The sequence below is a fragment of the Loxodonta africana genome, chromosome 1 (genome assembly GCF_030014295.1).
Source record: "Loxodonta africana isolate mLoxAfr1 chromosome 1, mLoxAfr1.hap2, whole genome shotgun sequence".
Classification (NCBI taxonomy): domain Eukaryota; kingdom Metazoa; phylum Chordata; class Mammalia; order Proboscidea; family Elephantidae; genus Loxodonta; species Loxodonta africana.
This window is the reverse complement of record NC_087342.1, coordinates 109,091,067-109,163,155: the sequence shown is the minus strand read 5'-3', so window position 1 is coordinate 109,163,155 and position 72,089 is coordinate 109,091,067. Positions and strand designations below refer to the sequence as shown.

The window sequence follows — 72,089 nt, the reverse complement described above, 5'->3', positions numbered from 1 at the left end:
CAGTCACCTCGTACGTATGTGAAAGCTGGACATGAATAAGGAAGACCAAAGAAGAATTGATGCCTTTAAATTATGGTACTGGGAAAGGATATTGAATATACCATGGACTGCCCAAAGACGGGACAAATCTGTCTTGGAAGAAGTACAGCCACAATGCTTCTTAGAAGCAAGGATGGCAAGGCTTTGTCTCACCTACTTTGGACCTGTTATCAGGAAGGACCAGTCTCGGGAGAAGGGCAACATGCTTGGTAAAGTAGAGGGTCATCGAAAAAGAGGAAGACCCACAAGGAGATGGATTGACATAGGGGCTGCAACAATGGGCTCAAGCACAACAATGTTTGTGAGGATAGAGTAGGACTGGGCAGTGTTTAGTTCTGTTGTACATAGGGTTGTTATGAGTCAGAACTAACTCGACCACAACTAAGAACAAATCTTTACGGAGAGGCTATGGGTTGGAAACACTGACCTTTTGTTTAGCAGCCTAGAGCTTAACCATTGCATCACCAGGGATCCTTTAAAGATAGGTAAACAAGTTAAAAAGATTTTTACCATCCTCAAGTTCACATAGTAAGTGGTAGAGCATGACTCAGATCTGCTCTTCTGTCTTTTATCATAACCTTTTGTAGGGGTAGTCCCTGAGCAGTGCAAGCGGTTTGTGATCAATGGCTAACCTAAATGTTGGCAGTTCAAACCCACCCAGGGGCAGCACAGGAGAGGCTTGGCAAACTGCTTTCATAAAAATTTCAGCTAAGAAAACCCTGTGGGGCCATTCTACTCTCTAACACATCCGTTTTCTATGAGTCGCGATCAACTCAATGGCAATGGGTTGGTTTTTTGGCTTTAGGTTGGCGTAGGTCTCAAATGGAGCCCTGGTGGCTCAGTGGTTAAAAGCTTGGCTGCTAAACTAAATAAAGGTCAGCCGTTTGAATCCACCAGCAGCTCCTTGGAAACAATATGGGGCAGTTCACCTCTGCCTTGTAGGGTCCCTATCAGTTGGGATCGACTCGATGGCTATGGGTTTGGTTTGGTTTTAGGTCTCAAATGAGAGAACTGGTTTCGAAAAGCTGGAATACCTCAAAAATGAGAGTTATATCCCTCATAGAAAATTAAGGGAACCATGTGAAACAATGGATGTTAATATATGCATGTGCAGCCACACACAAAGTGTTCAACAAATTTGATTTAAAACAGCAAGTTTTTTGTTGTTAAATTTAAGAAAATCACATAACCCTTCTTTTTCCATTATAAATTGTAATGGAAATTTATGATGTATAAATTTCCATTTATAATGTAATGGAAATTGTAATGGTGTTTCGTTACTGTAGTGTGGGAGGCAGGGAGGGAGCCCCGACAGATGGATTTTAGACAAAAGGAAAAGATTAAATATAGTGCCCAGGTTTGCTGCATTTGCACCACCACCAGTGTTTTGAGGACCCTTCCATTTTACAGGCTGCTTTCCACCCACAGTCTGTGCCTTCCTAACCCCCATGGCTGTCAGGTCGATTCTGACTCATAGCCACCCTATAGGACAGGGTAGAACTGCCCCATAGAGTTTCCAAGGAGCGCCTAATGGATTCAAACTGCCAACCTCTTGGTTAGCAGCCTTGGCACATAACTACTACACCGCCAGGGTTTCCTCCTAACGCCCCCCCCCAAAAAAAACGCCCAGCCCCCACTTAAAATAGTTTCTCATCTAGAAATTCTCTATGCCTGCATTCAGAACTGCCAGAATTTAACTCTTTGATTTGGTGTGTATTGCAGTACCGTAGACATTTTACTTAATAAAAAAAAAATGCCACTAGTTAATACCTATGTGTGTTTGTATTTGTGCGTGTATTTCAGTCTTTAAATCAGAGAGATTAGAGACTTCTGGTTCTGTAAAATGTCACCTTAATTCTATAAGGTGAATTTACATACAACAGAAAATTTATTTGTTCTCTGTTTTCCCCTCAGGATTCTTTCCTCAAAGGGCATGGGAGTTCTTCCACGTAAATGCCTGCTATATTTCATTAGTTCAGCTTGCTGGCTTTTCACCCCACATGCGGGGAATCTGCATTTAAGAAACGTTAATCGACCCCCGTTGCCCGTAGTTGTATCTTCTTCTGAGTAGTTCTCCTCCCTTCTCTTTAGGTAAATTTGATGAAGTCTACGAAGCTCTAGCTCATGCGCATCCTAATCTTACTGTCTACAAAAAAGAGGAGATTCCAGAAAGATGGCATTACAGACACAACGATCGAATTCAACCAATCATAGCAGTGGCTGACGAAGGGTGGTATATTTTACAGAATAAGTCAGATGACTTTCTGCGTGAGTATATTAGAGCATTGCTTTCCATTTAGCATTGGTTTTTGCTAAAGTGGGTACTATGGCTAATATAACTATCTATTTACTAATCAGATAACTAGTGTTATACATGAATTCGTTGCCGTTTTATCAGGAGTAGTTCCTTTGCCTTGCACTCTCCCGGTACACTGCGTACACATCTTTAAAATGGACCATTACTCTTCCTTCAATTTTGTATCACTTTTTGGTATATCAGAAGACCCCTTAAGTTTTTACTTTATTTATAGCCATACTAAAGCACATGATGCTAAACTGGATCCTGATTTGAACCTCCAAAGTCAGTATTTTCCCACTCTACCCACCAGTCCTGACCTTTGATTTTTAATAGTGGATTGTAGCTATAACTAAGGGTCTGATCTTTGTAGTTTCTGCTGGGTTTCTTTTTGTTTCTTCCCTCTTTACTGGCAATTATTAATTTAGGTGTTTAATGCCTGCCTAAGACTAAGAGGACCTTTATCTTTAGAACAATAACTGGAGCATGGTAGGTATCCAATAAGTGTTCGCTGAATATTAGTTTAACAGCCATCTTCCTCACCTGCCACCAAAAAAAAAAAAAAAAAGGATTACTCCCATTTTCCCCTAACTTGGCTCAGCTTTTCTTTTTTTTACCTGTCTTCCCTCTGCTGCTTAAGGTAGTGTTAGTACGAAAGAAAGATTCGTGATCTTGTTGACTTTTCATTTCCTGTAGAGAATCGTGATGTTAACATCAGAGATTGTAAGATTATTTGATTTTTAAAGTCAAATTATATAAAATTTGCATTTAGATTCAGAACTTGACCTTACAATAATTATTTCCATTGTAATGCCATCTGGCTGGCTAACTTACTCATGCATTTTCTCTTTATAGTAGGTAGCCACGGTTATGATAATGCATTACCAGAAATGCATCCAATGTTTTTAGCCCACGGTCCTGCCTTCAGAAACAATTTCACAAAAGAATCCATGAACTCCACAGATCTGTACCCACTGTTGTGCCACCTCCTCAATATCACTGCCATGCCACACAATGGATCCTTCCAGAATGTCCAGGATCTGCTCAATTCAGCAACTCCAAGAACAACTCCTTATATGAAGAGTACTACCTTCCTCCATGGTAGTATCAAACCAAAAGAATATGAACAAGAAGAGTCATATGCTTATTTCATAGGGGTCTCTCTTGGTAGCATTATAGTTATTGTCTTTTTTGTGATTTTCATTAAACATCTAATTCACAGCCAAATACCTGACTTGCAAGATATGCAGGCTGAAATAGCTCAACCATTACTACATGCCTAATGCTACTTTGTAATGGAGAGTTCATAATTATTTGTGTTTAAAGGTTTGAAATTCTAGGAAACTCATTTCAGACATGTGCACAGACCATCAAGCAGTTATACAGATACACAGATAGTGTCTGCTGTCTCTCTCTCTTTCTCTGTCACACACACACACACACATACATGGACCAAAATACAAATAATTGCAAAAGACTAACAATGTGAAAGTATGTCCATGTTCTCTCTAGTTTAGGGGTAGATAAGATCCTGCTTTATTTGACGTGGCACGTAGAATGTATTACAAAGCAAGTTTGCACTATTTGAAGTATTTACTATATTGTACTTTAAATTACTCTCCTAAAGAGTACTTTTATTTGAAATGTACTTTATGGACAATTATGTCTTATAATTTAGTTGAAAAAGACAACTTTTTATGCCCATGCCACAGAACACATTATTACTTGTTCAAAGTGAATGACATTTCCAATAATTACTGAGCAATGTAGAAATCTATCTCTTTATACTGGGAAGGCAAGAAGAAAGTGAAAACTGTTTAAAATTAAATGTGACAACCTTTGTACCTTGATTTTTGGAGAAAGGCATTCCTAACAGCAGGTTACATTTGTGGATATTCCTTGTCATATTTTTCCAAAGGACATGGTTTTCATTTTATTTTTCCCACACAAATATTGATAGTTTCATTCTAAACATTATTGCTTCTGCCATAAAATTATTGCTATTTCCTGTTTAGTCATTGTACTCTGATTTTTATAAGAATGGGGGCACCATGAATATATATTTCTTTCCTATGTAGTCCAGCAATAGCCTGAATAGAAGTAAGAGATCGGGCATCGTCTCAGTAATGTTTTCTCTTGTTCTGTAATTATTTGGTTCTTTGAAAACAAAATCACTATTAATCACATTAAAAGTCAAATTAAATATTTTTTTTCTCTTTTTTTTTCTTTTGGCAACATGTAGTAACAGAGCACAAGCATATTACAAATTTGAGCATTTGCAGATTCAGAGTTGCAAAAAGCATAAACCGTAGTAGGTAGGTAAAACATGGGCCAATTAAGGCTTGGAAAGAGCTGTCTGAAGCTAAAAAAAAAAATTAGACCAGCCCATGTCTGGGATGTTCACATTGTACCCAGAACAATGCTAAAGGGTGCCTTTTTGTTGTTAGTTGCCACTGATTCCAACTCATAGGGACCCCATATGTGCAGAATAGATCTGCTCCATAGAGTTCTCAAGGCTGTGAAAAAGGTGCAAAACGTTGAAAAGACTAGCAAAATTGAGGCATTAGGTATTGAAACACAAAGAAGATGAGATTATAGCCCTGTTTCAAGAAATATTTGAATACAATCTGCCAAATACTCAAGTGGAATCAAAGATAAATCCAAGTTCACAAATAGACTTCTACCTCCTGGTTAGTATCTTTCACCTGCCTGCTCATCTCAGCCCCTCTCATTCCAACAGCCTAAAGCTGTGCTTTAGATCTTCCACGTAATCTGAAAACAAGAAGTTTGGGAGAGGCATGCTATTTCCTATGGCTTCTTAGAGGAAAGAGGAACCCTGGAAAGAAATGGTTTACTTGAAGAAAATAGAAAACCAGTTCACAGACACATGGCCCATAAACAATGTGATTTGATGCATATTTATGGACCAATTGGCTAATAAGTAGATAAAATGACATCAGAAAGGAAAAATTAGATGTGAACAACAAAAGTGACATAGTTAAAAAAAAAAAAAAGTAACTGAAGTGCTTCCTAAAATAAAGGTAAATGGATTATTTTTTAAAATACAATACCAATCAAGAATATTGACTCCTAATTTTTACTTCATTATAAAACCTCAATAATAGAATGGAATCACTAGAAATAGATGATAGGTATACAAGTTGAGACTTACAGATGATAAGTAGCAAACTCCCCAAGAAGCCTGGCCTCTGGAATACGTGAGTGCTCATGTTGGCTTGCTTTGTAGCTATGAAAGCATATGCATTATTGAGACAGTCGTATAGTGACTAAAAGGTGGTAATTATTCTGTTTTAAAGCGTTACTATCCATATACTGGAACCGTGGTGGCACAGCGGTTAAGAGCTTGGCTGCTAAACAAAAGATAGGCAATTTGAATCCACCAGCAGCTCATTGGAAACCATATAGGGTCGATATGAGTCTCGATCAGCTTGACAGCAGCGGGTTTGGTTTTGTTTTTTATTCAGATACTATCTGTACATTTACGTTGATTGTTGAATCACATTCATTTTAGAAGATGATATATTCTTTTAGTAGTAAGAAGAAAGTAAATTCTGTAACATTGATGAAAAGATTAAAATCCCGATTTGAAGATTTGACTACTGAATAGTCTTGTTGGGTGCCATCAAGTCAGTTCCTACTCATAGTGACCCTGTGCACAACAGAAAGAAACTCTGCCTGGTCCTGCATCATCCTTACAGTCGTTGTTATGCTTGAGCTCATTATTGCAGCCACTGTGTCAATCCACTTCATTGAAGGTCTTCCTCTTTTCCGCTGACCCTGTACTTTGCCAAGCATGATGTCCTTTTCCAGGGACTGATCCCTCCTGACAACATGTCCAAAGTATGTAAGACACAGTCTCACCATCTTTGCTTCTAAGGAGCATTCTGGTTGTACTTCTTCCAAGACAGATTTGTTTGTTCTTTTGGTAGCCCATGGTATATTCAATATTCTTCGCCAACACCACAATTCAAAGGTGTACATTCTTCAGTCTTCCTTATTCATCATCCAGCTTTCACATGCATATGATGCGATTGGAAATACCATGGCTTGGGTCAGGTGCACCTTAGTCTTCAAGGTGACATCTTTATTTTCAACACTTAAAGAGGTCCTTTGCAGCAGATTTACCCAATGCAATGCATTGATTTTTTGGCTGCTGCTTCCATGGGTAGATCCAAGTAAAATGAAATCCTTGACAACTTAAGTCATTTCTCCATTTATCGTGATGTTGGTTATTGGTCCAGTGGTGAGGTTTTTTGTTTTCTTTATGTTGAGGTGTAATCCATCTGAAGGCTATAGTCGTTGATCTTCATCAGTAAGTGCTTCAAGTTGTCTTCACCTTCAACAAGCAAGGTTGTGTCCTCTGCATAACGCCGGTTGTTAATGAATGTTCCTCCAATCCTGATGATATGTTTTTCTTCATATAGTCCAGCTTCTCGGATTATTTGCTCAGCATACAAACTGGATAAGTATGGTGAAAGGATACAACCCTGACACAAACCTTTCCTGATTTTAAACCATACAGTACACTCTTGTTCTGCTGAGAAGACTGCCTCTTGGACTATGTACAGGTTCTGCATAAGCACAATTAAGTGTTGGGACTCCTGTTCTGTATAATGTTATCCATGATTTGTTATAATTCACACGGTTGAATGGCTTTGTATAGTCAATAAAACACAGGCAAACATCTTTCTGGTATTCTCTGCTTTCAGACAAGATCTGTCTGATATCAACAATGATATCCCTTGTTCCAGGTCATCTTCTGAATCTAGGTTGAATTTCTGGCAGTTCCCTGTCTGGTACTGCTGCAACCATTTTTTTTCTAATTGTCTTCAGCATAAATTAACTTGTGTGTGATATTATTGATATTGTTCGATAATTTTTGCATTCTGTTGTATTATCTTTTTTCGGAATGGGCACAAACATGTATCTTTCCCAGACAGTTGGCCAGGTAACTGTCTTCCACATTTCTTGGTGTAAACAAGTGAGCGCCCCCAGTGATGCACCTGTTTATTGAAAATCTCAGTTGGTATTCCGTCAGTTCCTAAGAGCCTTGTTTTTTGCCAGTGCCTTTTTTTTTTTTTCAGTGCAGCCTGGACTTCTTCCTTCAATACCATTGATTGTTGATCATATTCTACCCACGAAAATGTTTAAACATCAACGAATTCTTTTTGGTACAGTGGTTCTGTGTATTACTTCCATCTTCTTTTGATGCTTCCTGTGTTGTTCAATATTTTGCCCATACACTGTTTCAATATTGTAACCAAAGGCTTGAATTTTTTCTTCATTTCTTTCAGCTTGAGAAGTTCTTAGTGTGTTCTTGCTTGTACATTTTCTAACTCCGGGTCTTTGTATGTTGTTGTTGTTAGGTGCCGTCAAGTTGGTTCCAACTCATAGCCACCCTATGTATGACGGAATGAATCACTGCCTGGTCCTGCACCATTCTCAAAATCATTGCTATGTTTAAGCCCATTGTTGCAGCCACTGTGTCAATCCATCTCCTTGAGGGTCTTCCTCTTTTTCACTGACTCTCTAGTTTACCAAGTATGGTGTCCTTCTCCAGGGACTGATCCCTCCTGATAACATGTCCAAAGTATGTGAGATGAAATCTCATCATTCTTGCTTCTGAGGAGCATTCTGGTTGTACTACTTCCAACACAGATTTGTTCGTTCTTCTGGCAGTCCATGGCATATTCAATATTCTTCACCAACACCACAATTCAAAGACATCAATTCTTCTTCATTCTTCCTTATTCATTGTCCAGCTTCTGCATGGCTATGGGTGATTGAACATACCATGGCCTGGGTTAGGTGGCACGCTGGTGGTGCAGTGGTTAAGTGTTCGGCTGCTACCCAAAAGGTCAGCAGTTCAAATCCACCAGCCACTCCTTGAAAACCCTATAGGGCAGTTCAAGTCTGTCCTATAGGATCGCTGTGAGTCAGAATCAACTCAACAACAATGGGTTTTTTGGGTTAGGCACACCTTAGTCCTCAAAGTGACATCTTTGCATTTTAACACTTTAAAGAGGTATTTTGCAGCAGATTTGCCCAATGTGGTATGTCTTCGCATATTTCACTATAATACTTTACTTTGTCTTCTCAAGCCACCCTTTGAAATCTTCTGTTCAGCTCTTTCACTTTATTATTTCTTCCTTTAACTTTAGCTACTCTACGTTCATGAGCAAGTTTCAGAGTCTTTGACATCAATTTTGGTCTTTTCTTTTTTTCCTGTCTTTTTTAATGACCTTTTGCTTTCTTCATGTATGATGTCCTTGATGTCATCATACAACTCATCTGGTCTTCCATCTTTAGTGTTCAGTGCATCAAATCTATTCTTGACATGGTCTCTAAATTCAAGTGGGTTATGCTCAAGGTTGTACTTTGGCTCTCTTGGACTTCTTTTTTCTTTAGCTTCAACTTGAACTTGCTTTGAGCAATTGATGGTCTGTTCTGCAGTTGGCCCCTGGCCTTGTTGTGACATGATATTGAGCTTCTCCATTGTTGCCTTCCACGGATATAGTCCATTTTATTCCTGTGTATTCCATCTGGCAAGGTCCACATGTATAATTAAATAAATTGCCATTTATGTTGTTGAAAAGAGGTATACGAAATGAATAGGTCGTGGTCTTGCAAAATTCTATCATGTGATCTCTGCATTGTTTCTATCACCAAGGCCATGTTTTTCAACTACCTATCCTTCGTTTTCAACTTTCACATTCCAATCACCAGTAATTATCAATGCATCTTAATTGCATGTTTGATCAATTTCAGACTGCAGAAATTGGTAAAAGTCTTCAATTTCCTAATCTTTGGCATTAGAGGTTGGTATATAAATTTGAACAACAGTAATATTAACTGATCTTCCTTGTAGGCATATGTATATTATCCTACTACTGACAGAGTTGTATTTCAGTACAGATCTTGTTCTTTTTGACGATGAATGTGACGCTGTTCCTCTTCAATGTATCATTCCCAGCATAGTAGAACATATGATTGATTCATGTGGCCAATAACAGTGCATTTCAGCTCACTAATACCTAGTAGGGTATCTATCTTCAAGCATTTCATTTCATTTTTGACAACTTGCAATTTTCCTAGATTCATAGTTCCTACATTCTACTTTCTGCTTATTAACGGGTGTTTGCAGCTGTTTCTTCTCATTTTGAGTCATGTCACATCAGCAAATGAAGGTCCTGAAAGCTTTACTCCATCCACATCATTAAAGGTCAACTTTACTTTGAGGAAGCAGCTCCTCACTACCATATTTTGAGTGCGTTCCAATCTGAGGGGCTCATCTTCCAGCTCTACATCAGCGAATGTTCTGCTACTATTCATAAGGTTTCACTGGCCAGGTTTTTTAGAGGTAGATTGCCAAGTCCTTCTTCCTAATCTTAGTTTGGAAGCTTCGCTGAAACCTGTCCACCATGGGTGACCCTGCTGGTATTTGAAAGATTAGTTGCATCATAGCTTCCAGTGTCACAACATGCAAACTACCACAGTACAACAAACTGACAGATGAGTGGTGGACAATAGCTATAACTTCCCTAATTTTTTCAATACAGAAAGTGGTTTGTTTTCATTTTCTTTCTCTACTCGAGTCAATTTTGTTCATGTGGTGTATATGCCCCTTCTAGTCATGGTCTGGTAACTCCCACAAGATGATTGGCTGAGACTATGCAAATAAAGTACTTGTGGCCCATCAAGGGATTAGGAAGCCTGCTCATAATGCAAATAAGGTGCATAGAACCCTTGTGGGACCGTATAGATAAGATGCCTGAAGCCCTCGTAAGCGATTGGCCAGTTGTGTCACCCCTCTAGGCTTGAAAGGGAGCCAATCCCAGAGGCAGAGGGGCACCTCGCTACCACAAAGAGGTAGAACCAGTAGCGGAGCATGTCCTTTGGACACTGGGTTCCTGCACTGAGAACCTCCTAGACCCAGGAAACAGAACTGTAACATTGAAGATGGCACAGGACTGGCAGACCAGGCTTGCTGACCCACGGAGTGAGAGAGCCGTGCGCCTTTGGGCACTAGGCTCGCTGGCAGAGTGGGGTGCCTCTGGGCACTCATTGGCAGAGCTAAAAACCTGTATGGAATACCTTCAGGAGCAGGGCAGAGGCTGGGCTGAGGCCCAAGGGCCAAGGCCTAGTACGAGGGCCTGGTGGCAGAAGCCATGCTCAATGAGGGTCTGGCAAAAGGCCAAGAAAAAAACTGTCCTGACTGAAAAACTGTATCCTGAGTTGTTCCTGTTCCTTCGAAGTTGGCCCTAAATTTTAACCCCTTACTTCCCTAATAAACCCATAATCTTTAGTTTGTGAGTTCTGTATGGCCATTGTGGTGAATCATTGAACCCAGCAGAGAAGTAGAATGCTGTGAGAGGGATGCCTGGTGTCAGAATAGCTAAAAGATTGGAGAGTAGAGGTATGCCTGACCTACTCCTCATAGGATTCAGCTTTGGGCTGATGCTGATCTTGATTCGCCTTTCTCCCCCTGAAGTTAGAGAAGGTTTGACACCATCCCATTTTTAAAGTTCAATTATATTTTCCTGGAAAATTTCCCATTTCACCTATTATTTCCAAATTTATTTCTATTAGTGTGGTCTGAGTTTTAAAAATGTTCTGCTCCCCCCCTTTTTTTTACATCTGTGCTTTCTCTCCCCTCTCTCCTTTTCCTTGATTAGCTTCTCAGTGTCTCAGCTGCCTCTTCTAGAATTGGCAAATGCCATTAGAGGCTTCCCTTTGTGGTTTTCTTCCTTCCGCATCTTGGTCTCTCGATTCTTCAATTTCTTGGTAATTCCTCAATGCCTTAGCAAAGATCTTTTATATTTTGTCCCTATTTCCTAGTTTTCAACAAGAGGGCTGGTTTGAATTGGTCTACCTTACTGGAAGCAGAACTCCCACATGTCCTTCTCAGATTTCAAAAGAAAAAAAACAGCTTGCCTTCACCGAAATGTTGCATGAGAAAAACATTCACTCTCCTCAATGGACAATTCATAGAATGTGTGAAGCAACAGTACTGGATCTGATCTGATAGCAACCCTTTCATAAGATGTACATTTGTATAGTGAGCTTACCTAGATTTATTTGGGGGTTAATTTCTATTAATCTTTTCTACCACCCCTGTGAAACTGAGGTTAAACATAGTAGATGTGAAAAGAATGTTTACGTGACTAGCAATTCAGATTTTTAACTCAGGAAGGAGGTCTAGGTGGAGACGTATCTGTAATTCATTGTCATAGATCTGACAGTGGAAAAACTCACAAGGTTCAGTAAACTGACAGTAGAAATCAGAATTCAGAGGCTGGAGACTGAAGATGCATGGAAAGGGAGAAGTCCTGCACAGCAGTTTGTTTGCTCTTTGGATAGACTCTGCCTTTGGCTCCCAGGTAATTTTAACCATGGGACAAGAGTCAGAGGACCTCAACAACAACAATCACCTGTGTACACATTAGGATACATAACTACATATATGTGATCAGTGTCTTTGTGTGACAGGGCTCCAGGACCCAACTGGTTCATTTGGATTCTCACATATTCTCTCAAGCAATAGTGTGTGGGGGGGGGAGGGGAAGGGGAGATGGGGAGATGCTGAGAGAGTTCAGTGAAAGATTGCAATGATATCCAAGCACAGGCACCAAAGGTTGGGGGTGAGAAGAAGGCATCCAAACTTCTGGAAGCAGAAGGCTTAGAAAATAGTTCTAGATCCAAGGATCTCAGCAGTGTGAGCTGCACTGTGAAGAGACGTAATTAATTTGCTGGCATGAAGTTTTTTTTGAAGTGCTACAGAACTCTCTCCCAGAGTAAAGAAAATGCGTTTTATTCTTCTGTTTTCCCAGTTGCTAGCAGTGTTCACTGAATGAAAAAGCAGGAAATGAATTAATCACTGTTTTACTAGAGGAAACTGCTGAATATATATTAGACAAGATATCTGACGCTTATGGCTATGTACGAAGCACAGTTAAATATAACCACCTCTCTTATCCCAGTGTTTCATAATCAGCTTTTTCAGAAATCTTTCCATCTACCCTAAGTCAATAAATGAGTTCTTGAAGCTCTGCAAAACCACCTTGGCTTTCTTTCCAGTGATTTCATTATGCTCGACTGTGTATTTACACAGTGTTTTAAAAATCATTAAATGTAAGACACTTAATCCTGACTAAAAAATATAAATATAAAATATATATATTTACATATATATATAAATATTTATATTTATATATAAAATATATATATATATTTTTTATTTAACAAGAAAACACCTATATATCAATGCCTATGGGGGGTTTGGAAACCCCGGTGGTGTAGTGGTTAAGTGCTACGGCTGCTAACCAAAGGGTCGGCAGTTCTAATCTGCCAGGCGCTCCTTGGAAACTCTATAGGGCAGTTCTACTCTGTCCTATAGGGTCACTATGAGTCAGAATCGACTCGATCGCACTGGGTTTTGGTTTTTGGTTTTGTCTATGTAGGTTTATGTAGTATTACTAAGTCATGTCAACATTCTATCATAAAATATCATAAAAGAAAGTAAATTATCGATGATACTGAAATTAATACTTTATATTTAACAATTACAACCAGAATGTTTTGGTAGATTTTATTCACATAAAAATTTTTAATCATAAGCAAAGTCATTAACTATGAACTCAAACAATATAGTCAAAATATATTTTTACTTTAAGGCACTACATATAAATTTCTTTAAAGCACACTCATGACATCTTATTTACACACTATTTTAGAAATTGACAATACACACTTCCCATCTCATCTTTGTCCTTCATTTGTAGCTTTGTGCATTCGCCATGAAGTAAGTCCTCCAAATAAAAGGAATTAAATGCAATCATCTTTAAAGCTTGTTAGGTACAAGTAAGAGAGGGATCCACCCAAGAATAAGTTAATGTACTTTTAATCTTTCAATGTTCCAAGAACTCTGATCTTCAAATACTTATACCAAGCCCAAATGAACAACAACACAAAGCCTATATAGTGCAGAGCACTCAAAAACATTTTATCCTATTGCTGTTCCTGAGAACTTGTACATTAATGATAGCAGCAGAATGGTCCCTATTTTATAGGTAAATATACTTAACTATTCTGAAAGCAGTCACCGATTGAATTAACAAGAAAACACCTAATCAAAAGTTTTCATGTTACTTCTGGCTGTTGTTCTCAGAAGCAACTGAATGTTTTCTGGAGCCAAACACTTTCTACCACCCAAAAGCATTGCAGCGTATTAGTCCATTATTTGAAAAAATACATATAGAAGCCTTACTGTAAAAGGCTAGCTTTACCAAAAGATTTTCTCAGTGTACTAGAGGAGTCAGTGGCTTGGACAGTGGTGTTTTTAAAGACACCAATTAACACAAAAGTTCAATATAATAATAAATAAACTTTTCTTTTATCAAATACTGTTCTTCTCATCCCATCAACATATACATATAAAAGCAAGTTATCTCATTTAAAATAAAGTTAATCTTTTGAGAATGAACTGAAAGACAAATAGGTAAATGTCTTTTGTTAAAAGGGTTAAGACACTGATAGGCCATCCCTTCTTATTCCATCACATGTAAAACCCACTTACAGGCTGGATTCCGTGTACCTGAAACTCATAACCACCAACCAAGCTAAAGCAATCACTAAAACTCACACCACTGCAAAGACCAAGATCTACCCAATTAGTATAAAATATTCTGCTACTATTTTGGACACTTCAAATTATGTCCACTACTTCAAGGAAAAAAAAAATCTTTAAATGTGACAGTTAAATTATTTTTTAAAAAATTAAAACTGAATTAGAAAGGAATTTTTCTATTCTTTCATTCAAATGATCTCTTAACCTATAGCGTAACTGTTTTATGTGAAGGAAAAAAAAAAATCAAAATTTGCCAAGAAGCAAAATTACTCCTATTGGTTTCACTTCATTTATCTATTATGGTGTTCTTAATGCAATCAGCTCCTATGATCAGTAGCATGGATTACTTATACAACGTATGGAAAGACCTCTCAAGGGCTCCAAACGCAAAAGGCACCAGAGACCAGGCTCTGGAAATCAGCATTAATCCAAGAAGATGAATTAATGTTTCACTGGCATCACTGTTAGTCTTCACCATCACAGATAACCAACCTTTAATTATGCTGCATATTCACTGTGCATTATTTTTGCAACTGCAAAACACTGACCAAATTTATTTCATATTGTTGAAACTTTAAAGATCACAGTATGAATACTAATTGCTTGTCTCAAGTCCTGAGTGATTCTTGAACCCAGTTTTTCCCCTGCTAGATAAAACCTGGTCTGTTGTAACTCAGTTTCTTCATATTAATTTTTAATTATTAGACAGTACCACCTAGCAAAGTAGGATGATAGCTCTTCACAATAAATCCTTGACTCTGAACAAGCATGTTAAAAGATACAAGCAGAGTGATTATTTCTGTGATCCAAAGACTGGAGAATAAAAGCAGAGGCAGCACTCAGGCTATTGAACGTTATCAGAGTTCTCAGTTTACTCTGATGTACATACGAATGATGTGAAGGGTCAAGTGGTACACACACTCCATTTTCAATCTCTTAACTGCCCTAATGAGTAAGATATAAGGCAAAAAGGTCTCTCTTCCTCATCCGGACTCAAGCAAAACCAGATTTGTAACCAGGTGATAAATTTCTCTGCAGCACTTGGATACTTTCTGTTGCAATAAACAACTTGAGAAAGTTAAAAATGGTAAAGAAAATTAATGATTTTTTTTTAAACTATGATTTTAACTTGTGAGTTAGGAGAAAGTAAACAAATATGAAGTGCAAAAATAACCTTTCCTGAGAGCTGTGTTTTACAGGAACGTGAAAGCCTAACTATAGCCCAATTCACCTTTTGACTTCCTTCTATAAGTCAAGACATCTGTGCGTGTGTACACAGGCAAACACACCCAGTTAAATAACTTACACAAAAGCATTAACCAAATGCCTTCAGTACTTTTCTCCATTCTGAATTTCTTATTAGCAATTATCTTCAAAATATAAAACGGGAAGACTGCAACAGCTTTTGTGTCTTAAAAAAGACACAATGGTAACAAATGAGGCTTTGTATGACATTTTTTTTTTAAATAGCTTTCCTTAAAATAATTTATTCATATGCTCAATCTCATCCACCTGGTTAACCAATCTTATGAACCACTACAGAGAATTTCCTACCTCAAGTGTTTACTTGGGATACAAACTCTATTAAATATAAATATAAAAATATAGGAAACATTTCTTCCCTGATACACAAAATTCAAGAACTGTGTAAGGATTTCTGTCCTTCCATTTACAAATATACAAATTTATTATAAATGCACTCCCACTAAATTTTGTTATGGTCTCATTTAAAGATGTATCTCATCTTTATCACACAAACACAAACAAAAAAGCAGAGGGAGTATTCTTCTCAAAAGATGTTTCTAGGTAGAGAAATACATTGTGTTAATCAATAATGATTTACAAGCAATTTTTACTATAGTCAGGGTTATTTATATTGGCTAATGCACCAAACACGATAAAAAACAAAAAACGTTAGCATGCTTGGTCTAGCTTTTTTGTCTTTCAGAGTGACTTGTTCGTAGTTACAATACCATTCCTTGGGCGTATCCTTAGTTTTGTGACTAACTGAAGACACTTTACAAAAACCCTCAGCATGTGTCACCCAATTAAAGGATCATCATCATCGTCCTGTAGCTGAAGTCGGGAAAACGAGTGTGGGACAGACAGTCTATTCTTCATGATTATTAGGAGGCACGTTAGAGTGGTTAACACCAAAAGCACACCGATAACAATTCCAATGGCTTCCGGGAGATTAATGCACCACTGGTCAACTAACAGACACTTCGTATTACCAAAGGTTCCATTATTGGGCTGTGGCTTTAATCCCAGGATGTGGCACATCATTGGATAGATATCCACAATGTTAATGGTGCTGTGCTTGTAGCCTCTGTGAAATGCAGGACCGTGGGCAGCTAAAAACGGATGCATACTAGGCAATGAATTATCATAACCATGGTCACCTACTGAAGAAGAAAAAAATGATGTTAGTGAACAAGATCAGATTTTCTGTCACAAAATGACTTCTTTCTAGTCCCTTGCTGGTACAAATGGTTAACACACTTGGCTGCAAACTAAAAGTTTGGCAGTTCAAGTCCACCTAGAAGCACCTCAGAAGAAAGGCCTGACAATCTACTTCTGAAAAATCAGCCATTGAAAACTCTACGGAGCACAGTTCTACTCTGACTCACATGGGGTTACCATGAGTTGGAATTAACTTGACAACAATGGTAAGTGTAAGTACAGGTTCGTGGGTAGTGCAAATGGTTTGAGCTTGACTACTAATCTAAAGGTTGGTGGCTTGATCCCACTCAGCGGTACCGTGGAAGAAAAGGCCTAGTGATTATATGAAGATTACAGCCAAGAAAACCCTGTGGAGCAGTTGTACTCTGTAACGCATGTGATTTCTGCGAGTTGGAAGTGACTAGATGGCAACTAAAGAGCAACAACAAAATATAAGTATTAACAGATTCTTGCCAGTATAATTCCCATCCACTGACATTCCGGTGAGTTGCACCAGGCAGGGGTCAGAAATAAAAATTTCCATTTTCTTCTACTGGGCCACACTTCCTATTTCACATCCTTCTCTCCCCCTTATCTACCACTTTCCCAATCTTTCATGGCCTCAGGCTTTAACACTACTTCTCAACCTGATATACTTATGTTTCAGCCCTAGCCCCACTTACTCCACTTGTCAATCTCCAGCACCGTCTGCAAAAGCCCACTGCAAACAGCACCAGTGACAGCAAGAATGGTACAGCTGAGGGTCCAGGATAAGTGGGGAAACAGAAGTGAGTAAGGCAGTGGATGAGGAAGAAGTGAATCTACAGCCTTACCTATTTCAACTGCTCCTGCGATACAATATAAGAAACAAGATTACAGAATGTCCTACTGGTTTACTTACAGTTAACAAATACCCTAACATCAGCAGGGCCATTTAACTGAGAATGTTGCAGAAGGCATTCTTAAATTGAATGTGAAATCTAACCAGATGACTCCAACTTGTTAGTCTAATAAAAGTCAGACTCAAAGAAAAAACGTGATAGTCCTTGATGTAATTCCCATACCAGATGCCCAATCTTTAGTTTTTTTTTTTTTAAACAAATTTTGCCTTTTACTGTATACTAGTTACATTTAATAAGCTTCCACTTTTATATTTAGTATAGGTCGCTGAGTGATGAGTGCATCAGTGTTTGTTATTCTTTATTTGTACGCTTTAGATATTTCGTAGTAAAAAGAACACGTGCCCAATAAGATAAAAAGGCAGATATATTACACATACATATTATTTCAATACTATAAACATACATACACAAATATACATATGTATGTGTATATATATATACATACATATGTACGTGTATATATATGTATATACATATGTATGTGTATATATATGTATATACATATGTGTGTGTATAGATACGCACACACATATATGGAGCCCTGGTGGCCCAGTGGGTAAGAGCTACAGCTGCTAACCAAAAGGTCAGCAGTTCGAATCTACCAGCTGCTCCTTGGAAATGCTACAGGGCAGTTCTACTCTGTCCAATAGGGTCACTGTGAGTTGGCACTGACTCAACGGCACCTAACAACATACACACACATATATATATATGCATATGCATATATATATATGCATATCCAAGCAGTATATAAAACAACAGAAATGTAAATAATATATAAATTCCATTGACCCTTAGGTCTTATCTTTGCCTGATGCTTCTGATCTGCTATAAACCAGTGATTTGCAAAGTACAGCTGAAGGCCCAAATTCAGCCTACCACCTGTTTTTATAAACAAAGTTTCACTGGAACATAGTCATGCCATTATTCACATACAGTCTATGGCTGCTTTTGAACTACGAGGGCAGAGTGGAGTAGTTGAGACAGAGGCTAGCTCTTCCAAGAGCCTAAAATATTTACTATCTGGTCCTTTATAGAAAAAGTTTTCTGACCCCTGCTGTAGACCACAAAATCAGATTTTTTAAAAAAGTATTCAAATTGAATGCAAAATAAGGATAAATAAGTTCCGAATGAAGAAGACTTGTAAGATTCTTCTCTAAGTTTCCTCAGTTTTAGGAGAGCTTTTGACATGTATTTTGTTTACTTGGTTGAGTTTTATTTGTTTAATCTCTGGTATTGCCAGTGTTCTAAATACTTGTGGCATTCAGGTAAATGATTTCATCATTGAGAAATGGCGTAGGGATTCTTGGACAAATTTTTTTAACACAAAAAAATAAAAAGGACTTTGAATTAGTTAATCCCCTTTTAGGGAAGTGGTGGTTCAGTGGTAGAATTCTTGCTTTCCATTCAGTTCCCAGCCAATGCACATCAAGTGCAGTACCACCCGTCTGTCAGTGGAGGCTTCCGTGTCACTAAGATGCTCAACAGGTTTCAACAAAGCTGCCCAACTAAGGCTAGGAAGAAAGGCCTGGTAATGTGTTTCCAAATATCAGTCAATGAAAACCCAACACATCACTACGATCTGATGTCATTGTGCACAGAGTCACCCCAAGTCTGGGGCTGACCTGAAGGCAGTTAATAACAACAATCCCCTTTTACTTTGTTTCTTTACTTCTCTCTTTTTTATTTTCTACAAATCAGGAGAACCAACCTTGAAAGTTACTGACAGGAACTACAGTCACGGTAAGAAAGTAAAACTGCACTCTTACCCTTATTAATGGACAACCAACCTTCCAATCTAAGGGTTCAATGTTAATTATAAACTGCTATCGAATGGATACATGAAAATTATCTAGTCAAAAATTGAACCCGTTGTATCATGTAAGCATCTCTAAATCAAAGTACCACGTTAACACAGTGTCACAATTGTGATTTATCTCTAGGATACAAAAGAAATACCCTAAATACTTACATTTTGTTAACGTTTTATTTTGCACAATTGTCCAGCCTTCATCAGCAACCAAAATAATAGGCTGAATGCGATCATTATGTTGGTAATGAAATCTTGCAGGAATATCTTCCTTGAGATAAACGTTCATGTGAGGGTCACAGGCTTTCAGTTGGTTATAAACCTCTGTTCTATCTGGAAGAAAAAGAAATAGCAAGGAAGAAAAAGTTATGGTAGCCTGATAAGGAAAAAAGAGCTTTGAATAGATGGAAATAAATTCTGAACAATGACATCTACTAAGTCACTTTTTAATTCTTAAAGAGCAATAATAATTATGTGACAGTCCTGAGGGCTGATGACAGACACATACATGTGTATCTTTTTATATTTATATACCACACACACATACATGTGCATGCACACATACATCTCTCTTTCATTCTGTGGATTATCCCTGGTGGCCTTTTATAGAAAGGGGATACTTTTCGGGTCTAACTTTCTAGGGAAATCTAAATGTAAAATCAGTAGAGGAAAGGTACATCTCACACAAAAATCCCAGATGTTTTTAAGGATAAATAGTCCCTCTTTCTGTTAGTGTGAATAATTAAGAAATATTTCAAAATGCAAAGAAATAATCACTTTGAACCCAAACCTTAATTCGATTGCCTAAAACTTGCAAACTATGGGAAAAAAATACATAATCTCACTCTAAGTAAGTATAATTGTCTGTGGTCCTGAACTACAAAAAGCCAGAAGCTTCATTATTTTACACAACTCCCCATCCTCGATCAATTGCCCCATTCAAATCACAGCATCCTTAGGCTAGAAGTTTACTTACTTATTTTGGGAAGTACTGCAGCAACGGGGGACGCATCTATAAGAGCATAGTTTGTATGATCGATGCAGCCGTCCAAGTTTATCAGTCTTTCCTTAGAACACTGGGTCATCCCATGATCACTTGTAATGATCACATTAAGATTTTCCCACAATCCTAACATTTTGAGTTTCTGGACTAGGTAACCAATATGATCATCTATTACTTTCAATACTGTACGCATGTTTTCTTTATCTTCAGGCCCATATTTGTGGCCACTTGCATCTGGTTCTTCCCAATACAGTGTTGCAAAGGTGACTGGTGGGTTCGAATTACTCAGCCACATAGTAATATTATTTAGTCTCTCTTCAAATGACACTGCAGAGTTATAATTCATAAAATAGGAAGGTGTGGTATTGTGAATGAGTACATCAGTACCAGGCCACATAGCAGCAGCACTTGATCTGTTTCCCTGAAGTTGATTGGTCACCCAAATAGGTACTGCCTCATTCCACCAAAACGGATCCTTGTCGTTAGAGTCAGAAAAATGTTTCTTTGTGGCTACATCATACATGGAGTTGGCCACTATACCATGGCTTTCTTCATACAAGCCTGTCACAATACTGTAGTGGTTTGGAAATGTTTTTGTGATAAAAACATTTTTAACATGTTCTACCAAGACACCTTCATTAATAAAATTCTGAAGATGAGGAAATTCATAGTTCTGTAGATAGTCAGCTCTGAAGCCATCAAAGGAAACGAGTAGTAACTTGGGTGGCAAACTATAAGAAGAGTTACCTCTAGAACCAGTTATAAGTCCATAAAATATAAATATTATTAATAACTTCATCATTAACATGGTGAAGAAGAGCAATCAGTGTTCCTAAAAAAAAAACAAAAAACAAAAAAACCATGATTTATAAGTAGTAACAATATTTGATTTAGATTAAGTTTCAGAATTTTAGCTATTAGGAGAAGGGAATCAACACTTAAAAGCATTTTATATGTCAGCTTCCCTATATCAACTTAAAAATTAAACAATAACATTCATTGAAAGATAACCGAATAAAACTAAATTGGAAAAAATGAAAATTGCCTTTACTTGTCTAATTTCCTATTTATATATTTCCTATCCCATCCTTACACTCTGAAGGGAAAACATGTCACTCTTAAACTCCACATAAATACTCCTATTTGGTTTCCTGAGGTTCCAGAGATGGATGATTTATCTAGTTTAATAACTAGTGCCCTGATGTTGTTAGGTGCCATTCAGTCAGTTCCAACTCACACCAACCCTATGTACAACGGAACGGAACAGAAGACTGCCTAGTCCTGTGCCATCCTCACAATCATTGCTACGCTTGAATCCATTGTTGCAGCCACTCTTTTTCGCTGACCCTCTACCTTATCAACCATGATGTCCTTCTCCAGGGACTGGGCTATCCTGATAACATGTCCAAAGTACGTGAGGTGAAATCTCACCATCCTTGCTTCCAAGGAGCATTCCTGCTGTACTTCTTCCAAGACAGATTTGTTTGTTCTTCTGGGAGTCCACGGTATATTCGATGTTCTTTGCCAACACCATAATTCAAAAACGTCAATTCTTCTTCAGTCTTCCTTATTCACTGTCCAGCTTTTGGATGCATATGAGGTGACGAAAAATACCACAGCCTGCGTCAGGTACACACCTTAGTCCTCAAAGTGACATCTTTGCTCTTTAATACTTTAAAGAGGTCTTTTACACCATAAGGCCATAAAAGTAGAAGTTGATAACAGAAAAATCAGGGAAAAGAAATTAAATACATGGAAACTGAACAATACCCTGCTCAAAAAAGACTGGGTTATAGAAGACATTAAGGAGGCAATAAAGAAATTCATAGAATGCAACGAGATTGAAAACACTTCCTATCAACACCTCTGGGACACAGCAAAAGCAGTGCTCACAGGTCAATTTATATTGATACATGTACACATATATAAAGAAGAAAGAGCCAAAATCAGAGTACTGTCCCTACAAATTGAACAAATAGAAAGCAAGCAACAAAAGAATCCGTCAGGCACCAGAAGAAAAGAAATAATAAAAATTAGAGCAGAATTAAATTAATTAGAGAACAGAAAAAAAATTCAAAGAATTAACAAAGCCAAAAGCTGGTTCTTTGGAAAAATTAACAAAATTGATAAACCATTGGCCAGACTAACTAAAGAAATACAGGAAAGGAAACAAATAACCAGAATAAGAGACGAGATGGGCCATATCACAACAGACCCAACTGAAATGAAAAGAATCATATCAGATTACTACGAAAAATTGTACTTTAACAAATTTGAAAACCTAGAAGAAATGGATGAATTCCTAGAAACACATTACCTACCTAAACTAACACAATCAGAAGTAGAACAACTAAATAGACCCATAAGAAAAAAAGAGATTGAAAAGGTAATCAAAAAACTCCCAACAAAAAAAAACCTCTGGCCTGGATGGCTTCACTGCAGAGTTCCACCAAACATTGAGAGAAGAGTTAACATCACTACTACTAAAGGTATTTCAAAGCATAGAAAAGGATGTAATACTACCTAACTCATTCTATGAAGCCAGCATATTCCTGATACCAAAACCAGGTAAAGACACTACAAAAAAAGAAAATTACAGACCTATATCCCTCATAAACATAGATGCAAAAATCTTCGACAAAATTCTAGCCAATAGAATTCAACAACGTATCAAAAAAATAATCCACCACGAGGAAGTGGGATTTATACCAGGTATGCAAGATTGGTTTAATATTAGAAAAACAACTAATGTATTCCAACATATAAATAAAACAAAAGACAAAACCCACATGATCTTATCAATTGATACAGAAAAGGCATTTGAAAAGTCCAACACCCATTCATGATAAAAACTCTCAGCAAAATAGGAATTGAAGGAAAATTCCTCAACATAATAAAGGGCATCTATACAAAGCCAACAGCCAACATCATCCTAAATGGAGAGAGCCTGAAAGCATTTCCCTTGAGGATGGAAACCAGACAAGGATGCCCTTTATCACCACTCTTATTCAACATTGTACTGGATGTCCTAGCCAGAACAATTAGGCTAGACAAAGAAATAAAGGGCATCCAGATTGGCAAGGAAGAAGTAAAATTATCTCTATTTGCAGATGACATGATCTTATACACAGAAAACCCTAAGGAATCCTCCAGAAAACTACTGAAACTAATAGAAGAGTTCAGCAGAGTGTCAGGTTACAAGATAAACATACAAAAATCACTTGGATTCCTCTACATCAACAAAAAGAACACTGAAGAGGAAATCACCAGATCAATACCATTCACAGTAGCCCCCAGTGAGATAAAATACTTAGGAAAAAATCTTACTAAAGATGTAAAGACCTATACAAAGAAAACTACAAGGTACTACTGCAAGAAACTAAAAGGGACCTATGTAAGTACAAAAACATACCTTGCTCATGGATAGGAAGACTTAACATTATAAAAATGTCTATTCTACCAAAAGCCATCTATATATACAATGCACTTCTGATCCAAATTCTAACTACATTTTTTAATGTGATGGAGAAACAAATCACCAACTTCATACGGAAGGAAAAGAGGCCCCAGATAAATAAAGCACTACTGAAAAAGAAGAAGAAAGGGGGAGGCCTAACTCTACCTGATTTTAGAACACATTACACAGCCACAGTAGTCGAAACTGCCTGGTACTGGTACAACAACAGACACATAGACCAATGGAGCAGAATTGAGAACGCATATATAAATCCATCCACATATGAGCAGCTGGTATTTGACAAAGGCCCAGTGTCAGTTAATTGGGGAAAACACAGTCTTTTTAACAAATGGTGCTGGCATAACTAGATATCCATTTGCAAAAAAATGAAACAGGACCCATACCTCACACCATGCACCAAAACTCACTCCAAATGGATCAAAGACCTAAACATAAAGTCTAAAATGATAAAGATGACGGAAGAAAAAATAGGGACAACATTAGCAGCGCTAATACAAACCATAAATGGAATAAAAAAATTACTAAAAATGATGAAGAGAAACCAGATAACTGGGAGCTCCCAAAAATCAAACACCTATGCTCATCTAAAGACTTCACCAAAAGAGTAAAAAGACCACCTACAGACTGGGAAAAAATTTTCAGCTAGGACATCTTTGACCAGCGCCTAATCTCTAAAATCTACACGATTCTGCTAAAACTCAACCCACAAAAAGATAAACAACCATATTAAAAATTGGGAAAAGGATATGAACAGGCACTTCACTAAAGAAGACATTCAGGTGGCTAACAGATACATGAGGAAATGTTCTCGATCATTAGCCATTAGAGAAATGTAAATTAAAACTACAATGAGATTCCATTTCACTCCAACAAGGCTGGCATTTATCCAAAAAACACAAAATAATAAATGTTGGAGAGGATGCGGAGAGATTGGAACACTTATACACTGCTGGTGGGAATGTCAAATGGTACAACCACTTTGGAAATCGATTTGGCATTTCTTTAAAAAGCTAGAAATAGAACTACCATACGACTCAACAATCCCACTCCTCAGAATATATCCTAGAGAAATAAAAGCCTTTACATGAACAGATATATGCACACCCACGTTTACTGCAGCACTGTATACAATAGCAAGAAGATGGAAGCAACCAAGGTGTCCATCAACAGATGAATGGATAAATAAATTATGGTATATTCACACAATGGAATACTACACATCGATAAAGAACAGTAAGGTATCTGTGAAACATTTCATAACATGGAGGAACCTGGAAGGCATTATGCTGAGTAAAATTAGTCAGTTGCAAAAGGCCAAATATTGTATAAGACCACTATTATAAGATCTTGAGAAATAGTTTAAACTGAGAACACATTCTTTTGTGGTTATGAGAAGGGGGAGGGAGGGAGGGTGGGAGAATGTTATTTACTGATTATATAGTAGATAAGACCTACTTTTGGATAATTTCCACAGTCTTCTGGGTCACCTTTCTTTGGAATGGGCACAAATACGGATCTCTTCCAGTCAGCCAGCTGGGCAGCTGTCCTGCAAATTTCTTGACATAGACGAGTGAATACCTCTGGCACTGCAACCCCTTGTTGCAACATCTCAGTTGGTATTCTGTCAATTCCTGAAGGCTTGCTTTCCATCAATGCCTTCATGCAGCTTGGACTTCTTCCTTCAGTATCATCGGTTCTTGATCATATGCTACCTCCTGAAATGGCTGAACGTCAACCAATTCTTTTTGGTACAGTGACTCTGTGTATTCCTTCCATCTTCTTTTGATGCTCCTGCTTCGTTCAATATTTTCCCTGTAGAATCCTTCAATATTGCAATTTTCTCTTCAGTTCTTTCAGTTTGAGAAATGCCAAGCACATTCTCCCCTTTTGGTTTTCTAACTCCAGGTCTTTGCACACTTCATTATAATACTTTACTTTGTCTTCTCTTGCTGCCCTTTGAAATCTTCTGTTCAGCTCTTTCACGTCATCATTTCTTCCAATCTTTTTAGCTGCTCTACATTTCAGGGCAAGTTTCAGAGTCTCTTCTGATACCCATTTTGGTCTTTTCTTTCTTTCCTGTCTTTTTAACAGCCTCTTGCTTTCCTCATGTATGATGTCATTCCGCAACTCATCTGGTCTTTGGTCGTTAGCGTTCAATGCGTCAATTGTGTTCTTGACATGGTCTCTAAATTCAGGTGGGATACACTCAGGGTCATTCTTTGGCTGTCATGTACTTGTTCTAATTTTCTTCAGCTTCAACTTGAACTTGCATATGAGCAAGTGATGATCTGTTTCATGGTTGGCCGCTGGCCTTGTCTGACTGATGATATTGAGCTGTTCCATCATTTCTTTCCACAAATGTAGTATATTTGATTCCTGTATATTCCATCTGGCAAGGTCCACGTGCCTGTCTAGGGTACCCCAGACTTCCCTTTAATCCACAGAAATAGGAGATGGAGATTCTACCATATTTTCTCATCATCAGTTCTTTTTGAAAAACACTGACATACAAAAAGAGAATAAGAAATAAATGCTATTTTAGGAAAAGGCCCGCCTCAGTCTGTATCTGCCTCAGTATTCACAGAAGGCTGACTAACAAATTGACATGGCCTTGCAGGGAATTGGATGCCAGTATCTTCTGAAGAAATCCAACGGCTGTTGAAATGAATTTTATCACCACATCCCACTTAAACTTTCTTTTACAGCTAAAGATATAACTATTCTTCCTAATATCCCAAGCTCAGAGTTATACCTGATTTTCCCTTCTTTTTTATTATCCACTGATTACAAAAACAACTCTCCTCTAACTAATCCCCCTGCCTTCAGGCTCTATCTTTTTTGATCCCCGAGAAAAAGGGATATTTGACTTAGGTGGAATGAATTTCTCTAGTTTGACAGGATACCCTTCTCATTTTAACAGGAAATAAGGAGCAGAGGATAGGTACGCTAACAGGTTTGAGGTGAAGGGAGCTGCTTTCTCTGTGTTGCAGATGTAGGATTAATTATTGAGAGGGAACAGGGTTACGAAAGGTTCCATTTTAGAAACATGGAAAATGAAATAGCCAATTTGGAGAATGACAGAGAGTACCAGGAAACTTTAGGATTGGTGGGCAACATGAATTTTTATAGTGACTCTGTTGCTTGATTTTTTCTAGCAATTCATTGGCCCTGGCATAGACATGAACAAAACAGGCAGCTAATCCTACCCAGACCGGAGATTCTCCCAGATAATGAAGGATAATGAAGTTGAAGATATTGACAAAAATGTGGCTGAAATCTGAGCTGCAACAACTAAACTGAAGCTGACAGAGATTTGAGAAGTAAAGGTTTTGGTCTAAAGGTTGTGATGAAGTCAAAGAACTGATGTTTTAAGAGCATTCTGTAGAAATTATACGGATGTAGGGTTGTGATCAGAGTTAGGAGAGTGAATTCATTATTTCAGATTAGTAAGATCCCAGGTACAGCCACAGGATATGCACTTTGAGGTCCCAAACACGACCAGCAGTAAGGCAAGTGTATTGGTGGGGATGAGGATTAAAAGAAGAAATGTGAAGTCAGCACAGGGGGTCTGGAACCCAGTCAGACTCACTATGTGCTAACTAGTAAGAATGAGTATTAAGTTTATGAGCCATTTCTTGTGTATTCATCTTTCTCCCAACTAGACTTTCTTTCTTTCAAACATACCAGCTAGATGATCTGTGTACTTACAGTCATTCAAATACTGATTGAAGCTGTCATCTCCCCTTGCCTTCCTCCCAGAATCACTGACTTAAATTTCTGAAGATCAAAGGCACAAGATCTTATTTTCTATCATTTTCTCCTGAGATGGGCTGTCTTCTGACTGTGAAGCATGACTGGCATTGCCAGTGCCTTTCTAAGAAACTAAGAGCAGTACAGAGTAACAAATCAAACTACTTCTCTGTCTTAGTCATCTAGTGCTGCTATAACAGAAATACCACCAAGTGGATGGCTTTAACAAAGAGAAGTTTATTCTCTCACAGTCCAGTAGGCTAGAAGTCCGAATTCAGGGCATTGGCTTCAGAGGAAGTCTTTCTCTGTCGGCTCTGGAGGAATGTCCTTGTCATCAGTCTTCCCTTGGTCGGGGAGCATCTCAGCACAGGAACCTCAGGTCTAAATGACACACTCCGCTCCCCGTGCTGCTCCTTCTTGGTGGTAGGAGGTCCCCCTATCTCTCTGCTTGCTTCTCTCTTTCATATCTCAAAGAGATTGGCTTAAGACCCTACCTAATCTTGTAGACCTCATCAATATAACTGCCACTAAACCATCCTGGAAACCCTTGTGGCATAGTGGTTAAGCGCTATGGCTGCTAACCAAAAGGTCGGCAGTTTGAATCCACCAGGCTTTCCTTGGAAACTCTATGGGGCAGTTCTACTCTGTCCTATAGGGTCACTATGAGTCAGAATCGACTTGACGGCAATAGGTTTTTTTTTTTTTTTTTTTAATCCATCTTATTACATCACAGTGATAGGATTTACAACACACAGAGAAATCACATCAGAAAATAAAATGGTAGATGTCATGTGTTGAATTACGTCACCCCAAAAATGTGTGTATCAGTTTGGCTGGGCCATGATTCCTGGTATTGTGTGATTTTCCTGTATGTTGTAAATCCTGCCTCTATGATGTTAATGAGGGAGGATGGGCAGCAGTTGGGTTGGGGAGGCAGGACTCCATCTACAAGACTGGATTGTGTCTTGAAGCAGTCTCTTGAGATATAAAAGAAAGAAGCAAGCAGAGAGACAGGGAGACCTCATACCACCAAGGAAGAAGCACTGGGAGCAGAGTGTGTTCTTTAGACCCGGGGTTTCTGTGCAGAGAAGCTCCTGGTCCAGGGGAAGACTGACAAGAAAGACCTTCCTCCAGAGCTGACAGAGACAGAAAGCCTTCCTCTGGAACTTATACCCTGGATTTGGACTTTTAGCCTACTTTACTGTGAGAAAATAAACTTCTCTTTGTTAAAGTCATCCACTTGTGGTATTTCTGTTACAGCAGCACTAGATGACTAAGACAGCAGACAATCATACAAGAGAATCATGACCTAGCCAAGCTGACAGATATTTTGGGGGGATACAATTCAATCCATGACACTCTACCCTTTGGCCTCCCAAAATTCATGTCCTAGCCACATGTAACACATATTCAACCCATCATATCATAGCAACAGTCTTAAATCAACTCCGAGTCCAAAATCCAAAAATTCCTCTTCATCTGTGAAATGCAGAATACAAGTTTTCTGCTTCCAAAGTACAATGGCAGAATAAGCACAAGCTAGACATTCCCATTACAAATAGGAGAAACTGGAGAGAAAGATGGCATAAAAGGCACCAAGCAAGTTAGCAGAACTCATTAGATTAGCCCTCAGGCCTTTAAAATAACCCCTCTGTTCTCTGAGACAATTTACACAATCACCCTGCCCTCCAGACTGGAGATATTGGCCACATTCTCCCGATTCTGAGTGGAAGCCCCTTGGCCCCGGGCTTCAGCTCTGCCTTCCAGGGCCACTGGGATAGCAACTGTGCTCCCTTGACTTTAGGCACACTATTCTCCTTATCCAAGTGAGTGGCAACTCCACCCTTAGAAACACCAGAGGCTATGGCTCTACCCTTTGAAACTCCAGAGGTCCTGGCCATACATTTTGAGACTGAGGCAGCTCGGCTTCCTGTGTTCCTTGTCTCTTTAGCCTCTGCTTCCTGGTCTCTTGGCCTTTTGGCCCTCGGGCCTCACACCTGCATCTGCCCTGCTGGAGCAAGTGTTCCAAAACTCTATAGCTCCGCCAATAAGTGCCCGGAGGCACCCCACTCCACCAGGATGCCTCCTGCTCACAGGCACTCAGCTCTCTCGCTCCATGGGTCAGCTCCAGTACTGTCAGGCGCTGGTCATCTGGTTCTGCTGCTACCAGTTCTCTGCCGCTGCCACTTCTCTGCTGCTTCCAGTCCTTTGCTGCTGCCACTTCCCTGCTGCTTCCGATCCTCTGCTGCTGCCGCTTCTCTGCTACTGCCAGTCCTCTATCCCTTCACAGTTTCAAAACTGCTTCCACATTTTAGGTATCTGTTAGAGCAGCACCCCACTCTTGGTATCAAATTCTGTCTTAGTCATCTAGTGTTGCTGTAACAGAAATTCCACAAGTGGATGGCTTTAACAAACACAAGTTTATTCTCTCACAGTCCAGTAGGCTAGAAGTCCAAATTCAGGGTATTGGCTCCAGAGGAAGGCTTTCTCTCTGTCGGCTCTGGAGGAAGGTCCTTGTTATCAGTGTTCCCTTGGTCTAGGAGCTCTCAGCACGGGAACCTCAGGTCCAAAGAATGAGCTCTGCTCCCAGCAACACATAGGGAAATCACATCATAAGATAAAATGATAGACAATCATACAATCATACAAGGAAATCATGACCTACCCAAGCTGACAGATATTTTGGGGGGACACAATTCAATCCATGACACTCTCCAAAGGAAAGAATAATAACCCCTGATAACTAATGAGTGGTAAAAAGAGATATATACCCCACAGACAAATGGTCCCAATCATACCTCAGCAATTTAAGCTAGCAAGAATCTAGACAGTGGTGCGTCCCTTTTCATTCAGTATTTTATGCCCTCTGACACAATGTTTATGTACAACTCATCTCTTCCCTCAGGCAGTCAGAACTGGGCAAACAGCTGCCCTAGGTTCCAGCAATCTTAGAACTCATGTAAAGAACATACAGGTCTTCATGAAAGCCTGGAATGAGTAAATTCCCTGGTTTCTCTCTGGGTATAGCTATTTCTCCATACTCAAATACTTTTGTCTAATAACACAGAAGACTTAAAATAGCAAATAGATGGCAAGTATTTTCTTAAGAGGAAATGATGCTGCTATGAATTGAATTATGTTCCCCCCAAAATGTGTGTATCACCTTGGTTAGGCCATGATTCCCAGTATTCTGTGGTTGTCCCCCATTTTGTGATTGTAGCTTTATGTTAAAGAGGATTCGGGTGGGATTGTTAAACCCTGGTAAGGGGTCACATCCCTGATCCAATGTAAAGGGAGCTTCCCTGGGGCGTGGCCTATACCACCTTTTATCTTACAAGAGATAAAAGGGAAGCGAGCAAAGAGCTGAGAACCCGATACCACCAAGAAAGCAAGCAGTGCTGGAAGCAGAGCTCATCCTTTGGACCTGAGGTTCCTGTGCTGAGATGCTCCCAGGCCAAGGAAGACTGATGACAAGGACCTTCCTCCAGAGCCAACAGAGAGAGAAAGCCTTCCCCTGGAGCTGATGCCCTGAATTTGAACCTGTAGCCTAACAGACCGTGAGAGAATAAATTTCTCTTTGTTAAAGCCATCCACTTGTGGTATTCCCGTGATAGCAGCACAAGACGACTAAGACAGATACTCCATTAAAAACAAAAACATTATTTACTGCCCTGGCTCTTTCACTGAATAACCCTTGTAAAATCCGAACCAATCCCATTGCCACATAAGTGTTGGCACATAAAACCTGATATATGGCAACTGAATGCATTCTTTACACTTCCAAATCTGCCCTATTTCCTTGGTTCCCTAGTCCTTTCAAACAGCTTAAACAACCTCTCAGTCACATTGAGTTGTCCTGAGCACACCACTGATTCTACCTTTACATCATCTAATACAGCAGGGCAGACAGAAGACTTATTAATCATTGTTAAAAGTACAACTTCTAGCCTCTACACCTAGAATATCCTGATTTAGGACATAGGTATAGGGTACAGGTCAGGAACCTGCATTTTTATAAGCATTTTTAACAGATGCCCACTCTTTTCTATCTTCACGTTGGCATACTTCTTAAAGCCCTCAATACATCCTGCCCAGAACACTACAATTTTTAAACTGAGCTTCCTATCTCTATCTCTTTCACCTTTCTCATCCAAAGTCTGGTGCCAGCTTAATCTTTCTGGGCATAGCCCTGTTCATGACGCTTCTATAATCAAAAATAAAGGGTCTCCTGCCTACACATAAAGTCCAAACACCTTAGCCTGGCATTCAAGCACCCCCATTATCTAGGCTCTACATGCACACAAATTGCTGTGAAATAGCTACAGAATCAATTACCAGCCTTAATTTTCAGTTACTGTATTTCACTGTCACAATCTGCCTGAAATGTATTAGAAAGGTATACAAAAGAAAATCATCAATTATCTAAGTGACCTATAAAGGGTCTTCAGTAATACTGCTTCCAGAACATCCTAAAGTTACTTCCTACACAGGAAGTCTTGCCCAGTAAATAAAAATAAGCACATGAAAATACGCTCAACTTCATTAGCCATTAAACCCACTGCTGTCGAGTCGATTCCAACTCATAGTGACCCTATAGGACAGAGGAGAACTGCCCCATAGAGTTTTCAAGGAGCGCCTGGTGGTTTTGAACTGCCGGCCCTTTGGTTAGCAGCCGTAGCACTTAACCACTATGCCACCAGGGTTTCCCATTAGCCATTAGGGAAATGCAAATCAAAACTACAATGAGATACCCTTCACACTCACTGTTGTTGTTGTTAGCTGCCCTTCAGTTGGCTCTGGCTCACAGTGACCCCATGTACAGTGGAATGAATTGATGCCAGGTCCTGTACCATCCTCATGACTGACTGCAGATTGGACAGTTGTGATCCATAGGGTTTCACTGCCTGATTTTTATTGGAAGCAGATTGCCAGGCCTGTCTTCCTAGTCTGTCTTATTCTGGAAGCTCCGATGAAACCTGTTCAGCATGACAGCAACACATAAGCCTCCACTGACGGACAGGGGATGGCTGCGCATGAGGTGCACTGGCCGGGAATCAAACCCCAGTCTCTCAAATGGAAGGTGAGAATTCTACCACTGAACCAGGATTCTACCACTGAGTCACCAACACCTTCACACCCACTAGGATGGAAATAATAAAAAAGACAATAACAAGTGTTGGTGAGAATGTGGAGAGATTGCAACTTTCATACATTGCTGGTGGGAGTGTAAAATGGTGCAGCCACTTTGGAAAAGAGTCTGGCAGTTCTTCAAAAAGTTAAACGTAGAATCATCATATAACCCAGCAATTTTTTATATACTCAAGAGAAATGAAAACATGTCCACACAAAAACTTGTACACGAACATTCACAGCAACATTGTTAATAAAAAACTAGCCAGTAAATGGGAACAACTCAAGTGTCCACCAACTGGGGACTAGATAAATAAAATGTGGTATATTCAGACAATGGAATACGATGCGGCAATAAAAAGGAATGCAGTAATGACACATGCTACAACATGGATAAACCTTGAGAACACTGGGCTAAGTAACAGAAGGCAGTCACAAAAGATCACCTATTATATGATTCCCTTTATATGAAATATCTAGAAGAGGCAAATCTATAGAGACAGAAAATAGATTAGTGGTTGTCTGGGGCTGAGGGGGTTGAGGTAGGGAAGGAACGGACAGTAATTGCCCATGGATATGAGGTTTCATTTTGGGGTGATGAAAATGTTCTAAAATTGATTATGGTAAATGTACAACTCTGTGAAACTGTACTCTTTGAATAAATGAACTGTATGGCATGTGAATCATATCTCAATAAAACTGTTATATTTATTTAAAAAAAAAAGGAAATGATGTTAAATGCATTGGAAATGCTCTGCCACAAAACAGGAAACATCTTTGAGATTTCATTTTATCTAAAAAAATTGTGTGAACTTTGTACTCTACTTCATAAAACAGACTTGTGTGTTTCTATGTGCAAATGTTTTATACCACCTTTCATATTCAAAATAATACAACAAAAACCTGTGCCCACACCTCTGTCACAAATAAAAACCTTTCTTCCTCAAATCCTCGAGTGAGAAGGGTGCTCAGGGAACATATGCTATTTATCCAGGGATTCAGTAAGCCCTGGAGCCCTGGTTAAGAGCTCAGCTGCTACCCAAAAGGTCAGCAGTTCGAATCCACCAGTTGCTCCTTGGAAACCCTGCAAGGCAGTTCTCCTTTGCCCTATTGGGTCACTATGAGTCTGAGTCGGAATCTACTCTACGGCAGCAAGTATGGCCAGTAACCTCTTAGCACACTTCAAGGATCCAAGAACCTGGGCATGTACTTAGTAGATGGAGGATCTTGGGCAGATGTAACCTTCTAACTTTCGTTTCCTCGTGCATAAAATGGGGATACATAAAGTGTTACAGGACAGACTGTCAAAATTAGTTTTCTTTTACCTATTATAGTAACAAAGGTGTTATGTTAGAAAAAAGTATCTGTGCTAGGATATCATTGTGAAACTATAAAATATATTAGAAATAATTTAGGAGAATCCTCTCTTTTATATGATGAAGCCAAGTCCAGTGATTGGCCAAGCTTAGAAAGCAATTGTAGCTTTATTAATTTCATGCCCTCAACTCAATAAGTTTGTAAGCCTAGATGTGGTTAAGCTCTAAGCCCACTGCCCGTCCGAGTCGACTCTGGCTCATAACAACCCTACAGGACAGAGCAGAACTGTCCTGTAGGGTTTCCAAGGAGCAGCTGGTGGATTCAAACTGCTGACCTTTTGGTTAGCAGCCATAGCTCTTAACCACTGCGTCACCAGAGCTCCTAAGCTCTGCTAGTTGTTATTAATTTCCAAACTATTAGCAGAGCTTATTCTGCCAGAACATCATAAATTAGCAGTACCTACTTTTTTTTTTTTTTTTTTACTTCTATGGAAATTCTGGTGGCATAGTGGTTAAGTGGTACAGCTGCTAGCCCAAGGGTCAGCAGTTCAAATCCACCAGGTGCTCCTTGGAAACTCTACGGGGCAGTTCTACTCTGTCCTATAGGGTTGCTGTGAGTTGGAATCGACTCGATGGCACTGGGTTTGGTTTTTGGTTTTAGATCTATGTCTACCTCATCCTGTTTCATTTTAACAGGAAGTGTTACGCAATAAGCAAATCCCCATTAAGAAGTTCTTAAGTAGTTTTCAAGAAATGCAATTTGACAGTTGTGATATTACAAAATATTTGAAAATCCCATAATTTTTCAATGCAAAGAATATCGAAGGGAAGAATAAAGCAGACTCATCTGGTCTACATCCAAATATCCCAATAGCAACCAGAAATCTGAGGCTGTGGTCTTCAACTCAGGGAACAAAACATATTCTACCTTCTTTGGGATGATTTTCTTGCCTGACGGAATGCATGTCTGGCATCTTTGACATTTTTAGGCCATGTGAAGTTAGATTTTAACAGTGACAGGAGATAATGAAAGATATTTGTCACCATTTGTACGTCATCTATTCTGTAATACAAAAGTCTTATTCTAAGCATTATTTATAATGAAACTCTTGTTGTTAGCTGCCATCCAGTTGGCTCTGACTCATGGCCTCCTTATGTATGAGAACAAAACATTGCCCCAAACTGCTTCATCTTCATGATTTTTGATATGTTTGAGCTCGTTGGAATTCGTACAACACTTTAAAATAGTGTCATTGTCAAGGGACAAAGAATTCAGGTAATCACCTTTAGATTATTATTCTTAGTTATTTTCTTAATATTCTAAGGAAAAAAGTTACTTCTCCCTAAAAACTTTCCCAGGTCCTAAAAATTCTAGGATTCTAAATTATCCTCAAATTCTTCTGGGTACACAAAATCCTTCAGCAACTATCTTCAAAACAGCTACGTTTATCTTACTTTCTACATGGTAAAAAAAAAAAAAAAATCCCCAAGATGCACTCCTTGTGTTTTTATCAAAATTTGTCCCAAATTATATTTTACAACTAATTTAATAGCAAGGATCCACATTGCTTAATTTCCTTAAAACGGACTGAGGCAACCTCTGGGGAAAAAATAAAGAAAACCAGAACACCTACAGCATTCACCAGATTTTCAGGGTCAGGTACACCAGATCGCCTGGGTTAAGCCAAGCCCTTCTTGGAGTCAGTTCTGGTGCAAAAGCAAACCTTTGGTCAAGTCACTTCATTTCGCTGAGCCTGACTTCCATCATCTGTAAAACGGGGATGCCATCTCATAAGGTTCGCTTAACACAGTGCTCGGCCCCCCAAAAAAGGCGGTTAAATGCTACCTTTTATTGCTTAGTTTTCTAGGAAATTAGACTTTAAATATAATTATATGGTCATATATCATATGATAAAAATACTGATATAAACATAAACCCTAATCTCACATAGAGACAGATGCCTCTGAAGCCCTCGACAGTGTTCCGGTAAAGCTGCCGCCTTCCCTCCTGGCGCCCGCCCCGCCTGGCCGGTCCCGGCGGCCTTGTCCCTCATCCCTGCCGCCTTCACCCGGTCCACTGCCGCCCTCTCAGCCCCGCTCTCCCTTCCCCCCTAACACCACAGCGTGCCCTTCCCTGCTCCAGACCCACCTGCTTCGTTTCCGTTCCTTTTCCCTCACCGCCCCGGCTACCCCTCGGCCCACTACTTGCCTGCCCGTCAGCGTCCCTTCGCGGACGTCCCCGCCAGCATCCCTGGGAGTATGTGTCCGTGTGTGTGTGGCGGGGGGGGGGGGGGGGGGGTCGTACCATCTCTATTTCCAAAGCTTCTAGCGGACTGGGGGGAGGGGCATTTCTCTCCAAAACGCCGGATGCGCTAGACTCACACTCACCCGCCGTCACCGATGCCGCCGCCGTCGCCGCTCCTTCCGCGCACTGGGAACCCGATGTTCGCGGAACCCAGCGCCCGCGGGCACTGGCGGTGTGGAGGCCCGAGACGGCGGTGAGGGAAGACCAAAGCCTCACCGCCAGAGGTCTTCGTGAGGCGCCTGCGCAGTAGCGGGCGTCCGCGCTGCGGTGAACTGCGGGGGCCTCCGGAGGATCTCGCGCCTGGGGGCGCTCGGGAGAGCGCGCGGCTGCGGGGTGCGCGCCTGCCGACGGCGAGCGCGGAGGGGCTGGGGCCGATCGGGCGGCGGTGTCTGAGACACGTCCTGGGATTGGATGCCGCGGCCAGGCTGGAATGCGACTCACTTTAGGATTGATTATATTCCGGTACCACCTGGCGGCAGGTGGCTTGGCTGGGTCAAATTAAAAACCTGTTAAGGTCCAGCTCCTAGCGACTGCAAAGGACCGAGTAGAACTGTTCCAGAGGGTTTCCAAGGAGCGGCTGGTGGATTTGAACAGCTGACGTTTTCGTTAGCACCCGAGCTCTAGGGAAAAAGTTCCTTCCTCTCTCTGTCACTATGCGTCCTTCCGGAGACCTGAAACCAAGAGACTCCTCGGAAGGCCTGGGGCAACTGCCACTCCCAGTGGCTAATGTGCACCTGGCGGCTTCGGAAACCGCGGGAAAAACGACTTCGGCTGCTTCAGGGCCCAGCACAAATCCAGGAGAGCTTCAGCGACTTCGATTCAGTTGAGATAAATGGTTCAGTGGTTCTACCAAATCAGTGGCTGTCTTACTGGCGAGATAGAAATTGAACACCTTCACCTTTACACGGAAAGTGGAGCCCTGGTGGCGCAGTGGTTAAGAGCTCAGCTACTAACCAAAAGGTTGGCAGTCCGAGCCGCTCCTTGGAAACCCCATGGGGCAGCTCTACTCTGTCTACTCTATAGGGTTGCTGTGAGTCGGGATGGACTCCACCGCAGCAGATTTGGTTTAGGTTTTGACAGCAACGTTAGGTACTAGGCAGTTTGCTGGTAAGGTTACAGGAAACACAGCCCTTGCAATAGGGAACCAGTTATGGGTACGGGCTGAGAAATAGGCACTTCTTTTGGCAGATGCACGTGTGAGATTGTGCTCCTCCATTTAATTGGAAAGTAGGTCAAACAGTCGAATGTAAAATTAAACTTACTTGCAGAAAAAGAAATCACCCGACAGAAGTAGATTTATAATTAACCTTTGGGCCACACAGGCATATATTTGGTAAGGAGAGAATAATGTCTTTTTTTGTATCTGCCGTGTCTGACACAGAACCTGGATTAGAACAAGTACTCAAACAGTTTGTCATGGAGTTGATTCCAGCTCATGGTGACCGCATGTTTTGCAGAATAGACCTGTGCTCCATAACGTTTTCATGGCTGTGACCTTTTGGGAACAGATCACCAGGCCTTCCTGCCGAGTTGCCTCTGGGTTTGTTGGAACATCCAACTTTCAGTTAGTAGTCAAGCGCGAACTGTTCTCGCCACCCAGACGCCAGAGTAAGTACTAGCTAAATGATTGTTGAATTTAATGGAACTTTTTAAGACACTCTAGTTTTACATCTATTAATCGCTGAGGATATGACATTTGACTGGTATTTTTATTTCATTTAACATGTACTTTTTCGAGCACCTGCCGGAAAGACAATAGTGAACAAGAAAGAAAATATCCTCTTGGAGATTGCGTTTAACGGAGGAGACAATGAACATGTTAAACATTGTCAGATCGTGATAATGTACAGCGGAAAAAAAAGTCACAACTGACTAAGTCAATTCTATAACCTATAATGCATTACAAACCAAAGTTGGAAAAACATTGCACTAGAAAACTAAAAAAAGGACGTATTAATGAGCTGTCATAGCCTATGTACCAGGATCACACCCCTTCCCCTCCAAATGTTTTTTAAGAGAAGGAGGTATAGATTGGAATTCACATTTATGTTGGAACAGCGCTTTTGGCCTGGATCCCACAGGGCGTGGTTTTCTATGTTTTATTCTTCCATTTCAAGTCAGAAATTTGTCATCTTCTTTTCCATCATTCGTCAAATTCAATCCAGCTACCAATTTCTGTCAATTTTATGTACAAAATATCTCCTTACTTGCTATTCTGCCAGAAACTGCCATAATTTTTTTTTTTTTTTTGGCAGAAACAATTTTAATGGAAATAATTCTAGCCTAATACTACCACTAGCACAGTATCTGGGTTAGGTACCTACAGTGATGGACCCTAGAAATCGAGGTCGGAGGTGGATCTCATTGGTCTGAGCTTTTAGAGTATAAACATTACCAAGACCCCCAGTCTGGAAGCAGCTGTGGAGACCGTTTGAGGCTGGATGTATTCTATTGGTAATTAGTTTGTACCTTGGTAAATTAATCCGGTTTCTAGCCTGAGGCCTGCCTCTGTGTTTTGGTGAATTTGAGGCATCTAAATCCACAGACTGTCAGAGCTGGAGGGGATAGTAGAGACCATGTATTTCAGTCCCTAGAATCTGCCACACCTCGGTTTGGATACTCTGTCTCTCGTTAATCGAGCCATCTTGAGCCAGTGTCTTAATTTATTGGAACCTCTATTTTCTCAACTTCAAAACAAGCCTCCTTATAGAACCCACCTCTTAGAGTTGTTGTCTAAAGAAATGAGATAAAGCAAGTGAAGTACTTAGCACAGTGTCTAACACATGGTAAGTGTGAGTGATTATTATCACTACGATCAGGCAAATGTTCCCCAATTTGAACAATAGACAGGGGAAGACTGAGTTCCAGGGAAATTGATATAACATCTAATTTGGCGGAACTTAAATTTTCTGGCGTTTGGGGCATATAAATATGCATAACCTGTTTGTCCAGTCACCAAGTACATGATGGTTTAAAGAGTAGCCAGAATTGACTACCATGTAGATCAGATGTGTAGTGGAGGACTGTGCCTGGGCCTGGTGCTATCAGGGAGTCCCATGCGATCTGGTCTCCTCCTTTCTAAGATACTATGGTTGGGAACAGATGAAGTGACACATAAGGAACTTTTGGTCCCAAACTTCCGTTGTCTTCTATATATTTACTATTTCACCCACAACTGAAAACCTTTAATAATAAGGATATTCATTATCTAGTGGAAAAGGAAGTTGAGAAGTAGGACAGGCTTCAGCACTGGGTGAATTAGCAGGTCGACAATGTCATAATGTACTGGGTTCTTTCTAACTCTCCAATCAGCTAGTAACAGAATTCACTTCTTCCTCTAGTGGCCAAGTTGACTATCAGTAGTCACAAGAATCCTATGATTCATTGGGAAATAGAAATGGCTTCCAGGTTTTCTCTCTCGGAGACGCCTCCAGCGACCATCTCCTTCAATCACTTTGGGTAGAATTGTGTTGCTTGCGTAAAGCAGTGGACCAATTCAGTCCACAGCATGAGCCGAGGTCTCTGTCCGAAATTTCACTTTTTTCTCAATGGAAGTGAGGTGAAACGGGTGCTGGAAAATCCACCACAAAGTCCACTGTAGCTTCATTCTAGGAATTCAATGACAATAAAAGAAAACATAACATAAACTCCTCACTTACAGGGTATTTTTAGATATAAATATTGTTTTATTTAGTTAGGCTAAATAGTAGCATTCATTTATAATATTCTGTCAGCTCAGCTTTTGAAAAAGGAATTTCATATAAATCTTAGAAACGTGGAGAACTTTTAAACCCATCTTGCATAAGAGATTGAAATGAATTAGAGGTAATAGTATAAGCCTGTCATTTACAAAGGAACATTGTGCTCCGGAGAGAACTGACTTGGCTAAATTCCCAAAAACTAATTACAACTAGAGTTTTTGCCTTCAGGGGCAATATTAGAAGTGGAAGCTGTATGTCGGCAGGAGTTTCTCTTTTTCCCTATCAAAACTTAGTATGTATTCATTAGCATAAAATGGTTTTAAAATCTTACCCTGTTTTTAAAATCAAAGACATAGCTCTTTATGCAGTTATTCCTCTTTTAAATGCCTAATTGTGATACGTAACTCATTGCTGGCAGGAATGAATCGGAAGTTAGACATTACATGAAGAAGATTTCAGAGCAAAAGCCACACCCTGCCTGAAGAGAAACAATTCCTGTCCCTCGCTCAGCCCTGATTAAACAACAAAACCGAAAGTATGGAGTTAAGTTTCAAATCAGTAGAACAGTATTTTAAGTTTCACTTTTAAGTATGTATCAAATGTTAAAAAAAACGAAAACAAAAACCGTACTATAAGTTTATTATCTTAAATCTATGGAAGAAAAAAGGGCCTTCTAAGGCATAGTACTTAAGTTATTTTCAAAGTTTATTTAACCAAAATTCTCCACCCACCCCATTTTTTTCAGCAAGACTACATTTGATGAATCTCAACCAAAAAAGATTATAAACTGTTTTTAAATATTCCTGCTAAGGGTATTGTCTATCATTAAGTATGTGTTAGACATTATTCACTGTAAGGGAACTTTTCAGGTATTTAATAAAATTGTATTAGAAGCAGACTTTCCTTTGTACAAGGCAATGTGCTCAATTTTTCAGAGGAGACAAAAATAACTAAGATTCAGTCCCTACTCTCAACCTGCATCTAATCTAGAAAGAGGAACGGAGAAGACATTTCTTTGCTGCTTTTCCCTGCCAAACATTCATTCTCCCTTTTCATAATGGTTCCTCTAGGGAAGCACCCTTCCTTGGCTCCTAGTCTATGGGACGTCCGTGGGGCTGACCACAACTCCCCTCATATCCAGGGTAGACTCGTAGGGCGACCAGTTTTCCTGGTTTGCCCTGAACTGAAGGGTTTCTCCAAGGCATGAGACTTACAGTGCTAAAACTGGAAAAGTCCTGGGCAACTGGGGTGGGTTGGTCACCCTAACTCTGACAAAGCCTGGTAAATTAGAGCCTATTCCACTCCTTGGCCATAGAAATTGATTCAGTGATGAGCACATGCCCCAAATCAGGCCAAAACAAATAAGGAAAAAACTTAATCCGGAAAGTTTTGTTGAAACTATTGGGAAAGAGCCAGTCTTTCTGCAGCAGCTGCTAAATAGGTAGAATATGAGCCTGTAGCTGCTGGTAGTTGTCATTGTCACCATAAAGGGCAAGCCTGCCTGGGAATGCAGCCAACAGAGAGGAAAGCAGGGCCACGAAATGGAGTCTGACACCTGATGACATTGAACACTTGGATCCAAGTTTACTTGAATCTGTACCCCTGGACTTTTCAATTAAATGAGTCAATAAATTCTACCTTTGCTTAAACTAGTTTGAGGTGGGTTTCTATCACATATCTAAAAGATTTTGACTAATATAGGCAATAAGAAAAATATTTGCTTATACTACATTATCTAGTAAGGTTTGCTGTAAGAGAGGCCCAAAAGAGGAAGAGCTTAAATCATGCAGAAGTAAATTCAGCTGAAGGAGTCAGGAAATGGATCCAGGCTGAACTGGCATTTGATTGGTTTTTGTAAATTAGATGGTGTATTAGTTTCCTATTATTGCTGTAACAGATTACCACAAATTTAGTGGCTTAAACAACACAAATTTATTATCTTGCAGTTCTGGAGGTCAGAAGGGTAAAATGAGTCAGCAGAGCAGCATCTCTCTGGAGACTCTTGGGGAAAATCCTTTTCCTTGCCTTTTCCAGCTTTTAGAGGCTGCCAGCATTCCTTGTTTCATGGCCCCATCCTCTATCTTCAAAGCCACTAGCATAAAAAAAAAAAAAAGCATAGCATCTTTAAATCTTTCTGAATTCTGACTCTGCTGCTCCCCTTATAAAGACCCTTATGATTACATTGGACCTACCCAGATAATGCAGGATAATAGCTCCTGTCTCAAGATCTTTAACTTAATCACATCTACAAAGTTCATTTTACTATGTAAGGCAACATAGTCATAGATTCTAGGGATCAAGATGTAGACATGTGTAGGGGGCCATTACTCAGCCTACCATAGAGAGATTTTTGTCTGGCTGAGAGAAGAGCATCAACATAGGCACCAAAATAAGAAAGGAGGTGTGTTCATCCTGGAAAATAATTCCATTTTCCTGGAAAATAATTATGTATACTTGGAGCATCTTTGGGATTAAGGCTGGAAAGGCTGATTAAAACTTATTATTTTGTAGACGGAGAAGGAATTATACCAATATTGTGGGTAATAAGGTACAAAGCACTGTGCTATTTGCATTGGGGAAATAGGAATGAGTATAACATTGTCCCTGCCCTCAAAAAGTGTGTAGTCTGATAAGCAAGAAAGACTTCTGTAGGTAGAGTGATCATGGTTGTCCAGAAAAGTCCTAGTTTATGCCTGTTGTTCCACATTAATATTCATAGTGCCCCTTTCACTCTCAAAACATCCTGGTTTGGACGATAACATATGTGGTCACCCTACTTAAATGCCATCATCATCCATATTTAGGGAATATTGCCAGTAAGGACTGTGCATTAGGCCCTAAGGAAAAGCCAGAAACATAGGCAACTTTTCTGTATTGGAAGTGTTTACCATTTAGTTTCAAAGTTTAAAGGTACTTAAAGGTGATAACCAAAAAACCAAACTCATTGCCCTCAAATCAGTTCTGACTCATGGTGACCCCATGTGTTACACAGTAGGACTGCTCCATAGGATTTCCTTGTCTGTAATCTTTACCAAAGGATTGCCAGGCCTTTCTTCTCTGACACTGCTGGATAGGTTCAAACCACCAACCTTTATGTTAGTAGTCGAGCACAATAAAGTGAAGAGGTGATACAAAAATTAATCGACAAGGGAGCTAAGCAAGGGAAACAGAAAAAAGATGCTACAGATAACAAGAGCTATAAGAAAAAGAGAGACATCATTGCAGCCTGGGTGCACAGGGCAGGCTTTACCAAGTGGAATGGACTGGTTGGAGCTGCAAGTGGGGCCAGGCTTGCTGAGATGCTGAGGTAGGGGAGTCACCCAGTCAAGAGGACGCACCTAGATCACTTGTATGTGCCACTTGAGATAGAGGAAAACGTCACTATCTTTTGCTCAATTTCAGCATTTCATCGTATTCAAGACATTATATTAAGAAGCTATCTTAGGCTGGGTTCTCTAGAGAAGCAAAGCTAGTGAAACGTATATATATATACGTATATAGAGAAAGAGAGAGAGAGAGATTTACCTCAAGGAAATGGCTCAGGCATGGGTCCATGGGTCAGGCATCAGACTGGAGGCTTCTTCTGACTCGCATAGCTGCAGGGGCTAACAAACCCAGGATCAGCAGGTCAGACAGCAGGCCACTTGTTCACGGGCTGCAGAGGATGACAAATAGAAGATCGGCAGGTAAGATGCCAGGCTACTGGCTCACGGGTTTGACAAATCCCAAGATCGGCAGGCAATATGGCAGGCCACTGGTTCAAGGCCCCAAAACTGGAAGTTAGGTAATGGTGAGCTGAATGCAGGATCCAGAGCAAGCAGGTGAGCTTTGGCACAACATCCATATATGGTGGATACAGGCCTCACCCCTGAGGAAACTCCCCTTACAACTGATTGGCTGATCACATCAGATCACATCATGGAAGATGACTACATTATTACATAACTGCCAAATTACATCATTACATATCTACCACACCACTGAGAATTGTGGCCCAGCCAAGTTGACACACAACCTTAACCATTACAGTCTACTCCTTGTCAATTTGGCATTTCTACACATCTCCTTAAACCATACACAATCTCTAAATAAAGACAATCGCAAAGTCATATTTGCACCAACATGATACAACTAACATACGTACAACCGAAAATACAGAAGCTCCATTTACATCTTATATTTTGTAAGACAGGAAAACAAAAACATTTGATGCACACATACAAGGAAAAAATACTCACAACAATTGCAGCCCTCATTTCTGCAACTGGTTATGTGGTCATAACCAGTATTTAGAAGCACCTTCTTCCACCACCCATTCCATATTCCTTTTACTCTCAGCAAGCAGCACAGCTGGACGTGGTTCTTTGCCTGGAGGGGTGACCCAAACCTTTATTCCTGAAGGGTATGGGCCATTAGTAGTCATGTCGGAATTGGGTTGCTGTAGTTTTTCCATTGACTTTAATCACTGGACGTGGTAGTACTAAGAGATGCTCTAAGGGATCTCCTGTATTCCAGACATAAATCTTATTTGCCTCAATTATGCAACACCAATCTGATATCCCCTTGGTAGGAATAATGTCAGCCAGTAAAGTAATTTTCTTCTTTGCCTGTCATTCCAAAGGCATGAAGAGCCCAAAGTGGCTGGGTAACAGTCTTAACTTCTAGTTCAATAGAATCCGTGTTGTGTCTCCAGGTGGGAGCATTCCTCCCTTTGGAATTGAGACCTCTAGGCCCACAGAGCATAGGGTCATGGGGAGAGAAAGCAAAAATGTTGAGATTGGGTCACTAGGGGTAATAATGAACTGAGTGATGCCACTCCCATCTCTACCTCTTGATACCTGGAACGATAAATCACGGCTATGACAGAAACAGCATCATATTTTGGATGCTGGTTTAGCACATATACAGCCTCCTAGAGAACATCGCCCCAACCCTGCAAAGTGTTGCCACCTAGCTGGTACTGTAATTGTGTCTTTAGGGGCCATTCCATCGTTCTATGAAGCCAGCTGCTTCAGGATGGTAGGGGACATAGGAAGACCAGTGAATTCCATGAACATGGGCCCATTACCACACTTCGTTTGCTGTGAAGTGAGTCCCCAGATTTGGGGTAATGCAGTGTGGGATACCATGATGATAGATAAGGCATTCTGTGAGTTCAGGGATGGTAGTTTTGGCAGAAGCACTGAGTATAGGAAAGGCAAATCTGTATTAGGAGTAAGCGTCTATTTCATTTAGAACAAAACACTGCCCTTTTCATGATGGAAGCAGTCCAATGTAATCAACCTGCCATCTGGCTGCTGGCTAATCTTCTGGAGCAATGGTGCCATATCGGGGGCTCAGCGTTGGTCTCAGCAGTGGCTCTAGCCAAGTTGGCCTTAGTGAGTGGAAGTCTATGTTGATGAACCCATGCATAACCTCCATCCCTGCCACCATGGCCACTTTGTTCATGAAACCATTGGGCAATGATGGGAGTGGCTGGGGAAAGAGGATGACTGGTTTCCACAGAACACGTCATCTTATCCATTTGATTGTTAAAATTCTCCTCTACCGACGTCACCCTTTGGTGAGCATGCACATGAGACACAAATATCTTCACTACTTTGGCCCATTCAGAGAGGTCTACCCACATACCTCTTCCCTATAGCTCCTTGTTTCCAATTTTTCAATCATGTTCTTTCCAAGTCCCTGACCTTTCAGCCAAACCTTTGGCCACAGCCCATGAATCGGTATACAATCACACGTCTGGCCATTTCTCCTTCCAAGCAAAGTGAACAACCAGGTTCACTGCTCAAAGCTCTGCCCATTGGGAGGATTTCCCTTCATCACCGTGAGGTCCCAGAAAGGGGCTGTAGTGCTGCCTCTGTCCACTTTTGAGTGGTACCTGCATACCGTGCAGAACCACATGTAAACCAGGCACAAGTTTTCTCTTCCTCAGTCAACTGATCATAAGGAACTTCCCATGAGGTCATAGGTGCAGACTGGGAGATGGAAGGCAATGTGACAGGAATGGAGACTGTGCACATTTAGGCCACTTCTTCATGCAACTTACTTGAGCCTTCAGTTCCCGTTCAGGGCCAATTTCATATATACCAGTTCCATTTAATGATGGAGTGCTGCTGTGCACATCCAACTTTATGACTCTGTGGGTCAGACAGCAGCAGGTCATGACGGGCAGGTCAGGCTATGTGTTGATTTGGTGGCCCGTGATTAAGCATCCAGTCTCTACTAAGGCCCAATAACAAGCCAAAAAATGTTTCTCAAAAGAAGAGTAGTTATCTCCTGAGAATGTCAGGGCTTTGCTTCAAAATTCTTGGGTCTGCACTGTGATTCACAAATAGGGGCCTGCCAAAGACTCCAAAAAACATCTCTACCTGTCACTGACACTTCAAGCACCATTGGATCAGACAGATCATATGGCCCAAGTGGCAAAGCAACTTGCATGACAACCTGAACCTGTTACAGAACCATCACTTGTTCTGGGCCCCACTCAAAACTAGCAGCTTTTCGAGTCACTTGATAAATAGGACAGAGTAAGCACACCCAAATAAAGATATATTGCCTCCAAAATCCAAAGAAGTCCACCAGTCGTTGTGCCTCCTTTTTAGTTGTAGGAAGGCCCAGATGTAAAAACCTATCCTTCATTTTAGAGGGAAGATCTTGACATGCCCCATACCACTGAGATCTTAGAAATTTCACGAAGGTGGAAGGCACCTGAATTTTTGTGGAATTTATTTTCCACCCTCTAGCATGCAAATGTTTTACCAATAAATCCAGAGTCATTGACACTTCTTCCTTTCTAGGTCCAACCAGCATAATGTCATTAATGTAATGGACCAGTGTGGTGGGGAAAGGTGATCAATGTCCCTGGGGACTAAATTTTGACATAGAGAGCTGGAGAGTTGATATAACTCTGAGGTAGGACACTGAAGGTGTATTGCAGGACTTGCCAGCTGAAGACAAACTGCTTCTGGTGTTCCTTTGAAACCATAATTGAGAAAAGGGCATTGGACAGATCAATGGCAGCATATCAGGTACCAGGAGATGTACTGATTTGCTCAAGCAATGAAACCACATCTGGAACTGCAGCTACAATTGGAGTCATCACCTGGTTAAGTTTATGATGATCCACTGTCATTCTCCAAAATCCATCTGTTCTTTGTACATGACAAATAGATGAGTTGAATGGGGATATGGTGGGAACCACCACCCCTGCATCCTTCAAGTCCTTGATGGTGGAAGTAATCTCTGCAATCTCTACAGGAATGTGGTACTGATTTTGGTTTACTATTTTCCTAGGTAGGGGCAATTCTAATGGCTTTCATTTGGCTTTTCCTAACATAATAGCCCTTATGCCATTTATCAAGGATCCACTGCAGGGATTCTGCAAGTTGCTGAGTATGTCTACTCCAATTATTCATCCCTGAACTGGGGAAATCACTACAGGATGAGTTCAGGGACCCACTGGACCCACTGCGAGATGAACATGAGCCAAGGCTCCATTAATAACCTGACCTCCATTTGCCCCCATTCTGATTGGTGGGCCACAGTGATGTTTTGGGTCTCCTGGAATTAGTGTGAGCTCAGAGCCAGCATCCAGTAATCCCTGAAAAGTCTGATTATTTTCTTTTCCTCATTGAACAGTCAGTCTCCAAGGCTGGGAGAAAGATTAACAGTATAACTTTTTGGCAGTATAGTGGAGTCCTTCCTCAAGGGGACCCAGCTGCCCCTTCATTCAAGGGGTTGCAGGTCTGTAAACTGGATCAAGTCTGTGAATTGACTGAGGGGCCGTGACTCTCTGTTCTGGCAATCTGAGTTAGACTACTGTATACCTGATCTAGAATTCTGCTTGTACAGATCAAGTAAATGTTTAGTAGATTTTCCGTTTAGGGTTAACTCTTAGGGTTAACATGACTAAGTAGTCAACATCATAAGTCCACACAAGTCAGACTTTTCTGATTACTGCTTTTGCTCTGCTGTGCATTATGGTAACCATGCCTGCCTTGTCTTTGTCAATTGAGTGCTGCCACTTGGCCCCTATCACTACCAGGTCCAATCAGCCCCACTGTAGTTAGGTGTCTTAATTCAGTTAGGGCAGTTCCCACTGTTAAAGTTGATTTACATAAAATAGCAATCACAGCAGTCTTCAGGGATGCTATTCAGAAATCTGTTCCTCACCATTGTAGTAAAAGGTGTGTCCTCTGGGCACTCCATGTGTGTGACTGTGGGTCTAACCTAACAAATCCACTCTAACATTTCCCTAAGCCTTTGGATACCTTCTTCTACAGTATACCAAGGCAGATCTGGTATATCAACTTGAGTTAGTGTACACTACTGTGTAATCCATGTTTCAGCAAATCAACCAAGTAAACTATTAGATTCTTTTCCTAACCTCTCTAGCTGAAACACTGAATGAAGAATCTGTGCTTAGTGGACCCATATCAATAAACACGGACTGATCCAAATTTATGTTCCTCACACCATTATCCCACACCGTTAATAGCCATCCCCACACATATGCCCCAGGTATCTGTTTGCACATATTAGAAAAGTCAACCAGTTCCTTTGGAGTACAGCGTACCTCCTCCTGGGTCACACTTTGTACATCATCTTTTGGAATTCGCTGGGACTTAAGTCTAGTTATAGGTGCAGAAGCAAAAATGATGGTGAAGGTTGGTCCTGGGGGCATTCAGCAGTGTCTTATAAGGCATCTGCCCCAGGGAATGCCCAGACAATGACTCAGATGCTGCCCCAGCCAAGATCTCAGACAAAAGCTCTTTAGACACAGCTAGGCTAATCTCATGAGATGGAGGTGGAGGGGCTAAAGGTTTTACTGGAGAGAGTAGTTAGCAGGCAAAGATGGAGTAATCTCTCCAGATGGGAGTAAGAGGGATGGTTCCATTGGCTGGAATGACTCAATTGAATTTAGGGGCTCAGTGTCCCCAGCTTTCTGATTATCTGTCCATAGGCCCTCATCCCAAGTTTCAGGATCCCATTTCTTCCCAATCAATGTCCTCACATTATCTTCAGACAACATTTGAGGTTGGGAATTCAATTGGCGTTGTAATTCAGCCACTCTTATAATAAGACTCTGGGTTTGGTTTTTGGCAATATCAGCTCTATTACTGCAAGAATCCAGAGCAAAAGGATGCCTTTTATCACCACTCTTATTCAACATTAAGCTGGAGGTCCTAGCCAGAGCAGTTAGGCTAGATAAAGAAATAAATGGCATCCAAATTGGTAAGGAAAAAGTAGAAGTGTTTCTATTTGCAGATGACATGATCTTATACGCAGAAAACCCTAAAGAGTCCTCAAGAAAACTACTAAAACTAATAGAATAGTTTAGCAGAGTATCAGAATACAAGATAAACATACAAAAATCAGTCGGATTCCTCTACGCCAACAAAGAGAACATCAAAGAGGAAATCACCGAATCAATACCATTTACAGACCCCAAGAAGATAAAATATTTAGGAATAAATCTTACTGGAGACGTAAAAGACCTCTACAAAGAAAACTACAAGACACTACTGCAAGAAACCAAAAAAGGCCTACATAAGTGGAAAAACATACCTTGCCCATGGATAGGAAGACTTAACATTGTAAAAATATCTATTCTACCAAAAGCCATCTATAGATACAATGCAATTCTGATCCAAATTCCAGTGACATTTTTTAATGAGATGGAGAAAGAAATCACCAACTTCATATGGAAGGGAAAGAGGCCCCAGATAAGTAAAGCATTACTGAAAAAGAAGAACAAAGTGGGAGGCCTCACACTACCTGATTTTAGAATCTATTATACAACCACGGTAGTTAAAGCAGGCTGGTACCGGTACAACAACAGATACATAGACCAATGGAACAGAATTGAGAATCCAGACACAAATTCATCCACTTATGAGCAGCTGATGTTTGACAAAGGCCCAAAGTCAGTTAAATGGGGAAAAGACAAGCTCTTTAACAAATGGTGCTGGTACCACTGGATATCCATCTGCAGAAAAATGAAACAAGACCCATACCTCACACCATGCACAAAAATTAACTCAAAATAGATCAAAGACCTAAACATAAAATCTAAAAAAATAAAGTTCATGGAAGAAAAAATAGGGACAATGCTAGGAGCCCTAACACATGGCATAAAGAGTATACAAAACATTATTAACAACGCACAAACACCAGAAGAGAAACTAGATAAGTGGGAGCTCCTAAAAATCAAACACCTATGTTCAGCCAAAGACTTCACCAAAAAAGTAAAAAATCTACCTACTGTCTTAGTCATTTAGTACTGCTATAGTTTTATTACAGAAATACCACAAGTGGATGGCTTTAACAAAGAGAAATCTATTCTGTTATAGTCTAGTAGGTTACAAGACCAAATTCAGAGTGTCAGCTCCAAGGGAAGGCTTTCTTTCTTTGTCGCTCTCGAGGAAGGTCCTTGTTCTTAATCTTCCCTGGTAGAGAAGATTCTCAGGTGCAGGGACCCTGAGTCCAAAGGACACCCTCTGCTCCTAGTGTTTCTTTCTTGGTGGTATGAGGTCCCCCAACTCTCTGCCTGCTTCCCTTTCCTTTTATCTCTTGTAAGATAAAAGGTAGTGCAGGCCATGCCCCAGGGAAACTCCCTTTACATCGGATCAGGGATGTGACCTGGGTAAGGGTGGTGTTACAATTCCACCCTATCCTCTTTAACATAAAATTATAATCACAAAATGGAAGACAACCACAGATACTGGGAATCATGGCCTAATCAAGCTGATACAAACATTTGGGGGGAGGGGACATAATTCAACCCATGACACCTACAGACTGGGAAAAAGTTTTTGGCTATGACAATTCTGATCACCGTCTGATCTCTAAAATCTATATGATACTGCAAAAACTCAACAACAAAAAACAAATAACTGTATTAAAAAAATTGGCAAAGCATGTGAACAGGCACTTCACTAAAGAAGACATTCAGGCAGCTAACAGATACATGAGGAAATGCCATAATCCATTAGAGAAATGCAAGCCAAAACTACAATGAGATTCCACCTCACTTCAACAAGGCTGACATTAACCCAAAAAACACAAAATAATAAATGTTTGAAAGGTTGTGGAGAGACTAGAACACTTATGGTGCTGGTGGGAATGTAAAATGGTACAACCACTTTGGAAATCGATTTGGTACTTCCTTAAAAAGCTAGAAATGGAACTACCATACAATCTAGCAATCCCACTCCTTGGAATATACCTTAGAGAAATAAGAGCCTTCACACGAACAGATACATGCACACCCATGTTCATTGCAGCACTGTTTACAATTGCAAAAAGATGGAAGCAACCAAGGTGCCCATCAATGGATGAATGGATAAATAAAGTATGGTGTATTTACACAATGCACTGCTACACAACGATAAAGACCAATGATGAATCCGTGAAACATCTCATAACATGGAGGAATCTGGAAGGCATTACCCTGAGTGAAATTAGTCAGTTGCCAAGGACAAATATTGTTTGAGATCACTATTATAAGAACTCAAGAAATAGTTTAAACACAGAAGAAAATATTCTTTGATGGTTACGAGGGTGGGGAGGGAGGGAGGAAGGGCGGGAGAAGGACATTCACTAATTAGGTAGTAGACAATAACTATTTCAGGTGAAGGGAAAGATAACACACAATACAGGAGAGGTCAGCACAACTGGATTAAACCAAAAGCAAAGAGGTTTTCTGAATACAATTGAATGCTTCGAAGGCCAGAGTAGCAGGGGTAGGGGTCTGGGGACCATGGTTTCAGGGGACATCTAGGTCAATTGGCATAAATCATAGCAAAATATATTAAGAAAACATTCTACATCCCACTTTGGTGAGTGGCATCTGGGGTCTTAAACGCTATCAGGTGGGCATCTAAGATGCATCAATTGGTCTCAACCCACTTGGAGCAAAGGAGAATGAAGAACACCAAAGACACTAGGTGATTATGAGCCCAAGAGACAGTAAGTGCCACATAAATCAGAGACTACATCAGCCTGAGACCAGAAGAACTACATGGTGCCCAGCTACAACTGATTACTGCCTTGACAGGGAACACAACAGAGAATCCTTGATGGAGCAGGAAGACAGTGGGATGCAGACCTCAAAATCTTATAAAATGGCCAGACTTAATGGTCTGACTGAGACTAGAAGGTCCCTGAACCCTCTATTAGCCCAAGACTGGAACCATTCCCAAAGCCAACTCTCCAGACTGGGATTGGACTGGACTATAAGACAGAAAATGATACTAGTGAAGAGTGAGGTTCTAGGCTCAAGTACACACATGAGACTATGTGGGCAGCTTCTGTCTACAGGTAAAATGAGAAGGCAGAGAGAGGGGGACAGGAGCTGGCTGAATGGACTCAGGGAATACAGGGTTGAGAAGAGTGTGCTGTCTCATTAAGGGGAGAGCAACTAGGAGTACATAGCAAGGTGTATATAAATTTTTTTTTAATAACTTTTATTGTGCCTTAAGTGAAAGTTTACAAATCAAGTCAGTCTCTCACACAAAAACCCATATACACCGTGCTATATACTCCCAATTACTCTCCCCCTAATGAGACAGCCCGCTCTCTCCCTCCACTCTCTCTTTTCGTGTCCATTTCGCCAGCTTCTAATCCCCTTCACCCTCTCATCTCCCCTCCATGCAGGAGATGCCAACATAGTCTCAAGTGTCTACCTGATCCAAGAAGCTCACTCCTCACCAGCATCCGTCTCCAACCCATTGTCCAGTCCAATCCATGTCTGAAGAGTTGGCTTTGGGAATGGTTCCTGTCCTGGGTTGTATATAAATTTTTGTATGAGAGACTGGCTTAATTTATAAACTTTCAGTTAAAGCACACACACACACACATACAAATTCTAAAAAAAAATAAATCCAGAGCAAGCAAGCAAGCTTTGCCAGAATGTCTGCATATAAATTGGATGCAGGCCACACTCCCAAGGAAGCTCCCCTTACAACTGATTGGCTAGTCATATCAGATCACATCATGGAGGATGAGTACATCATTGTATAACTGCCAAACTACATCATTACACAACTGCCAAACTACTGAGAATCATGGCCCAACCAAATTGACATACAACCTTAACCATCACAGAAGCTCTATTATTTACATACCAGTAAGAAAAATTGTTGCCAGTCACCTGTAAGAAATATTGTGATTTGAGAGATGCCAAAATATGAAGAAAGAAATGTTTGTTTTAGAATCAGTGAAATGGAGATTTGTTAAATTTAAAAATTCTCGGTAAAGTGTTCTTCTCTGGACTTAAATGAATTTAATTCCTTTAAATTTCTTTTCTTTTTTTTATTATTTGGTGTTTCTAATCATTTGATTATTCTGTAGTTTTTCTTCCAAGTATATTCATATCTCTATTAAACTATGGAACTACAACAAATGTATGTAGAATTTTATAAACATTCTTCCTCACAGTGTGATTTAAGGAATTCCTTTTACCCATGATTCCTCCTAGGATCCTACCCAAAATCTCCAGAATTAGTATAACTCCTTTAGAGTATTTTAAAAGCTATAAATTTTAATAGGGTTTAGCCCAGATACAGTAGTATAGTAGTTAACTAACTTATTTGCATGGATTAGTTTACTGTTTCCCAAACTTGCCCAATCACAGAATCAGCTGTGGCTTTTGTTAAAAACGTCCCAAGTTCCTCCCGTCAAGATTTTGACCCAGTAAATCGTGTGTGGCACCTGAGAACTGCTATTTTTCACAAGCGCTGGGTGTATCTTATGATGGGGTCTTTCAGGAAGTATTGGATTAGGGAGTAATCAGTAGTAGTTTCTTATCCTTCTGTGGTGCACAGTGGGGTGCAGCCTTCTGCAGGAATGGGACAGCATGGGGACACTCGGATGGGAAAGTGACTATTGTTTGAAATGTGGGGGTTCTCTGCATCAAGCATCAAGGAGCCTTAGATTGCCCAGGGGCAATTTGAGGTCACCAAGTGCTTAAGAAAGGAGCTCTGGTGGCACAATGATTAAGCACTTGGCTGCTAAGTGAAAGGTTGGTGGTTTGAACTCACCAACCACTCTGCAGGGGAAAGATGTAGCAGTCAGCTTCCACAAAGATTACAGCCTGGGAAACCCTACGGGGCAGTTCTGCTCTGTCCTACAGGGTCGCTATGAGTCAGCAACAGTTTTTTGTTGTTGTTGTTCTTGTTAAATGCCTATGATAAGGAAAGAGGTCATGATAGTAATTGAACTTTGAAATTGTTCAGGGTTTTTTTTACAGCCTATAAAGTACTTTTACATAGGGCCTTACATGATTTTCACAACTGGCCTATGAAATAAGCACGCCCTTTACACCCATGTTATCCCTAAGTCAGAGAGGTTAAGGTGCGTGCCCAAGTACTATGGGAAGTGTCAGAACTGAGCCCCATCCCTGGTCTGCCCTGGGAGCAGAGGCAGTAGGAGTCAATGGAAAGAATCCCTCTCTCCTGATGCCCGTCTGGCTGTGGTCTCCACTACACATCTGAAATATCAATTTTGTCTACTCTTCAAGCCATCATGTACCTGGAGACTGGACAAACAGGTCATGCATAATCATATGCCCCAAATGCCAGAAAACTTAGGTTCTGCTCAACTGGACATTACATCAGTTCCGCCAGAACTCAGGCATCCCTGGACTATTGTTCAATCTGGGGAACCTGGCCATAGTGATAATAATTGCTGACGCTTACCAAGTGTTAGATACTGTGCTGAGTACTTTGCTTGCTTCGTCTCATTTCTTTAGATGGTAACTCTAAGAGGTTGGTTCTGTAAGAGGGCTCATTTTGCAGGTGAGAAAATAGCGGCTCTAATAGTTTGAGACACTGTCCCAAGATGGCTCGGTTAACAAGAGGCAGAGTGAGTATTCGAACTCAGTTGTGGCAGATTCTAGGAACTGAAGTACATGGTTCCTACCATGCCTTCCAGCTCTGACAGTCCACAGATCCAGTCGCCCCAAACTTACCAAAACACAGGTACAGCCCTGTGGCTTGAAAGTGGAGTGAACTCATCAAGACACAAACTAATAATCGGCAGAATACATCCAACCTCAAGCTGTCTCCGCAGCTGCTTCCAGACTCAGAGGTCTTGGCAATGGCTATTCTCTGAAAGGCCAGATCGCTGGAGTCAGTACTCAGCAATCTTGGATGCTGAGGCACGTGTATTAACAAAACAATACCGGTATATTACAGAGGAGGAAGAAAATAGCATTAAAAAAAATAATAATTATACCCAAGACTTCCATTAATTTTCCATTTGCTTTGAGCTGCTTTGGATTGTTTCAGGTTAATTTTCATCCCCAGAGACAACTGTCCTTTCTTCTCTGCCATGAGCAAATTGGCCAGGTCCTGCCCTATTTCTGACCTGTCATGAATGCAGTCTGTCTTACTTAACCTAAGGCATCTGAGTCAGTTTGCCTTTTATGATTAATGGGACATACATTTGTCCACCTACATTTTCTGCCTCTGGGATGTATTGGGAAGTTACTTTCCCACTGACACAGTGTGTGCTGCTGGCAGGCGGAGCCCTGTATAACTGTTTGAAAGAGAAGAAATGGGCGTGTGCCTCAAATTACTGTTTTTACAGGGTATTGTATGAGGTGATACTGAATGATTGAATTTTTGGTAGGAAAAATATGGACTTTGATAAAAATTATTTTGGGACACGCATGTTCCTCTGGACTCTGGGGGTAGAATTTGGTGCACACAAGGTGGACACATATGTCCATCTGTACTCTGAGGGTAGGATTGGTGGGATGAGACAAGAAACAAATCTACATTACCAACCAAAAATTCAGACACACTCAATGATTCAGCGTGCATTCTATTAATGAAAAAAATATTTTATCAGGAAAAAATAATCAGCCCAGGAGAAGGTTATGTAACTGGTTTTATTTAACACATGCAAGTAGCCTTCTCCAGGCAAAGGAGCAGTATTTTTTCATATCCATTAAAAATAAAAGGTGTACTTTCTATATTGACGTAATTTTTCAGCCATATACAGAAGGTTGCTTCTGTTAAAGCCGTTTTTCCTAAAAGGTGTACAAAATTGATTAGCAGTAATTTAATAGTGTTAGTGCTTATGAGAGGTAAAAATATACAAAAAAACAAAATGGAAGGTTTTAATAAATGTGACTACAGTAAAATGCAAAAGTTAAAAAAATACAGTCATGACAAAGTTTGAGGGCTAGAGGGGGCCGCAGAGTTTGGAGAAGCTCATACATATTGCCTGGGCAGGCCTAGGCTGGGCCTAACGGATTTCTGCCAATCCAGAAAAGAATTCGGATGCAGGTGATTTGTTAATGCAGAATATTTGGAAAGGAAGAAGTCAGAGTCTGTGCTCAGCCCCGAAGTCCCACATCTTGAACAAGGAGGTAGATTTCTAGGCCCATTTGCAGGAGCCAGTGCATTCCTGGCTTCTCACCAGAGCTGCTTTAGATGATAGTGATATCATCGCTGACTCTACCCATGACAGCCCGGGCCCACGTCCTCTAATTACACCCAGCCTCAAGGCTCTGAACGGCCCTCCCACGCTTCTCAGCCACCAGCCCAGGGGCTTTCCAGTGTCAACTGCCGTGGTGCAGTCTCTGGGGATTCAGAGGAGTCACCAAGCTACTCACTCACCAAAACCCATGTCTTCTCATATTCCTCTTTGTGTAACTCATCTTTAGTGCTCAGATGTTCTTGTACCAATGGATTGTTTTGCTACCATCCCTGGATTTTTGCCAGGGTCACCCCAAAATTTGCAGAATCCCTTCAGCAAGTCATGAACCTCATACCATTTTTTCATACCATGTATTTATGAGCCTCCCCCAACTACTTACATGTAACACACAGACACATGTAGAACCTCTCAGCGATTCATGGAAGATGGTCGCCTCCTCAAAGAGGTGGCTGGTCTACCCGCGAGCATGATTCACCTTCTTAGAGATGTGACCTGCCTACTGGTTGGTGCCCCACACCTACTGGCCAGTGTCACATAACTGCTAGCTGACGTCACCCACCTACCTGCTAACAGCACCTCCCTGCCTGGTGAAGAACTCACTCACTTGCCTGGGTAACCAACCTTTTTGCTGAAGAAAAGCCTTGTGTCTTGATGTCACATCTCTATTTCTGACCTCATTTCCTTGTAAAACTATTCATTCCCCCACTCCCTCTTGTTTCTTATCTCCTCCAACAATATATTCTTGGTTCAGGTCACCTCCTCTTCTCCTGTGGATCCTGTGACCCCCACATTCTAGGCCCCCTGGTTCCCTTCCTGCCGCTTCTGTCTAGTTTTCATTCAGCCGGACACTTCCTGTGGCTCGCCCCTTCAGACCCCACAGATGGCCTCTCATCACATTCAGATGAAAACCAGGCTCCCTACCGGGGCTACTGATGCCTCACATCATCTGGCCCTAGACCTTGGTTCCCTCCAGTTCACTACCTCACACACATCTTTCTTGATAAACTGGCCTCCTTCTTATTTTCTTATTTCTAAAAACAAAACAAAACAAAAAACTGAATCCATTCCTGCCTCAGACCAAAGCTTTGCCCCATTCCCACTGTCAGTGCCAGAATCACCCTCCACGCAAAGCTCTGCGTGTCTCACTTCCTGTATTCATTAAGTCTCTACTTCAATATCAATTATCTTGGTTAATATAGCTTTTACAACTGTTAATAATGTCGAATATTTTAACAATTCCAATGATTTTAAAAAACCTAAATTCATAAGGATAAAATTCTTATCAACTAATGTTCTTTTCAGAGACCTCGTGGCCCAGTGGTTAAGAGCTACGGCTGCTAACCAAAAGGTTGTCAGTTCAAATCCACCAGGCGCTCCTTGGAAGCCCTATGGGACATTCTGCTCTGTCCTATAGGGTAGCTATGAACCTGCATTGACTTGATGGCAACAGGTTTGTTGTTTTTGTTAATGTTTTTTCAGGAAAGGGTACATTTAAAGCAACATAGTTAGATGGTTTTTTTACAGGAAAAGAGCCAAATCTAGTTATGTGGCTACAGGCAAATTCATCAATGTCTTCATGTATCTATTACTTCCCTTGTAAAGTAGAAAAAATTCTGTTTCTGATGCTCAAAAAGCTGTGTGACACAGGGGACATGTTCATATGAGAGAAATACTTTGAAAAAGTTTTCAACTTCTCAAAGCTTTCTTGTTTATTTATTTATTTTTTCAACTCCTCTGGATATTTTGCACTATCTTTGAACATGAGTCTCTCAGTGAAGGCAGACAAAGAACATTAATACTGATCCTTTACACGGTACTCTGTTAGATTTTGTCCCAACTTTGATTTTTTTTCTTCTCTAAATTTTACTTTTAATGTATGTTACGCCACATTAAGTCCTTTCTGGAATAAGGAGAAGTTACACATAAATGCATTTTAAAACAGCACTCACTGTTTGTATTCTTGAATCATGCTTAAAAAGGAAAAATTAGAAATACCCCTGCACTTTCAGCTCTGTGGTGTGTATTTTAATTTTTTCTTTTAAACCTATTATTTGAAGATGGCTGGGGTCAATTTGAATATAAAACCAAAACCAAACCTGTTGCCGTCGTGTTGATTCCAACTCATAGTGACCCTATAGAACAGAGTAGAACTGCCCCCGTAGGGTTTGCAAGAACTGGCTGGTGGATTTGAACTGCTGACCTTTTGGTAACTACTGCACCACCAGGGCTCCAATTCAAATATAAGGAAGTAGAAAACATTTCAATAACCTAGATATGAGTTTGTTCTTCTATTACCTTACTCCCATCCCACACAGATTTTTATTTTTGATTTCTTGGTGTCTCTAATATACCCAGAAAAGACTTAAAAAATTTCTTCCCTAAGTATAGCATAATGTATAAAATTATTATTTCTAAAGGTATTTAATTTTATGAATGACTAAAAGAGGGTTAAAGCCAAAAAGAACTGTGGAGATTATTGAATTCAACCTTGTCTTTTACATGTAAGAAGCTTTAATTACCTGCTTAGTTCCAGACAGCAAATTTGAAACACCTATTCCTTCCTGGAGCCTTAGTGGCACAGTGGTTAAGTGCTCGGTTGCTAACCGAAAGGTTGAGGGTTCAAACCCACCAGCTGCTCTGTGGGAGAAAGATGTGACAGTCTGCTTCCGTAAAGATTTATAGCCTTGGAAACCCAATGGGGAAGTTCTACACTGCCCTATAGGGTCGTTATCAATTGGAATAGACTCAACAGCAATGTGTTTGGTTTGGGTATTCTCTCCCAGAGGCCATTATGAAACTGTCAAATTATATCATGCTCCTTTGAATGGCTTTCTGAGACATGTTTGTACATGCTTCTGGGGTACTTTAAAAACTTTCCAAGCAGAGGAATAGTCTTGTGATACAATTATCTTCCATCTGAGCAGATCCCTGTGTGGACCTCTTTGCTGAGCTGTTTGGCACAGAGTCCAGGATGACTGTGGGTCACTTGATTCAGCAGAGATTTGTCTCTTCTACAAGACACATTTTAAACCCCCACAGCTTTCACACAGCATTCTTTGTTCCAAGGAGGATTAGGTAGGAACGGCAGGATGTCCCGGTCTTAATCGTTTCGTGCAATGGATTGTTGAGGGCCTAACTTTGTGCTAACCCAGAGATAAAAGGAACAGTAAAGAGTTTGCTCCTGCAAGGAACGTGTAATTTAGTTATCTATCAACCTGACTGGGAGATAATCCCCAAGCAAATTCCTGGGTGGTGGTTAGGAACATGTTCTTGGTTCAGTGTATAAACAGGTGTTTTACTGGTCTAGGTAACATGGCCAGGAGTGGCTTGAGTGACAGTGAAAGTGAGTAGTTTCTCCTGTTTCACTAGTGGAGGAAAACATAGCCTCATTAAATGTTAAAGCTCCAAGTTACCTTAGAAGGTATGTAGCCTATCCCACTTGCTCTGCAGGTAAGGAAGTTGAAGCCCAAAGCTGATGTCAGACCTGGAACCTCTTTCTGGGTTTCCTGTTGCAAGCCTTAAGCTCTTTTCTCACTTCCTCACAATTACCTCGGTTTTTAAGCAATAGATCAGTACCCTGTGGCAACAGTGCCAATGAACCTAACACGAGGTGCAGAGGGCAGACCTCACCAACATGTAGGCATCCCAGGAGGGCTTTATGACAGGCTTCTTTGCTTTCTTCATTACCAGGGTTGTGCAGTATTCTTCACCTCAAGGCAAAGTGTAAGGTGAGAAGCACTGTGACGTTGCTCCGCAGCTTGTAACACACTGTTCCTAGGGTTCCATGCCCGACTTGTGCTGCAATAGTGTGCGTGAACCACAGTATTCAGGTAAATGGAGAGGACCACCAGCAACAATGGTGATCATCTGGCACTACCCCTGTGACTGGTACCCAATAGCTGTAAAGGATGTCCACAGAAACAGTGTCGAGGGCTCGATGACATAAGCTCCTCCCCAGCTCTCAAGCAAGTACTCTGGACCACAATTCTCAGCCACTCCTACCTATTGTGTAGATTGCTGTGGCAAAGTTCCCTCATGACATATGTCTTTGCTGCCCATTTCTTCCCTACTTGTGTGACCTGGCCTACCTTGGGGCATGACAAGTTAACTGGACACATCCACAGTGAGGAGGGAGGTGCTAAGGAGATAAGAGATAATTTGTGGATGCCAGGAGGATGTTCATTCTGTCATACAGAGCCCAGTATCAGGGAGGTCCACTGTGGGATATCAGCTTCTGCTCTTGGGTGGGATTTAACGGCAGGAGACTTGTGAGAGCAAGGACAGGCCACCAGGTTGAGAGAATTTTATGTGCCGGGCATGTTACCAAGACAGTGACATGTGTTGGACCCACTTACCAGATCCAGGGTATAAAATCAGCATTGGATCCTAGAACTGCACCATCAAAACCAGGTACAAGGCCAGAGCTAGACCAGAAGCAAGGTTGAGTAGACACTGAGTTGGAGAGTGCTAGGAAAGAACTTTTTAAAACTCTCCTTCTTAAGGCCAGCTTTGAGAGAATGAGAAAGGGTGTGTCTAAGGGGCCCATCTATGGCAAAGGAAGGGCTGAGAGGTGGAGAAGTAAGCAAGCTATGATGTGATCATAGATACTCATGTGCTTAAATAAGGCCTACCTAAGAATGGGCTGTCTCCATACCTGTGCCCTGTGTGTCACTCCCTTTGCCACCACTCTTGGTCAAACCCACATTGCCACTCACCTTGCCATTCTTATGACCTGCACTAGTCCCATTGTTGTGTTTCTCCCTTAAATAAAAAAAATAGGCCCTTACATTTATGGTACATTAAGCTGGAAGGAAGTGGAGGAACAGGAGGCGTGTGGCAGCTTCTGGTCCATAGCAATTCTTCCCACCTTCCATTACGGCAGGAAACTGTTTTGCCAATTGTGTTGTACACTATGTCCCAATCATCTCAGCGGTCGCCTTGGAGAGTGAGTCCAAGTGCGTGTGTGTCTTGAGGTAGGAGGTAGGTGGGCACTGGTAGATGGTTAAGAAGAATTTTCACTTTTTGGTTTATATTCTTTCATGTTGTTTGAGTTTGTATTCATGCGTTTCTTATATAATTTAAAATAAAAAGTATATAAAATAATAGAAAATAGAATATAATTGAGCTCATGAATGGCACCAGCCCACTTGGATCCTAATAAATTGCGCTACTGTGGTCTTGGTGGTGTGAAGACAGGAGACTTAGAATGGCAGACTAGACAAGAAGGTGGGTTTAAATTTGTAGCATGAGTAACAGTAGCTCCTGCAGCCTGTGTCAAGGTGGGTGGGATCACCGGCCACCCTCTGGCACCCCCAGTATGCAAGCACCAGAGCAAAGTTGGGAAGCTGCATGACTCTGGGCAAATCCCAGAACCTTCCATGTCTCAATCTCCTCATCTTTAAGATGGGAGTAGAGTCAATGATCAGGCCCAGCTAACTCACAGGGCTTTTGTTTTGTTTTCTCTGGGTTTGGGTTTTTTTTTTTGCTGGTTACTTGATATTTCCGTGTGTTGCATCTCTGACCCAGTGGAATGAAGATTGAAAGAAGGTGTAAGGTAAAAGCTAGACAATGATGACTGGAGTCAGATTGGGAGGAGATAATGAATTGGTACATGTTGCAATAACCCAGCTTTGCCTGGAATCTTAGGAGAGCTAAAGGCAGAACTTAACACCATTTCCAGGAAAAGAAAACCAGCTGGCATTTTGTCAGCATTGGAGACTTTTTTTGAGATAGAAATCTCTCCCTCTGTGCCTATCTTTAGAAGGCCCCATGAACAAGATATTATGAAAATAATCACTATTCTGCCAGTCATATTAATGAGGAAATGTGTATTTTTAATCCATTTCCCTTCCCTCTCTCCACGGACCCAGGACATAGGGAATGCCAACTCAAAGGCCAATGTATCTACATATCCGCCCACAATGAAATGTGCAGGAAAATGTGGGCAAAAGCATACAGTTTATAATTTTAAAACTCATTTTACTGCAGAACTATATATTTTTCCTGAGTTTTAAAGACACGCATGGCCTTTGTATAAATGAATGAATAAATAAACAAGTAGCTTAGAAATGTGTAAAAAAAGAAAGTAAAATTTCTCCCACAATCCCACCACTCAGAGATAACCACTAATGGGTAACACTTTTGTGTGGGTCCATTTTTAGAAAGTAAGTTGTTTTTTTTTTTAAGTATCTTTAAAATTTTCTCCTGTATAGATAACATTAGGAAGACCCACAGCAAAATTATCTCTGCAAAGCATTTCATCCCTTAAGTATGTGATGATAAGGGAGCAAACACTTATCTTCTCCTTTCCAGAAAGTTCTTCTTTTGAAGGAAGCTGTCTTCCCTGAGGCTTTCTTACTCAAAACCTGGGGGCAGCCCTGCAGTTGAGAGGGTGTTTCCATAATGTCCCCCAAAATTTTGGCAGGCAATTTTTCTGCTCTTCCTAGTTACTGCAGTTCAAACATCCTGAAGACCAAGAAGAGTGTTGTCATTTGGGCAAGACTCCCACCCTTGGAAGTGTCAAACGTTTAGAGTCCAGCGGGATACACTGTTCAGTGTCTGCTTCTTCCTGGAATTTTTTATCTGAATTGATCGTTACTGGTCTGATACTGTAGCCATTTTCTTCCTCTTTCTCTAATAAGATAAACTCTAAAATTCTAAAACTTGGGGGTAAGTTCAGTGACGTTTGTAAACCTTCTATTGTGCCCTGCGGTGTCCCACCACCACCACCACCACCCTGGCAGCTGATGGCGAAGGCAGCCCTTGCTGGGTCCCCACACCTGGCCACCAGGCTCTGGAAGCTTCTCAGGCACCAGCTCTACATTGGCACCAGGCCCCACTAGCTCAGCAAACAAAGAACAATCAGCATGTTGTTCTCAGTAGAATTCACAGTGTTAAAACCCTCTGGGCCAGGCACAAACTCCCTCCTCTCTCCCCTTGTAGTTTGAATTTCTAATTGACTGGGTGTTGAAGCCTGGGACAGGTGAGAGGGGTGAAAAGAGAGGATACAAAGTATGGTTATGCCTTCAATATAGAAGCACCTTCTACTCCCCTACCAGGCTGGTAAAGACCTTTCACGGTGTTAATCCTTGCAAAGGCAACGTTCTTACCCACCTCACATATATAGAATAAGGAATGCAAGAAAAATCTATTTTTTTTTAAGCTACAATGACTCCTGCAATATTATTTTTCAAATATCAAAGGTGATATGTTTTCCAAAACATATTTTGATGCCTGCTCTAAGGACATGCTTAGCTTCCCTGTAGGAGAATCCAGCTGTGCTGACCCGACATCCGAATTTGGGAAAGTAGTAGCAATTTAATAGACAGCAGTTTCAATAAGATTAAAATAACTTCTGCCAGTGCGATCCTGCTATTTCTGGGAATCCAAGACTAAAGATTGTTCTATTTATATGTGAACTCACTCACTCATCACACTTAGAGAAGTATTTCTTAGAACTGGAAGAAAAAGATGCCAGCAAACCTTAAGAAGTTTTGTTCTAAACAGCATTCTTTTAAGTAAAACTGTGTTTTCTTTGCAAGAGGAAGTCTTGCCATCGTTGCTTCTAAAGAGCATTCTGGTTGTACTTCCTTCAGGACAGGTTTGTTCCTTCTTCTAGCAGTTCATGATATGTTCGATATTCTTTGCCAACACCACAACTCAAATGCATCCGTTCTTCTTCCATCTTCCTTTTTCATTGTGCAGCTTTCGCGCGAATATGAGGTAATTGAAAAGACCGTGCTGTCGGTAAGGTGCACCTTAGTCATCAAAGTGACATCTCGGCTTTTTTAAAGGGGTCTTTTGCAGCAAATTTGCCTAGTGCAATACTTCATTCGATTTCTTGACTGCTGTTTCCATGGGCATTAATTGATGCAAGTAAAATGACATCCTTGACAACTTCAATTACTTCTTTTTTTGTTTGTTTTCGTTTTTTAATTTTTATTATGCTTTAAGTGAAAGTTTACAAATCAAGTCAGTCTCTCATACAAAAATTTATATACACCTTGCTATATACTCCTAGTTGCTTTCCCCCTAATGAGACAGCACACTTCTTCTCTCCACCCTCTATTTTTGTGTCCATTCAGCCAGCTTCTGACCCCCTCCGCCTTCCCATCTCCCCTCCAGACAGGAGCTGCCCACAGAGTCTCATGTGTCTACTAGATCCAAGAAGCTCACTTCTCACCAGTATTATTTTCTATCCTATAGTCCAGTCCAATCTCTGTCTAAAGAATTGGCTTTGGGAATGGTTCCAGCCTTGGGCTAACAGAAGGTCTGGGGACCATAACCTCTGGGTCCTTCCAGTCTCAGTCAGACCATTAAGTCTGGTCTTTTTATGAAAATTTGAGGTCTGCATCCCACTGCCCTTCTGCTCCCTCAGGGGTTCTCTATTGTGTTCCCTGTCAGGAAAGTCATCAGTTGTAGCCGGGCACCATCTAGTTCTTCTGGTCTCAGGCTGATGGGGTCTCTGGTTTATGTGGCCCTTTCTGTTCCTTGGGCTCATAGTTACCTCGTGTCTTTGGTGTTCTTCATTGTCCTTTGATCCAGATGGGTTGAGACCAATTGATGCATCTTAGATGGCTGCTTGCTAGTGTTTAAGACCCCAGGCGCCCTCTCCAAAGTGGGATGCAGAATGTTTTCTTGATGGATTTTATTATGCCAATTGACCTGGATGTCCCCTGAAATCATGGTCCTCAGACCCCTGCCCCTGCTATGCTGGCCTTCAAAGCGTTCAGTTTATTCAGGAAATTTCTTTGCTTTTGGTTTAGTCCAGTTGTGCTGACCTTTCCTGTATTGTGTATTGTCTTTCCCTTCACCTAAAATAGTCCTTGTCTGCTATGTAATTAGTGACTACCCCTTTCCCTCCCCCCCACTCTCATAACCATCAAAGAATATTTTCTTCTCTGTTTAAACTAGTTTTTGATTCCTTATAATAGTGGCCTCATACGGTATTTGTCCTTTTGCAACTGACTAATTTCACTCAGAATAATGTCTTCCAGATTGCTCCATGTTATGAGATGTTTCACGGATTCGTCTATTGATGCATAGTATTCCATTGTTTGAATATACCATAATTTATTTATCCATTCATCCGTTGATGGGCGCCTTGGTTACTTCCATCTTTTTGCCGTTGTAAACAGTGCTGCAAGGAACATGGGTGTGCATATACCCGTTCGTGTAAAGGCTCTTGTTTCTCTAACATATATTTCAAGGAGTGGGATTGCTGGATCCTGCGGTAGTTCTATTTCTAGTTTTTTAAGGAAGCGCCAAATTGATTTTCAAAATGTTTGTACCATTTTACATTCCCACCAGCAGTGTATAAGTGTTCTAGTCTCTCTGCAACCTCTCCAACATTTACTATTTCGTGTTTTGGGGATTAATGGCAGCCTTGTTGGAATGAGTTCGAATCTCATTGTAGTTTTGATTTGCATTTCTCTAATGGGCTAATGATCGTGAGCATTTCCTCATGTATCTGTATGCTACCTGAATGTCATCTTTAGTGAAGTGTCTGTTCATATCCTTTGCCCATTTTTTAACTGGGTTATTTGTCTTTTTGTTGTTGAGTTTTTGCAGTATGTAGATTTTAGAGATCATACACTGATCTGAAATGTCATAGCTAAAAACTGTTTCTCAATCTGTAGGTAACCTTTTTACTCTTTTGGTGAAGTCTTTGGATGAGCATAGGTGTTTGATTTTTAGGCGCTCCCAGTTATCTAGTTTCTTTCTGGTGTTTGTGCATTGTTAGTAATGTTTTGTATACTGTTTATGCCATGTATTAGGGCTCCTAGCATTGTCCCTATTTTTTCCTCCATGATCTTTACTGTTTTAAATATTGTATTTAGGTCTTTGATCCATATTGAGTTAGTTTTTGTGGATGGTGTGAGGTATGGGTCTTGTTTCACTTTTTTGCAGATGGGTATCTAGTTGTGCCAGCCCCATTTGTTAAAAAGACTGTCTTTTCCCCATTTAACTGACTTTGGGCCTTTGTCAAATATCAGCTGCTCAAATGTGGATGGATTTGTGTCTGGATTCTCAATTCTGTTCCATTGGTCTATGTATCTGTTGTTGTACCGGTACCAGGCTGTTTTGACTACTCTGGTGGTGTAATAGGTTCTAAAATCAGGAAGTGTGAGGCCTCCCACTTTGTTCTTCTTTTTCAGTAATGCTTTACTTATCTGGGGCTTCTTTCCCTTCCATATGAAGTTGGTGATTTCTTTCTCCATCTCATTAAAAAATGTCACTGGAATTTGGATCAGAATTGCATTGTATGTATAGAAGGCTTTTGGTAGAATAGACATTTTACAATGTTAAGTCTTTCTATCCATGGGCAAGGTATGTTTTTCCACTTATGTAGGCCTTTTTTGGTTTCTTGCAGTAGTGTCTTGTAGTTTTCTTTGTAGAGGTCTTTTACGTCTCTAGGAAGATTTATTCCTAAATATTTTATCTTCTTGGGGTCTGTAAATGGTATTGATTTGGTGATTTGATGTTCTATTTGTTGGCGTAGAGGAATCCAACTGATTTTTGTATGTTTATCGTGTATTCTGATACTCTGCTAAACTCTTCTATTAGTTTGGGTAGTTTTCTTGAGAATTCTTTAGGCTTTTCTGTGTATAAGATCATGTCTTCTGCAAATAGAGATACTTTTACTTCTTCCTTACCAATCTGGGGAAACCCTTGTGGCGTAGTGGTTAAGTGCTACGGCTGCCAACCAAAGGGTCAGCAGTTCGAATCCACCAGGCACTCCTTGGAAACTCTATGGGGCAGTTCTACTCTGTCCTATAGGGTTGCTATGAGTCGGAATCTACTCGGTGGCACTGGGTTTTGCTTTTGGTTTGGTACCAATCTGGATGCCCTCTATTTCTCTAGGACCTCCAGCACAATGTTGAATAAGAGTGGTGCTAAAGGGCATCCTTGTCTGGTTCCTGATCTCAAGGGGAATTCTTTCAGGCTCTTTCCATTTAGGATGATGTTGGCTGTTGGCTTTGTATAAATGCCCCTTATTATGTTGAGGAATTTTCTTTCTATTCCTGTTTTGCTGGGAGTTTTTATCATAAATGGGTGTTGAACTTTGTCACATGCCTTTTCTGCATCAATTGATAAGATCGTGTGGTTCTTCTATTTTATTTATAAAATAAATAAATTTAATTTATTAAATTTATAATTAAATTTAATTAATTACATTGTTTTTCTAACGTTGAACCATCCCTGCATAACTGGTATGAATCCTACTTGGTCATGATGAATTATTTTTTTGATATGTTGTTGAATTCCATTGGCTAGAATTTTGTTGAGGATTTTTACATGTAAGTTCATGAGGGATATAGGTCTGTAATTTCCTTTTTTTTGAGGTGCCTTTACTTGGTTTTAATATTAGGGATATGCTGACTTCATAGAATGAGTTTGGGAGTATTCCATCCTTTTCTATGCTCTGAAATACCTTTAGTAGTAGTGGTGTTAACTCCTCTCTGAAAGTTTGGTAGAACTCTGCAGTGAAGCTGTCTGGGCCAGGGCTTTTTTGTTGTTGGGAGTTTTTTAATTACCTTTTCAATCTCTTCTTTTCTTATGGGTTTATATAATTGTTCTACCTCTGTGTTAGTTTAGGTAGGTTCTGTGTTTTTAGAAATTCATCCATTTCTTCTTGGTTTTCAAATTTGTTAGAGTACAATTTTTCACAGTATATGATATGATTCTTTTAATTTCAGTTGGGTCTGTTGTGATATCACCCGTCTCATTTCTTATTTGAGTTTTTTGCTTCCTCTCCTGTTTTTCTTTTTTCAGTCTGGCCAATGGTTTATCAATTTTGTCAATTTTTTCAAAGAACCAACTTTTGTTCTTGTTAACTCTTTCAATTGTTTTTCTGTTCTCTATTTCATTTAATTCTCCTCTAATTTTTACTATTTGCTTTCTTCTTGTGCCTGAGGGTTTCTTTTGTTGTTCTATTTGTTTAAGTTGTAGGGGTAATTCTTTGATTTTGGTCCTTTCTTCTTTTCGTATGTGTGCATTTAACGATATGAATTGACCTCTGAGCACTGCTTTCACTGTATCCCAGAGGTTTTGATAGGAAGTATTTTCATGCTCATTCCAAAACCAAACCAAACCCAGTGCCGTCGAGTCGATTCCGACTCGTAGCAACCCTATAGGACAGAATAGAACTGCCTCACAGAGTTTCCAAGGAGCACCTGGTGAATTCAAACTGCCGACCCTTTGGTTCGCAGCTGTAGCACTTAATCACTACGCCACCAGGGTTTCCTCATGCTCATTGGATTCTATGAATTTCTTTATTCCGTCCTTAATGTCTTCTATTACCCAGTCTTTTTTGAGCAGGGTGTTGTTCAGTTTCCAAGTATGTGATTTCTTTTCCCTGCTTTTTCTGATATTGATATCTACTTTTATGGCCTTATGGTCAGAGAAGATGCTTTGTAATATTTCAATGTTTTGGATTCTGCTAAGGCTTGCTTTATGACCTAATATGTAGTCTATTCTAGAGAATGTTCCATGTGCACTAGAAAAGAAATTATACTCGGCTGCTGTTGGGTGGAGTGTTCTGTATATGACTATGAGGTCAAGTTGGTTGATTGTGGCATTTAGATCTTCAGTGTCTTTATTGAGCTTCTTTCTGGATGTTCTGTCCTTCCCCGAAAGTGGTGTGTTGAAGTCTCCTGCTATTATTGTGGAGCTGTCTATCTCACTTTTCAATGCTGATAGAGTTTGTTTTATGTATCTCCCAGCCATGTCATTGGGTGCATAAATACTTAATATGGTTATATCCTCCTTTAATCATTATATAGTGTCCTTCCTTATCCTTTGTAGTGGATTTAACTTTAAAGTCTATTTTGTCAGAAGTTAATATTGCCACTCTTGATCTTTTTGATTGTTGTTTGCTTGATATATTTTTTTCCATCTTTTGAGTTTTAGTTTGTGTCTCTAAGTCTAAGGCGTGTCTCTTATAGGCAGCGTATAGACGGATTGTGTTTTTTAATCCATTCTGCCACTCTCTATCTCTTTACTGGTGCATTTAGCCCATTTACATTCAGCGTAATTATGGGTAGGTAAGAGTTTTGTGCTGTTATTTTGATGTCTTTTTTTGTGTGTTATTGACAGTTTCTTTTTCCCACTTAATTTTTTGTGCTAAGTAGTTTATATATTGTCTTTTCCTGTTATTCATTGTTGTTGATTTTGTTTCTGCTGAGTCTCTGTTCTTTCCTTGTATTTTATTTTGATGAATAGGATTGTTAGTCTTCTTTGTGGTTACCTTAACATTTACCCCTATTTTTCTATCTTTAAACCTAACGTTTATTTCTTTATATTGCCTTGTCTTCATCTCCATATGAAAAATCTATGACTACTTTTCTTAGTCCCTCTATTGTTTTAATACGTCTTCTTTTACATAATGACATCACTTTTTCCCTGTTTTGAGCATTTTTTTAATCTTCATTTATTTTTGTGATTTCACTATCTGGGTTGACATCTGTTTGCTCTGTCCTGTGCTCTAGTCTTGGGTTGATATCTGATATTATTGATTTTCTAACTAAAGAACTACCATGGTTTCTGCTGAGTGAAAAAGTAGTCCGAGCTTATTCTTGTTGGCTGTTCTATGTAGGTGACTTTTCATTTATCCCTAGGTGCTCTGAAAATTCTCTCTTAATCTTTGGTTTTGGCAAGTTTGGTTATAATATACCTTGGTGACTTTCTTTTGAAATCTACCTTACGTGGAGTTCGATGAGCATCTTGGATAGATATCTTCTCATCTTTCATGACATCAGGGAAGTTTTCTGCCAACAAATCTTTGACAATTCTCTCTGTATTTTCTGTTATCCCTCCCTGTTCTGGTACTCCAATCACTCGTAGGTTATTTCTTTTGATAGAGTCCCACATGATTCTTAGGGTTTCTTCATTTAAAAAAAAAAATTTTATGTGATTTTTCTTTGAATGCATTGGTGCCAAGTGTCTTATCTTCAGTCTCACTAATTCTGCCTTCCACTTCCTCAGTTCTGCTTCTCTGACTTTCTATTGAGTTGTCTAATTCTGTAATTTTATTGTTAATCTTCTGAACTCTGATTGCTGTCTCTCTATGGGTTCTTGCAGCTTATTAAATTTTTCATTATGTTCTTGAATAACCTTTTTAATTTCTTCAACTGCTTTATCTGTGTGTTCCTTGACTTGTTCTGCGTATTGCCTGATCTCCTTCCTGATGTCTTGAAGAGTTCTGTGTATTAATCTTTTGTATTCTGCATCTGGTAATTCCAGGAAGACACCTTCATCCAGAAGGTCCCTTGATTCTTTGTTTTGAAAGCTTGATGATGTGATCATGGTCTGCTTCTTTATGTGATTTGATATTGACTTTTGTCTCTGAGCCAACTATAAGCTTTTGTATTAGTTTTTTTTTTATGTTTGGTTACTGTATCCTAGCTTCTTGTTTTGTTTTGTTTTGTTATGTCCAAATAGGCTGCTTGAGTGAGCTAGCTTGATTATTTTCACCTTTGAAGATCTGATGTCCTGTCACCAGATGGCTAGAGCTGTTATCAGGTATATCAGTCTAGAAGTCCATTTGCTTTTCTTGTATGGATTCGGCTCAGGTGTCCAGGTAGTTGATCATCAAGTGTGTGATACAGGCTCTGTCCTACAGTCTTAGAGGGGCAGGGGGGATTGGTGTAGTTACTGGTATCTGATTGCAACAGGTGGTCATGCTCTGAACAAGACAGGGGTTGACAATTTTCCCCCCAGTATCTGTGAGGAAAGTGTGTCCCTGTTCTTTAGATTGCACAGGTGGGTGGGTTCTGCAGACAGATCATGGGCACCCAATGCTTTTGGTTGTAAGGACTGGGAGGTACCAGTTATCCTTGGACTCCTGCCACGGGTGGCTAGATGACATGGGTGGAGCCACCAGTCCTTAGGCCCCTGATGTGGGTAGGTGAGGACCCTGTTTAATAGGCAAAGCAGTGTCAAACATCAAATATCCACCTCTCCGCCACACAGGTGAAACAGTTGCAGTCTGGCAACAAGGGCCTATTGTCCTGAAATAGGGCCACACAGATCCATGCAACAGGGAAAGGTATTCACAGACCTTTTATGCCTGGACTGCAGCTGCTTCTATCCTGAGCTCCGCAGCTTAGTGGAGCTGGGCGATTATCTTTTCCCCCAATTGTGAATTTATTCCTTCTCCAAGGCCAAGAGAATGGCTCAGGGAACTCAGCAGGTCCTATCTTAGCCCCAGGGAAATCGACAGCCACTGAAGCTGACTTGGGGGCTGGAGGCACGATAAAATATACACATGTACTTAGGTTTTGCCGAGAGCGCCATTCCTCTCTGGTTCCGAAAGTGTGAGTAGGCTGTGTGGCTGCCTGTCTCTCTCTGAGGAGACTGCGTTCCCGAGCACTACCTCCAGCCCCACCATGGTCGCTCCAGGGAAAGAGTGCCTGAGGGTTCCCAGTGATTCAATTCGGGTAACTCCTCTCTGCTTCTGAACTGTCTCTCCCTTGCCAAGTGCCACTCAGTCTGTTTTCTAACTTTGTCTTTGATGTTCTGGGCTCCTAGCTTGTCATAAATGTAATCGTTTCACTTGTTTTTTCAGGTCTTTCTTATAAGAGGGATCACCGGAAGTGTCTGACTACTCCATCATCTTGGTCCCGCCCCCTTCAATTACTTCTTAATTTATCATGATATTGTTTATGAGTCCAGTAGTAAGGACTTTTTTTTTTTTTTCACATTCGGGTGTAATCCATTCTGAAGGCTGTGTAGTCTTTGACCTTTATCAGTAAGTGCTTTAAGTTGTCTTTGCTTTCATTGGGGAAGCAAGGTTTTGTTATCTGCATATCTCACAT

General features: G+C 40.4%; 2 protein-coding genes across 7 annotated transcripts in view; one reads left to right on the top strand and one right to left on the bottom strand.

The window, feature by feature from the left end:
• ENPP5 (ectonucleotide pyrophosphatase/phosphodiesterase family member 5) overlaps positions 1–5,375 on the top strand; it is a 12,985-nt gene extending 7,610 nt beyond the window's left edge. For both annotated transcript variants that reach the window (XM_023545296.2, XM_023545294.2), the window contains 2 exons: positions 2,131–2,307; positions 3,191–5,375. In XM_023545296.2, the coding sequence (XP_023401064.1) occupies positions 2,131–2,307; positions 3,191–3,618 (605 nt within the window). In that variant the 3' untranslated portion in view covers positions 3,619–5,375. The remainder of the gene's footprint in view (positions 1–2,130; positions 2,308–3,190) is intronic.
• A 9,945-nt stretch (positions 5,376–15,320) lies between these two features.
• Positions 15,321–36,330, bottom strand: ENPP4 (ectonucleotide pyrophosphatase/phosphodiesterase 4). Of its 5 annotated transcripts, XM_064286903.1 has the most exons (5): positions 36,202–36,318; positions 32,132–35,581; positions 20,113–20,971; positions 19,299–19,469; positions 15,321–16,387 (listed from the first exon to the last, which is right to left on the bottom strand). In XM_064286903.1, the coding sequence occupies exons 3-5, from the start codon at positions 20,945–20,947 to the stop codon at positions 16,023–16,025; spliced, it is 1,371 nt and encodes a 456-aa protein (XP_064142973.1). In that variant the 5' UTR covers positions 20,948–20,971; positions 32,132–35,581; positions 36,202–36,318; the 3' UTR covers positions 15,321–16,022. The 5 variants fall into 5 exon arrangements, with proteins under 5 accessions (XP_064142973.1, XP_003403934.3, XP_023401080.2 ...); XM_003403886.4 differs by lacking the exon at positions 32,132–35,581 and having other exon boundaries at positions 36,202–36,330; XM_023545312.2 differs by lacking the exons at positions 32,132–35,581; positions 36,202–36,318 and adding an exon at positions 36,023–36,092.
• Positions 36,331–72,089: the final 35,759 nt, after the last annotated feature.

What these genes read in the sequence shown, in the direction of transcription:
- ENPP4 (XM_003403886.4), bottom strand. Translation starts at nt 20,947, where the DNA reads ATGTTAATGATGAAGTTATTAATAATATTTATATTTTATGGACTTATA. An exon ending in TGCAGTACTTCCCAAAATAA is followed by an intron (nt 19,470 to 20,112) that starts GTAAGTAAACTT and finishes TTTTTCTTCCAG; the next exon opens with ATAGAACAGAGGTTTATAAC. An exon ending in AAATAAAACGTTAACAAAAT is followed by an intron (nt 16,388 to 19,298) that starts GTAAGTATTTAG and finishes TTTCTTCTTCAG; the next exon opens with TAGGTGACCATGGTTATGAT.